This window comes from Erythrolamprus reginae, chromosome Z, assembly GCF_031021105.1.
Source record: "Erythrolamprus reginae isolate rEryReg1 chromosome Z, rEryReg1.hap1, whole genome shotgun sequence".
Classification (NCBI taxonomy): domain Eukaryota; kingdom Metazoa; phylum Chordata; class Lepidosauria; order Squamata; family Dipsadidae; genus Erythrolamprus; species Erythrolamprus reginae.
Window position 1 is genome coordinate 36407299 of NC_091963.1, and position 72089 is coordinate 36479387.

Sequence of the window (72089 nt, forward strand, 5' to 3'; positions counted from 1 at the left end):
TGATATTTTGGTAGGCCATGGTATATAGCAGGGGGTGGGTTTTAACTTACCTCGCTGCCATTTCGCTTCCTCCCATATCACACGGTCATGCATGCATGCGCAGTGCTGAAAACATATGCGCAGAAGCAAAAACAGCTTCTGTGTGTGCGCAGAAGTGAAAAACCAAAAGCCGGTTTGGGGGCATGGCCAGCTGGCTATTGCTCCTGGCTCTGTGAATGCAGGGAAATTCCCACTACTGGTTCTAAAGGATGGTCTGAACTGGTAGGAATCCACCTCTGGTACCCAAGATAAAACACAGAAGGAAATACAGTGGTGTTGAGCTTTCTTTTGCAGAAGTAAAGGAGGGAGTAGATGAGCAAGTGACAAAATGACCATCATGATGCAATGACACAGACTTTCCTCACATGTATTTGTAAATAATTGAATATGAAAAGGTGGAATTTGCATTGAAAGTCCTTGTACATTTTGTTACTTTGCAATGCGTATAGACACAAACACACGCTTATGAGTTTCTTGTTCTTTTCAACACCCTAAGAATTGAGAGTTGGGATGATGAAATTGGTCATTAATATTTGTTGTGATTCAGTCTGAGGCTCCTCAGGGAACGGCTGGAACTCTGCCGGCTCCATGCTCAGAGGGGGAGGACGAGGAACAGGAGGAGGAGGAGGACCAGGCAGACAGGGAAGAGGAATGTCAGGACGAGGAGGAGGGAGAACAGCCTGAGACCCCCGGGGGGGAGCTCTCCCCAGCGAGTAGCCTGGAGTCATTAGATGAGAACGCACAAGCCATCATAGATATGAGGCAGAGAAGGGCAGCACAACAAAGGGGACAATTAGCCAGGTATTTCCATCCCTAAAAGGCAACAGCTGGGTTTGGGTGTGGTTCTCCTCAGAAAGGTTGAAAAGGCAGGCCCGCCCTTCCTGTATTGTGGAGAGTTATCTTTTGGGAGTTCTGTGACCTTGCTTCGATCCTTGGCGTCTCTGATTCTGGCTTGTGGCCTCGAAGGCTGAAAACTTGGGGGAGGCGTGGGTTTTATTATCTACAGTAGTGTGTGTGCCAGCAAGAAGCCTGTTGTATTGTCTGGCCGTCGTGACTCTTCTGTGAAGCTTCATAGCATTCCAGTTTGTAAGAACAGTTTTTGTTATCTGTGTTTGTTTTCAAAGATATAAAATGACTTTGCTTTTTACCAGCGTGTCTGGCTACTCTTTTTAGTTGGTGTTGACGTCTGGGGGAACCCAGACAGAACAATATTTAGTTAGCTAGGATAGGCAAATAAATAAGTTAACAGGTCCTCTTAATGATTAGATGCACAGTATTTCTGTCTATAATGATAAAAACGATAAAAATCTTACTGTTGATGTATTCATAAGAACTTATCCTCTTTAACAAGTTGCCTTCGAGATATATCACAGTTCATATTCACACCTCCCAGCTTGGAAGCTGGAAATCATTGGATCTTTAGTCTAATTTAAGGAAGATTGATTGAATGGAATCAGACTTTTAAAATGCTATTAAAGCAATTGGATTAATGTAAGCTCCTGCTAGATTTCTATTCTAAATGTGCCCTAGGATGACAGTAGTTTAAAGAGTTGGTTCCAGAAATACTTTATTTAGCTGTAACTGTATCAAAGGCTAAAACTGTCATCTTTGTTTATAATGAGATATCATTTTATAACCAATCTCTTAATGTAGTTCCCGCCACACCATCAACTATCATTGAACTTAAAGGAGCCCATATTTATCAGTTTGGAAACAATGCAATTTCCAAAATAAGAAATATATTTTGGTACATTCAGACGATTCATTGAATTTATAATGTATGGTAATCACATATGTTACATGTGAATCAGGTAATCACATATGTTACATGTGAACTAGGTGGCTTGATATAATGATGAAAGGCACAAGTTTAGAAAACAGGAGATCTAGATATTACTTGGACAGGAAACCATCTGGGGGACTTGGAGTCAGTTACTTTATTTCAGCCATGGAAAGAAGGCAACAGCAAGGGACATAAGAAAATGTTGCCAAGAAAAATGGAGAGATTCATCCAGGCAGTCATTCAAAGGCACAAATATATAGCTATATCTATTTAATTTTATTCTAACCAGACAGAAAAGGACCTGTGCATATCTTATAGGAAATCAATGATACTTGGTTTTAAATTGAGGAAGGAAGGAAGGAAGGGAAGGAAGGAAGGAAGGAAGGGAAGGGAGGGAGGGAGGAAGGAAGGAAGGAAGGGAAGGAAGGAAGGGAAGGAAGGAAGGAAGGGAAGGAAGGAAAGGAAGGGAGGGAGGGAGGGAGGGAGGAAGGAAGGGAGGGAGGGAAAGGAAGGGAAGGGAAGGAAGGAGCCATATTAAGATTGGGAACATTAGGCTAATTGCATCATAAGGCTAACAGAACTCCCTGAACTATTTTGGTAATGTATTAATTTTATACCTTCTTTCTCTCTAGAAATCTCTTTATACTGCCCCACAAGTAAACATAAAATTCTTGTTACCCTTAAGTTTCTCAAATTCTGAGATCCTCATTAAATATCTAGTTCCAAATGCTGGTTCATGATAAGGTACTATAAATGGTTACTCAGACAAAAGCCTTTTGATAATAGATTCTCATGCATGGGATGCTTTTCTCAGAGTGATCTGACTGACAAAACACCAATTAAATACTTTTCCTCATCTTATCTCACCATGCTGATATTTTTAAAGTTATTGTATCCCAGTCATACTCTTAGATCTTCATATGATACTTGCCTTAGCCTTTTCTAGCTAATGTTTGTTTAAAATCAGCTCATCTATTACTTGGTGTTGGATTTTAGTTATTGGCTATGGCATATCTTATAACTAATTTCATTGTATACATGATGTACAATGACAATAAAAGCTATTATTACTAAGATATATTTTATATATAAATTAAGTCTCTGCTTTGAATTTTCATGGGGACAATCACATACTTTTTATGATTGCTTACCTTCTATTTTTTCAAGAGTAAGAAAATTTAGCAGGGTGAATTTGAGAGCAAGATAGGGATATGAATAACTTTTAATACTTGTTCAACCCTTACAATTAATGTTTCCTTCATGTCAATATTGAATGTGTTTTAAAATCCTCCCCCAGTTTCAAATGAACTAGCTACATGAAGGATGTAGTTTAATACAATGTGAGAAGTAAAATAAGAAAACATGTTTTGCAGGTGAAGGACCCTTAAATTTAATATCTTGGATCTAGAAGAAAGGCAGGAAGATACTCCTCTGTGAAGTCTTGGCAGTACTGGGTTATATTAATCAGTGTTATCTGTATCAGATAACTTTTAATGCCAATGTTTATTATATAGAATAGAAGAAACAAAACACAGTGTTTTGTGGAGTGTTTTGTTCCTGGAGCATGATATTCTAGTGGCATCCTAGTGGCATCTGTGGATTTTAATGGCATCTGTATATACTGTATATACTGTATATACAGATATACTGATATTCTAGTGGCATCTGTAGATTCCAGTCAAATAAATGATACACTATTGTCTACTATATTAACATAGAAGTAGCCTTCCATCAATCCCAGCCAGGTTAGTGATGTTTAAAGATGCCCCTTGTGTAATCCAATTGAATCGTGTAGTGTCTCATTAACTGAAGGTATTCGATTCTACCCTGTAAGAAAACTATATCTTAATCCTGACAAACAACAATCTCTCTGAAAAAACTAATAGGAAAGTCAACTTGGACTGTAATGTTCCAGTCAGAGTGAGATGTTCTCTCTGGTCATATTAACGTCATGCTGATTTTCATTTATTTTAAAGCCGTGTGGCTCCCCTACCATGTCGAAAACCCTAATAAATAAATAATGAAGCATTAAATGGCTCAGTGTGTGCCGGCAACAGGAATTGCCTGTCTTTTAATTTTGGAACATTTAAAACCTGCCATAGGTGGTTCTGCCCTGAGTTGATGGATAGAGGTTGGTCCTTAGCAGTAACCTTTCTGAACACATTTTCTTCCCTCCCCCATCTGGGACCAAGCTCTCCTGGAGAATTAATTACCATAAAGAAGGTCTCTTGCCCCTGAAGGCCTCCTCTCTGGTCATGGTTCAGCTTGTCAGCAACGCAGGGTGGAAATGCTTGAACCTGGATAGCCTGCAGATCCGTTGACATCTAGATAGATGGAGTCTAATTTCTAGTTTCATAGTATAATATCCCTGAGCTTTGGAATTTTTTTTACCTTAGCTGAGGGCATAGGTAAATTTTGCTACAGCAGGATGCACTGCTTGATCTCCATTGCAATAGTTTCAGTTTGTTCCTCAGCACAATGTATCTTCTTATGACAGATTTAACTAAACGAATATATCATAATAATTCTCTAACAAAATGTGGGCTTCAGGAAAATAACCTGACCTTCCAGTATAATTGTTCAGTTATCAGACCTGCCTCCTTTTCAGCACTTGTGGTTGATCTAATGCTTTCATTATTTGATGGATATCTTTGAACATGGAAAGTGATTTCTTTCCATGGGTTATTGCTAAACTGTTTTTCAGTGGGCTGTACTTTCTTCTATCAAAGGGGGAAAAAACCCCCCACAATTCATTTATAAGGAAGGAAACAAAAGGTTGCTGTTTGGTAGAAAAATAATGTAGCCCAGATACAAATTTAAGATGATTTCATTGTAGGGTTCCAAGTTCATTGCTATCATTTTAAAAACAGCATTATGTAGATATAAAAATATCCATTGCTTCTAAAGTCGATAGTTATGGGTTGGGGCTCCAGGAATTATGCTGATTGGTGGAGAAACTCATGAGAGGCATGGCAATCTTGCAAAAGTACATAACTGGTCTTCGGAGAGGGGCGGCATACAAATCTAATAAATAAATAAATAAATAAATAAATAAATAAATAAATAAATAAATAAATAAATAAATAAATAAATAAATAAATAAATAAATAAATAAATAAATAAATAAATAAATAAATAAATAAATAAATAAATAAATAAATAAATAAATAAATAAATAAAATAATGAAGGGCCCTTCATTCCTCCACTCAAAATAGAATACCCTATGGGACTAGACTTTCAATCCTGGGCCTAGAAAGCCTAGAACTAAGACGCCTTAAACAAGATCTAAGTATTGCCCACAAGATCATATGCTGCAACGTCCTGCCTGTCGGCAACTAATTCAGCTTCAACCACAACAACACAAGAGCACACAACAGATTTAAACTTAATATTAACCCCTCCAAACTTGACTGTAAAATATATGACTTCAGTAACCGAGTTGTCTAAGCGTGGAACTCATTAGTGTCATCCCCAAACCCCCAACACTTTACCCTTAGATTATCTACGGTTGACCTATCCAGATTCCTAAGAGGTGAGTAAGGGGCGAGTACAAGTGCACTAGAGTGCCTTCCGTCCCCTGTCCTATTGCTCTCCTATATCTCCTATACCTTTCTTCTATTCCTATATCTCTTCTTCTATTCTTTCATTGATATGTTCTATTACTATATCTTCTTTTCTATTCTTTCACAGATATATTTTATGATGAGTATCTCCTCTATAACCTTCATCATGTATTTTACTATGTGTGTGTGTATATATATATATATATCAAATGTTTTTAGCTGAAAATTTTTATTTATTTATTTATTTTTTAAATTAAGGGAGACTAGGATGGTACCATTTCGGCCTTGATCTGGCCTCATCAGCTAGCCACACCCTTCCTTACTGGGATTTGATCTGGCAGCTTCTGCCTTGTAAGGCAGAGGATTAACAGTTGAGCCACCAGACCTGATCCCTCTCCAGCTGTGTACCAGGGAGGGGCTATATATGTTTTTTATGTCGGATCACCCTGGTATATTGAAGGAATGTCACAGCTCCTTTTTGCCTCTAGGCCCAACCCAGGACCATTTCAAGGCAGTTAATTTATTCATAGCCAACAACTATATTCTGTATGTATCAAATGTTTTTAGCTGAATTTTTATTTATTTATTTATTTTTTAAATTAAGGGAGACTAGGATGGTACCATTTTGGCCTTGTTCTGGCCTCATCAGCTAGCCACACCCTTCCTTACTGGGATTCAATCTGGCAGCTTCTGCCTTGTAAGGCAGAGGATTAACAGTTGAGCCACCAGACCTGATCCCTCTCCAGCTGTGTACCAGGGAGGGGCTATATATGTTTTTTATGTCGGATTACCCTGGTATATTGAAGGAACGTCACAGCTCCTTTTTGCCTCTAGGCCCAACCCAGGACCATTTCAAGGCAGTTAATATATATATACATACAGAATATAGTTGTCGGCTATGAATAAATTAACTGCCTTGAAATGGTCCTGGGTTGGGCCTAGAGGCAAAAAGGAGCTTGGAAACTTCAGCCTGATGATGGTGAATGTGATTTCACCGAAACGTCGCATAAACATGCAAAATATTACACAGGGCAAAACCCGAACTCAGAACAATCTACATATATGTATTGGACAAAATAAATAAATAAATAAATAAATAAACAAGTTGTATAGGTGAGCTTCCCACGTGACTTACGAAGGTTCTATTTTGATTCACACTACTTATTAAAAAAAAGTCTTCATATACATGTTCCTATTGGTTTGTGAGATTCAAGATGTTGGTTACCAGCTGGTTTGATCTGCCATGGTTAGTTCCATCAATTAAACAATGTCATCTATTGAGACTCTGGAAATGTACCTTCCCTGTAGCACTGCTCCATAATTTAGACTAAAGATCCATTGATTTCCAGATGTCACAGCTCGGAGGTGTGAGTATGAAATATAATATATCTAGAAGGCAACTAGTTGGAAGAGAATAAGCTCTTTTTTGGTTTTTTAAAATCAAAATTATTTAATGTTTTAATGAAGACATTTTAAAATAATTAAATAGTGATAAAATAGGGGTGTTAAAATAGGAGGTTAAAAAAAAAGGAAAGATGGTGAAATCAGTTGCACAATGGCACCCACTATTGGGACTTTTTAAATTGTCCCGTTATGAATGCTCCTGGATCATTCAGGAAAAATAAAAATAAAATAAATGTTTTAATTATTTCACAAATAGAACTAAAAACATAATTTTTTTGATGAGTGGATATGTATTGTTGGATGTGGCCTTCAATTCATTCTAGATATAGTGTAAAATCGCTAAACCAGGTTCTTGAGTTACTTGATGGTTACTGCTAAATTCTATTATTCTGCTAAATTCTCTTATTCTTTGTTCAGTTGCCTCTTCTTAAAGCTAACAAGGCCTTTCAACCTCTGACATCTTTGAGAAAATTAAAATTTATTTCCTTATTTGTAAATGAAAATTATTCATGATCGTCCAGTGAAATAATAATTCAAATAACTTTCAATTCATTTTAAAGGACTAAAAGACTTGAAGAGGTCTTTAAGACCATTAAATGATCCTTGTTTGTTTTGATTTAGATTGGTGTATATTTTCTATACAAAACATCAACAAGAAGCCCTTTTTAAAGCCCTTCATGGCACTGGACCAGAATATCTCCGAGACCGCCTGCTGCCACACGAATCCCAGCGACCGATTAGGTCCCACAGAGTGGGCCTTCTCTGGGTCCCGTCAACTAAACAATGTCAGTTGGCGGGCCCCAGGGGAAGAGCCTTCTCTGTGGCGACCCCGGCCCTCTGGAACCAACTCCCCCCGGAGATTAGAACTGCCCCTACTCTCCTCGCCTTTCGTAAGCTCCTTAAGACCCACCTGTGTCATCAGGCATGGGGGGACTGAGACATCTCCCCTGGGCATATACAATTTATGAATGGTATATCTGTGTGTATGTGTGTTTAGAAAATGGGGTTTTAAAAAATGTTTTTAGTAGAAATTTAGATTTGTTGTAAACTGTTTTTTTCACTTTGTTGTGAGCCACCCCGAGTCTGCGGAAAGGGGCGGCATACAAATCTAAATAAACATAAACATAAACAAGAGTCTCAAGGGTCATAAAATTTTACAAGGGCTTTTCCCAACATCTGAACTCCCTATTTGGACAGGGAGTCATTGCTCACAGTCACTCATGCCCTCATCACCTCAAGGTTCAATTACTTCAGATCGTGCAGAATGCGGCCGCGATAGCCATCGTGGGGCTTCCTAGATTCGCCCATGTTTCTGCAACACTCTGTGGCCTGCATTGGCTGCTGATCGGTTTCCGGTCACAATTCAAAGTGTTGGAATGACCTTTAAATCCCTACATGGCATTGGGCCAGAATACATCTGGAACCGCCTTTTACCGCACGAATCCCAGTGGCCGATAAGGTCCCACTGAGTTGGCCTTCTCTGGGTCCCGTCAACCAAACAATGTCGTTTGGTGAGCCCCAGGGGAAGAGCCTTCTCTGTGGCGGCCCCGGCCCTCTGGAATCAACTCCCCCCAGAGATTAGAATGGCCTCCACCCTCCTTATCTTTCGCAAATTACTAAAGACCCACCTTTGTCACCAGGCATGGGGGAGTTAGGATATTCCTTCCCCTAGGCCATTACAAGTTATGCATGGTATGTTTGTGTGTATGTTTCATTTTTATAATAAGGGTTTTTAGTTGTTTTATTAAATTGGATTGTTACAAGTTGTTTTTTATCATTGTTGTTAGCCGCCTCGAGTCTGCGGAGAGGGGCAGCATATAAATCCAATAAATAATAATAATAATAAATATTCAATAATAGAAAAAACCCCAAATGATTTGCTAAGCTTTCACGACATATGGGACATATCCATACTCATTATTCAAATTGCTCTTGTCCTATGCGTTGCCAGCTTGATTCTAAGCTGGTTTAAGAAAATCTTACGTGGACTGTGATCCTCCGGTGTTTGCAAGCTGCACAGCATGTAGTCTACTGGATAATTTTCCTGGCACTGAGCTCTCCACCTAACTGTTTCAGAAGAGCAATAGGCATTCACTTAACTTCCTGTGGGTAGTTTCTAGTTCTCTAATTAACCTTTTGCCTTGAGACCTATTCACCAGCTAGCTATGCATGCCAGAGGCACAAAATTTTATACCCCTTCTCACCCCTCTCTAGATGTTAGCATCTGAAGTGTTTCTGTCAAGAAGCCTTGTGGTACAGTCCAAAAAGAGGCAGATTAGCTCTATTATTGAAAAGTAGTTGTCCCTGTTTCACAAGGATATTCCCACATATCTTTACACTAGCAGGTGCTCACTTTATTTTATTAGCAATCAATACATCGATAAATATAAGTAACCACTATTATAAAATATGGAATCACTGTGACATTTAAAAAAATAATTGCACTTTTTTGCCTTAGAGAATTATTTTTGTACAACTTTCAGAACTACTGGATCGCTAGAAGAGTGAAAATTCACTACTGGAGTGAAAATTGTGTATATAGAGAGCAGAATGGCAAATTTTCAGAGAGTGAAACTGTCCTGACTGAACATTTTTCTGATTTTTTTTTCTCTTCATTTTGTCATTCTTCTTCAATTCCCAACTGAAACCAACCTATCAGAAGCTATAAAAATTCCATTAAAAGACAAAAACTGCAGTAGTTGTAGTTGTAGTAAAAGTTGTACAGTGTCTAATTTTCAACCTATGAATTGGACTTGTAGCTATTTCTTTTTTCAGAAGTTTGTAGGTAGAAGTACCACTGTATTTTGAAAGCCTAGGAAAGTCAACTGAGTAATCTGGCTGCCTGCAGATGCTAGTTCGTTTGGTTCACACAGGGTGCCCTACGAGGAGGGGAGCTAGCTTCACACATTGATTTTCGGTGGAAAGCAAAATGGTTCTCTGAATTCCCAATTACAGGAAGACATAAATGACTCTACAAAAAAGATGACAGGCTTTAAACTACTACATCAGCAATGGATAATCCTGAATGGGATTTGCATCTCACATGGCATCTGCTGGGGGATAGTATCTTTCTCTCAGGGTTCCACCTCAAGCTGTAGATCATATCATGATTGGCTGTCAGCTGAGAGCATACGGATCCAGTATCTGATTTTCTAAATATAAACAATGCTGCGTTTCTATGGTGAGATGGCTTAGATATTGATAGATCTTTCTGACGTTTATATTTTATTGGGTACAACTAATGAATGAATGTTCAAATGTTAATGTATACCGCTAGTTTATGTATGATATGCCATATGCTAAATAAATGAATAAAGCCTCTGAATGCTCTTCAAGTATAGAGCCATACAGTGATACCTTGTCTTACAAACTTAATTGGCTCCGGGACGAGGTTCTTAAGGTGAAAAGTTTGTAAGACAAAACAATGTTTCCCATAGGAATCAATGGAAAAGCGATTAATGCGTGCAAGCCCAAAATTCACACCTTTTGCCAGCCGAAGCACCCGTTTTTGCGCTGCTGGGATTCCCCTGAGGTTCCCCTCTATGGGAAACCCCACGTCTGGACTTCTGTGTTTTTGTGAGGCTGCAGGGAAATCCCAGTAGGGGAATCCCAGCATTGCAAAAACGAGCACTTCGCTGGCAATGGAAGTCCAGAGGTGGGGTTTCCCAGCAAAGAGAGCATCAGTGAAATCGCAGCATTGCAAAAACACTGAAGTCCTCGAAATCCCACCTCCGGACCTCTGTGTTTTTGCGATGCTGCAATTTCACTGAGGCTCCCCTCGCTGGGAAACCCCACCTCCGGACTTCCATTGCCAGCGAAGTGCCCGTTTTTGCATTGCTGGGATTTCCCTGGTGGGATTCCCCTGCAGCATCAGAAAAACACAGAAGTCCGGAGGTGGGATTTCCCATGGAGGGGAGCCTGAGGGGAATCCCAGCAGTGCAAAAATGGGTGCTTCACTGGCAACGGAAGTCCGGAGGCAGGGCATCCCAGAGGCGGCGGTGGGTTTGTAAGGTGAAAATAGTTTGTAAGAAGAGGCAAAAAAAATCTTAAACCCCGGGTTTGTATCTCGAAAAGTTTGTATGATGAGGCGCTTGTAAGACGAGGTATCACTGTATATCCTTATACTTGATTTTAAGCTAAATAATGAAACCATACATTGTGCACTAGAAAGCAAGAGACCTTGAATTCAAGTTCCACCTTAATCCTGAAAGTCTATGGAGATTCTCACTCATCCAGGTCATGGTTGCCCCAAAGATGCTTTTTCAAAGGCAACTAAATTTTCTGGGCCTTTTTCTTCTTCTTTGAAGATGTTTCGCTTCTCATCAAAGAAGCTTCTTCAGTTCTGACTGGATGCTGAAGAATGGAATGATTTAAACTCCTTTCACACAGCTATTCATTTGTATTCTTTTAGTGAGTTGTTAAGTCCACCTGGAGATTTACTTGTGTCATCAGGGTTACCTGAGTGATGAAAATGAGCATGCATCTTGGAACCATTGAAAAGACAATATTGAAGACTGGACATAGATGATGTCATATCCCTTCCTCTCTGTTTAGAGAAGGCTGTTCAATTTTGACATAGATGGGTTCTTTAACCCCTTTCAGTCATGAAAGCTAGCTGAATGAGTCAGGGCCAATCACTGTCTCTTACACCAATCCTGTGTCAAAGGATTGCTGTTTTAGGAAAGTAGTGGTAGTAGGAAGATGTGTCGAATATGTTCACCTCCTTGAGTTCTTTGTAAAAATAATAAAGGTGAAATAGGAATGAATGAATGAATGAATGAATACCTACCTACCTGCCTACCTACAGGTAACGGAACACAAAGTTAGCAGATATTTTTATGGGTTGCTGAAGCATGCTTGCAACTGAGACTTTTCCTACAGAAAGAATGTTACAGTGCAAATGCTAGTGCTGATTTTAACATTAATAAATGGTATCAGTTTTACAAAACAGGAGCTGATGAAAACTGGTTCCTGCTGTGATTTGGTGCTCAATAATAGTGAGTTTTAGCTCACTTCATACTCTGACCCTCTTAGAGAAACCTTGGTAGCAAAAAAATGAAAAACAATAATTATCATGAAGTCATACAAGAAATAGGACATCAGTGAGAACAGTACTAAGTTTTCTCAGATATTTGATTTCTCAGGGGTAATTTAAAAAGCTAATTTCCTGTAGGGATCTTTTTAAAAAATTGACCTAGAATAGAAAGTAAAGTTTCTTGGTATTAATTTTTGATGAAAATACTAAAATGTGATGCAATGAAGGTTCATAAGAATCAAACTAGTGATGCATACTTTTTCACAAGTACAGTGTTCCCTTGATTTTCGCGGGGGATGCATTCCGAGACCGCCCGCGAAAGTTGAATTTCCGCGAAGTAGAGATGCGGAAGTAAATACACTATTTTTGGCTATGAATAGTATCACAAGCCATCCCTTAACACTTTAAACCCCTAAATTGCAATTTCCCATTCCCTTAGCAACCTTTTAGATTATTACTCACCATGTTTCTTTATTAAAGTTTATTAAAAAAATATTTATTAAAGGTGGATGAAACTTTGGTGATGATACATGGCGTCATCAGGCAGGAAAAACCGTGGTATAGGGGAAAAAACCGCAAAGTATTTTTAAATTAATATTATTGAAAAACCGTGGTATAGACTTTTCGCGAAGTTCGAACCCGCGAAAATCGAGGGAACACTGTACAGTAATTTCCACTGTTCATATTTAAGCATATAATAGTTCAGTTTACTGAGCTGTGTTGACAACACAAGCTCAGGTGAATCTGATATAGGACTGCCCCCACCCTATTGGTCTTCCGACTTGGCTTTTCCAGCAGGCCTGGGGCCATTGATCTTGCGGTTGTAATCAGCGAGATCTGGACATGGAATTATATATATGGGTTTTAAAATGTTTTAATGTTTATGATGTTTTTAATATTTTATTCTGTTGTTAAGCCGCCTGGAATCATTTGGGAGTTGGACAGCATATAAATTTAATAAAATAAAATAAATAAATAATTTTGAAGAAGAAAATTCCAAATATTGGAGGCTGTGAGGAATAAAATCACGAACTTCTAGGGAATATTCTTTGCCATTATAGTAAACATCATTCATTTAAAATTTTTATTGTAGCCATTTTCTTAAAAGAGTTCATGGTATAGATCCTGCTTTTGTGGTTTAGATGCTACAGTATGCTGCCATTGCTTCTCAACATTCTAATGTGTGAATTCCACCAAAATTTCATTTTTCAGAGGAAAGAAATCCTTACTTTTTAAAAGAGTCAAATACCATGGAGGCAGTACTTATAAGCTAGAGCTTGTCTTCAAAATATTGTATTATAAAAGAGACTTATCTATTACTATTCTAAATATTGGGATTACGTTTATGATGAGACAGAAAACGCAAGTATAATCTTTTAATTTATTTTTCAAAACATTTTTTCAAATATGATTTTACCTCATTGTATTTATCTTTCCTTTATTCATTTTGAATTTTAAACTGTACTGTTTGGATCGAATCGGATATCTAACACCACACAGGTACACGGACATATTGTGTATATGTGTATCTGTCTGTGAGAGGGAGGGAGGGGGAGGGAAAGAGAGAGAGTGACTAAGAAAGAGAGAGAGATCATCCAAGGGCATGGGGTGAGGTATCATCAATACGCCGATGATACCCAGTTATACATCTCCACCCCATGTCCAGTCAACGAAGCAGTGGAACTGATGTGCTGGTGCCTGGAGCCTGTTCGGGCCTGGATGGGTGTCAACAAACTCAAACTCAACCCAGGCAAGACGGAGTGGCTGTGGGTTTTGCCTCCCAAGGACAATTCTATTTGTCCATCCATTACCCTGTGGGGGGAATTATTGACCCCCTAAGAGAGGGTCCACAACTTGGGCGTCCTCCTCGATCCACAGCTCACATTAGAGAAACACCTTTCAGCTGTGGCGAGGGGGGCGTTTGCCCAGGTTCGCCTGGTGCCCCAGTTACGGCCCTATTTGGACCAGGAGTCATTACTCACAGTCACTCATGCCCTCATCACCTCGAGGCTCGACTACTGTAACGCTCTCTACATGGGGCTACCTTTGAAAAGTGTTTGGAAACTTCAGATTGTGCAGAATGCAGCTGCGAGAGCAATTATGGGCTTCTCTAAGTATGCCCATATTACTCCAACACTCCGCAGTCTGCATTGGTTGCCGATCAGTTTCCGGTCACAATTCAAGTGTTGGTTATGACCTATAAAGCCCTTCATGGCACCAGACCAGAATATGTTCGGGACCACCTTCTGCCGCACGAATCCCAGTGACTGATTAGGTCCCACAGAGTCGGTCTTCTTTGGGTCCCGTCGACTAAACAATGTCGGTTGGTGGGACCCAGGGGAAGAGCCTTCTCTGTGGTGGCTCCGACCCTCTGGAACCAGCTCCCCCCTGAGATTAGGATTGCCCCCACCCTCCTTGCCTTTCGTAAACTCCTTAAAACCCACCTCTGCCGTCAGGCATGGGGGAACTAAAACATCTCCCCCTTGCCCATGTTGTTTTGCCGTTTGATTGATTGTGTGCTTGTTTTTTATATATATTGGAATTGTTTTATGAATTTCTTAACATAAAATTGTAATTGGATTAGTGGGCATTGGATTTGTCACTATGTACTGTTTTTTACTATTGTTGTGAGCCGCCCCGAGTCTGCGGAGAGGGGCGGCATATAAATCCAATAAATCTAATCTAATCTAATGTAATATAAACACAATAATAAACCAACCGCAGTGGGATTCCACTCTAAATATTTGGATGAAAAGGTAAGTCTTGACAACTTTCTTAAAAGTGAATTTTGTTGGGGGACTTCTGGTGGTGATGTTGAGGCAGTGCAGAGAGGAAAGGACAAGCTCCGTCCTTCAATCTATGTATTTTTCATGTCTGGGGACCCTTTGAAGGTGTGCCATGTTTGGAGAACAGTGAGAAATAGAGGGGAGCCTGGGAAACAGGGAGGCAGAAAGCAATTGCCCACTGGAATGAGGGGAAAAAACCTGCTTACCAGATATTCATCAGCTTCAGCACATTATTTTATTACCCTGTTAGGGCTTTAAAAAACTTTATTTGGAAAGAGTAACCATGAAAGAGCTTGCAAGCCAGTAAGAGCTGGGAACATCATTAGCACCTGGTTAGGGCTGGAAAGAAACATTCAGGTGATTAAAAAAAACACCTGTAAAGACTTAGGGCTTGGAAAACGTTATAAGTACATGGCTAGGGCTGGAAAGAAACATTTGGAGCAAGTAGGAAAAAAACCTGCAAAGACTTTGGGCTCGGAAAACATTCTTTGCAGAGAGTAACAATGCAAAAATCTGTAAGGTAAGAGCTGGGAAGATCGTTAGCACCTAGTTAGGGCTGAAAAAAAAAGCTTTGAAAAAAAGCTACATTTAAAGTATAAGATGCACCCAAATTTCCAGCCTCTTTTAGGAAGGAAAAAAGTGCATCTTATACTCTGAAAAATACAGGAACTATTGAATTGAAAGAATAAATAGATTCATAATATTATGCAATATGGGAGAAATAGTGGGATTGGACTGAACATAGAAAATGAGAAAAAAAGAGAAAAAAGAGAGAGAGAAAAGAAAAAAAGAGGTAAAATACAAATAGAAGTAAAATAAATATTTGAAATGTATAGAACATATTTGGATTAAAATGAAGAGAAGTGTAAATAATATGTATGGAATATGCTTGGATCAGAGTGTAATGGTATGCAAATAATAGATATGTAAATAATAGGTAAATGAGCACAATTATGTGTAAATGATGAAAATTTGTTAAATGAGAAGACCACACAAAAATTATATATATAAATATGAGTATTGTTGGAACCTGTTGGGGGAAATTGTTTCAGAGGCAGGCTCAGAAAAGACATGTTTCCTAGGTCCCATAAAGTGACAAGTGCATGCACACCCTGTAGAAGTATATGGTATGATTAGCAACAGTAGCACTAGAAATCCTCATTTTTAAGAAGGAAAAAAACCCATTTATTCTTCAATATTTAGCAAACGCATTTAGGTCTTCTAGCGGGTGCTTTAATCTTTCTGGAGCATGGTGCAAAAGAAATACTGGCAGTCTTTCTGGCAATGGGCTACATTTTCCAATCTGTGATTATAAAAGTCAGAACCAATTCTTGCTTGCCAGCTGATGGGAAACAAAGACAGGGAAAGCAGGGTTTTGTGTGAACATGGCCATTAATCACAATAGAATTCAGTTCATTGAAGGAAGACCTAGAATTAAAGGATGCTGCTAAATGAACTGGCCATTTTATGGAGCACATCAACTCTTACTCATCCTTTCCTTTATCATTCTACTGCTTTTGATAAGGTAGATGGAGTAATGCTTATGCATTTGATAATCACTTACTCATCCTTGAAGCCTTATGTTGGGAAGCAGCAGGATGGGAGGAATAGAAGATGCTGTATGGAGGCCAAGCATTGATAATTTCTCATTACAGAGTTTATTTATTTATTTATTTATTACTTAGATTTGTATGCCGCCCCTCTCCGAAGACTCGGGGCGGCTCACAACATGTAAAAACAAATCATAAGCAATCAGACAAATTTAAAATATTTAAATATTTTTTAAAAAACCCCATATGCTAACAGTCACACACACAGACATACCATGCATAAATTAAACGTGCCCAGGGGGAGATGTTTCAGTTCCCCCATGCCTGACGGCAAAGGTGGGTTTTAAGGAGTTTACGGAAGGCAGGAAGAGTAGGGGCAGTTCTAATCTCTGGGGGGAGTTGGTTCCAGAGGGCCGGGGCCGCCACAGAGAAGGCTCTTCCCCTGGGGCCCGCCAACCGACATTGTTTAGTCGACGGGACCCGGAGAAGGCCCACTCTGTGGGACCTAATCGGTCGCTGGGATTCGTGCGGCAGAAGGCGGTCTCGGAGATATTCTGGTCCGATGCCATGAAGGGCTTTAAAGGTCATAACCAACACTTTGAATTGTGACCGGAAATTGATCGGCAACCAATGCAGACTGCGGAGTGATGGTGAAACATGGGCATACCTAGGTAGGCCCATGACTGCTCTCGCAGCTGCATTTTGCACGATCTGAAGTTTCCGAACACTTTTCAAAGGTAGCCCCATGTAGAGAGCATTACAGTAGTCGAACCTCGAGGTGATGAGTTGTGAGAAATGATAATAAAAAGCACCTAGCCACAGTGGGTCACTGAAATAAGAATAAGAATCTAGAAATGTAGGAGATAGAAAAGCTGGTCAGATAACTTAATGTATAGAACTGCATTTGAAGTATAAGATAAATTTCTTTTCATACAATAAAGTGCCATCTAAAAGGTTTGGCTGAAAATACTGTTTTCTAGTAGCTAGCAGGAGCATAAACTGTTGTAATCCTACTCAGCTGGAGGCCACTAAGCTGTCTATTGGTATGATGGCCAAGGGATATTCATGAACATTTTGTCTTCTCTCCAGCAGCCTAGATTGTCGCTGCCTTTGAATAGTTCTGTTAAATTTCAGGGGAAAACATACTTTGGGAATTCTTTCTATTGGATCTATCAGAATCTGTTGCTACTACTTAGATCCCCTCGACACCAAAATGTATACAATATATTTATACCGAGCCTCACTTGAAAAATTCCCAGTCTATATATCAGAAATCTGGTCTCAATTGTGATTCTAAACTGAGGAGATCAGTGAGGTAGGACCAATCTCTTAAATGAAAAGACAGATAGAGGGAAACATTCCCATACCATAGTCATCCGATAATATTTAGATTTCTTGCATAGGTGGGAAGAACAAGAAGCAGAGGAATGGCCAATCAGCTCTGGACTGAGCACCTATTGTCAGACCTATTGTCAATCTACAGCAATCCGGACAGGAATTTCTGAAGTTTTAATTTTTTTTAAGAACAAAAACAATATGGAAGACAAGCAGCTTAAGCTGTTGGACAGAAATGGCCTAAGAGGAACTCCAGTGGTGATACAAAATATCTTACTGAGACTAATTGTATTGCCTCTTCTGCTCAATGAACCAAACTGAATTGTCTTTACAACACAAGATACTTCCATGAACAAAACGAGCCACCTCACTTAGGCCTATTTATTATATAGAGCACTTGTTTTGTTTTCATGTCAGGGTACTTACTAAAGTGCTATGACTTAGGTGAAAAATTGCATCATTCCGTTCTTTATGGGTCCAGCATCACAACTGCAAGTAATATTAAAATAATTTTAAGAAGGCATTCATAACAAATACAAAACTGGGATATAGAAATTGATCAGTGACAAGTTAAACCAACCAACCCAACCCAACCTAATCCAACCCAAAACATGTTTTCACCTGATAAATAAATTGGAATCTTGAGAATAGAAAAGTTATTTTAAAAATCTATATGGACCCAATTCTTTATATTCACATTTGTGCAAAAAGTCTTGGAGCATTAATTCTCAGGTAACCAGAATGGACAGGAAGTTCCTCTGTGAAAAGGTATATTGAATTGATTGTGGCTCACATAATAGAAAAGGAACAGGTTAGATTTAGATGGATCAGAGAGAATAGAGAGAGAGAAAAAATGGGGAAAGAAGGAAGAAGGGAGGATTTTATCTCAGGACAATTGTATTGAGCATATCTGTAAAAGTTTGGCTTTAGGGTGTCCTTCATTTTAAAAAGACATTGCATCTCCAGTACCTTAATGTTGGTTACATTACAACTGTGCCTGTTTATACATTTAATTGTAGGCTGTTTCCTAATGTTATAAGTGAAAGCTGTAAGTATTTTGTAATTTTCTAACCAGTATTAATAAGTAAGTTATTATCACTAGGTTGAATCTCGGAAGGCAATTAGAGGTTAAAGTTAATATTTTGTTATATTTATTTTACTTTGCCTTATTTTTTAATTAGCAATTTTGATTACTGGAAATTGATTCGCACTAAACCTTAAAAAGAAAATTTTCTTCTTTGTGCTTATCTTTATTATGAACCAGAATATCAAAAATAACTTCCACAGGAAACTATTTATTTTTTATTGTTAATACAAAAATCAAATAGAAAAAGTCAATATTCCAAATTTAACTGGACACTTAAAGCATCTAAATTAATTTTTATTTGATTCAGAATTGAAAATAAACTCACCTGGCAATTTTAGAAACATATCATTCTGAAGATCTTTATAGATTCAAGACAAGTTAAAAAGAAATTTCAGAAAGCGATTAAGCTTGCAAACATATTGTGCTTTAAAAGGCTCTCCTATGGCTGGGAACAACATGGCTAATCTTTGTGCTCAAATTCATGGAAGACCACTGTCTTGTGATCTCCTTGTGAGGAGGAACAATTATTTTATTGCCACTTACAAGGTGATGATGATTGGTGTAAAATGTAAGCAACCACAGATAAGGTACTACTTTCTAAACCATGCTCCACTGATCTGATGTGGCAGTGGACTTTAAAGAAGACTTTGTGAGGAATAGCGGAATCATGTTGGAAAGGCAATTCCTAATGTTTAGAAGAGTAAATCATATTGTTTTCAATTATTTAGAAAATCTTTTGATTTTTTTATACTTATAATTTTATTTAGAATTATAGCTGTATTGGTGGAAGCAGTATAAAACAATAAAAATATGAACATACGGTTTGCTAACAGGACCTTGCTTTGAATATAATTGAAGGTGGCATCAACATGATTTCTGCATTTCATTTTCAGAGGAAGCATTCCATCAAATATTAGTTTACAATTTTGGCATACACAAGTCTCTATGATATTAAAGAAGTCAGTAATTAATGGTCATCTAATTAAGAACTTCATAAAGATATGCTATGATTGCTTTGGATCACATATCCCCAGTTCCAAGTGACAGTTGAGTTCCAATTAAAAGTAAATATATTGTCATAAACACTTGATATCTGACTTGGGTATTTTATTTTTTCTATTGATTTTTTTAGTTCTCACTTTAATTAAATATTTATAAATGTCTAAACTGCTTCCCCTTATAAATTCATATGTCATTTTGATTTGAATGGAATCTGCTAAGGAAATTATTACAGAGTAAAACTACTTTTGACGACCACCTGGTTAGAATTCATCCTCAGTTGAACAAGTAATTGATCTCTGTCTATGTTGGCTACTTTAGAATGGCTCTTACTATAAAACTTAAATACTTAATTGGCCTTTTGGGAAAAGGTATTGGAAATTACAAAGGAATTAATAACCTATTATATGCATTTATTATTCTTTCTAAAATGTGCTTACTGAATCAGGCTAACCATTGGCCAAGCCAGTTTCAAAATCTGTGTTTGTAAATTGTTTGCATAAACAACACTTCTATTAAAACGCATTTCTTCACTAGGCTATTATCCAATATTTTCTCATTCATGTAATTGGTATTCATGTTTAGAAAATGCATTGTGGCTTTTGACAAGGGTCCTTATTTGGAAGAGTATAATTTTGGTTCTTTTACAAAAGTTCTGCCATAGTGGTCATAAAATATTGCTAGAAGTGTTATTTCTAATTCTAAGATATCAGTGATGTTTCTAATTCTAATTTCTAATTTCTAATAAGTGTTATTTCTAATTCTAAGATAACATCTATTTCTAAGATACCAGAAACCTACATTTTTTTGGTTCAGTTATGTAAAACGTATTAATTTTTATGCTGCCCAACAATCAACAATTTTGTACAGCAAACAAAATTAAAAAAAATATACATAAATATGCTCCATTTTTTAAAAAGGATGGAATAATAGGGGAACAAGCACACAGTAGAAATATAGAAAGCCTATTGAATAGCGGAACAACTGTCTTAGACCTAGAGAAATACCTAGAGAAAAAGCCTTCAGGAGAACTAGGATCATGGCTGTTCAAATGTCTTGCATCAAATAATCATGCTATTTCAGAGGTTGGTGCCTAGAGACAACACGTTTCCTGGATCCCATATGGTGGCATATTAATAAGTGAGTTTTAGAGCATGTCAACTCTTGGTTCTTATGGGCTGAATACAAGGGTTACAAGTCTGTTCTATGGCCACACAAATTGCCCACTTCCTTAAGATTTTCAGAATCTACAACAGATCAACATTAGCTCTCTTTGCTTCAGGATGGCAGTTTGTGTAAACTTCACCCAGTCAATATGCCAGAAGAGGCTCTGAAATGAGTGATCAAAGCCCCCCCCACTATTAGAGGTGGATGAATAATTTCCCAAGAGATGCTTCATTTGAAGGAACTCCTCCCATCCTTTTGATATTTTGTAGAGCCTTCCTTTGGCTCTACAATGGTTTTGGCATTGGTTTTATCTTGGACATTACTAATGGCTCTATTTTTGAAGCAAGAAGGGTCTCAATCAACATTAACTGGATGATAGGATCTATGATTCTACATATGAAGATATACAGAATTTTACAGTTTGTAGCATGATGTTGCAGATGGCTCCTAAAAGTTTTAGGGATCATCCTGGAGACCTCCAAAAGTAATTGGTTAAAAAATTCTGGTAATTTTAATGTGACCAGAATAAGATATAAATGTAAAAGTACATTTTAAAAAATCCAATCATCTATTCCTTTTTGAAATGCTAATTGATAATACCAATTAAACTTGAAGGGGAAATCTCATCCCACACAAAAAAATGAGTATAACTCATTTAGATAGTGTTCTGTGAAATTGGTTGGAATAATATTTCTGAGGGATTTGCAATGTTTATATAAATCTACGAATGGTTCCTCTCCAAAACACACCATCTTCTCTGATGATAGGATGACAGGATGAATATCATTGGAAAAGAAAATTTAATAATTGAAAGAGAAATTGAGTGGTTTGCCGAAACCACTAACAGTTTACAACAGAACAACACTATTGTGTTTATTTACAATAGACAATATGCCACAACTTTTTATTGCAAATGTAATTGTTTACCAAAACTATTGAGATACTTAGGAGGCAGCACAACTTTGTGGCACTTGATTCAAGAAGCTAGATAATAAATCTGAGTAGACTAAATTGCAAATTGTGTTCTTTTTTATGTACTCTGGGCTGATAAAAGTAGAAGCAAACAATTACTGCAAAATGCAGCTTCTCAGCAACTATTGTAGTTTTGAATACAATTTATTGTATGTCCTTGCAGCTCTCATCCACTATATTGCAGCTAGCAAAACAATTCAATAAGTTGTATGTTCTTTAGAATAGTGATCCCCAATTTTTGGGGCACCAGGAACTAGTTCTGTGGAGAAAAACTTTTCTGCAGAATGGAGTAGATATGGTTTGGTGAGCTGCCTGCATCCCCTGGATGGGGCTTTGTTTGCATGGACTGGTTACTGGCATGTCACAGATTGGTGTCGGTCTAGGGACTCGAAATTGATGACTCCTGCTTTAGAGACCAAGTCTTTGCCAATCAATCCTAGAAAACCAAACTTATATTTCTCTAAAAATTACTGGATAGCCGAGTGATAGCAAATCTTCTTTTCCCCCCTTGGGTGCTGAAAGAGCATGGGCGTGCACTATCGCGCATGCACGAGTGCCCACACCCGTAATTTAATGCCTGGGGAAGTTGAAACAGCTTCTATTGCCCCCTGTAGGCCCTTTGGAGGTCAGAAACAGCTTGTTTTTCAACTTCTGGTGGGACCAATAGACTCGTGTTTCATCCTCCCCAAGCTCCAAAGGCTTCCCTGGAGCCAGGGGAGGGTAAAAACTCCCTCCCCATTCCCCCAGAGGCTCTTTGGAAGCCAAAAACATCCTCCCAGAGTCACTGTGTGAGCCAAAAATCAGCTGGCTGGTACACACATGCATATTGGAACTGAGCTAGGACAACAGCTCATGTGCCAGTAGATATTGCTCAGCCATCACTGGGACAGACTCTTTCTCCTCTCCTAGCTCAGATCATTGTGTCAAGATGCTACCAATGTAATAGCTCCCCATTTCCCCCCATTTTTACACTCCTTTATTAGCTTCTTTTCTTAATGCTGTGCCCTTCACTTCCTGACAGAAGCTTGCATATGAATGGTCTGAGCAGAAATGTACCATTTGTAAATTACCATACAATGATGAAGTGAACACAGATACTGTGACCAAAGCCTAATGAGATATGGAAACTGACGGAGATTTCTAATCCTCCATCTTAAGTGGCTGCTGAAAGTGTGGCATTATTATTGATGAATGTGGACATGGAGGTGTTGGAACAATTTTCTTTTTTAAAAATAAAATATTTTCACTAGACAGAGAATCTCCATAGTGGTGGATTATTTCAATCCACATTGTCATTCAATAATTTTTTAAAAAAATAAAGCATTTACTGTACTTTGCATAAGATGAAGCACATTCATTTATTCAATCTGGGTAGCAAATTAATTATGAGGCAGAATCCATAAAATGAATGTAAAAATAGTTCCCTTCTGTCTGACACAGTTTTTGATTTTAAAGTAGAAAAGAGAGAGGCAAAAAGATATAAAACAGGTCACCGATAAATTAAGTGCATAAAGATCAGAGGTTAGATAATTAGTTCATTTACATGAGGTACAGGGTTTTTTAAAAATAAAAACTTTGCAACATTAACTGTACCACATACAGCAGCAATCTGAATTAATGAGCATAAATCAAAAGGACACCCCCCTCCTTTTCATCAACTAACAGTTAATCTCTTGATAGCAAAACAATCAGGTCAGCAGATGTTTTTATTGTTAGCTCTGGAATTAGTCAAGTAAATGGTGTTTGAAGGCAGCCTGTTAAAACTGAGAAGAAATGTTGGATCTAAAGCAGAATTAGCTTGCCAACTAGTTCAGTCTGTTTAAAAACATTTTTGCTAAAAATTCTGATCCCATGAATCACAGCCCAATCTGGAAAAGATTTGTTTCCTGCAGCAAAGGGGTAGAAGTGATAGACTGAGAACCTACTGCTTTGATTCATACTTAAGTACAGTACTTGTTTCCTGCTACATCACTGGTAGCAGTGGTCCTTCTTGCTCAGTAATGGTGAACTGCATACATTATATTTTGCTAAATTATGCTCTACATGCCACTGCCCAGTAAGAAGGGAATGATTGAATTCATGCAACAGGTTAGTTCAGTGTTTTTCAAACTTGGCAACTTTAAGATATGTAGACTTCAATTCCCAGAATTCCCAGAACATCAATCAAAAGACTGGATTAGACTCTGATAATGGCTGGTAGGTAATTTTAGATTTAGGATGTTTTATGAACTCAGCTTTTATATTGAAGGAGGTGCATTACATTAAGTCATACCTTTTGTTCTTTTTTTCTGTTTGGACATAAACTATTATATGAATTTTGGCTTTGTGTTTTGATAACCAAGATATATATTTTAGTGCATTGTGTGATTCAATCACAATTAATCACATGCTTATATTTCATGCTCATATTTATCTATTACAAGTCCAATGCTATTATTTTTTGCGTGATACAATCATCCTTCCTCCTTGGAAATCCTGCATTTGAACTTTCCCTACTTTGGAAAGGCATGGGTTATATTTGAATTATATTGGAAAGACTGGACTGCCACCACTTTCTCTACAACCTTTCCCATAAAGGATAGGTTGGAGACTGGATGAAAGTTCTTTAAATCAGCTGGATCCAATGAAGGCATCTTGAGGAGGGGCCTCACAACCGCTTCCTTTAATGGTTGCGGGAAAGACCCCTCCCTCAAGGAGGCATTAACCAAAGCCTGATGCCAGCCTTGTGTCACCTCCCTGCTGGCAGAAACCAGCCAGAAGGGGCATGGGCACAATAAACACGTGGAGGAACTCATCTCTCCCATAGCCTTGTCCACATCCTCAGGAGTCACAGGTTCAAATTCATCCCACACAATAGGACTAAGTCCTACCCCTATCATCTCATTTGGATTGCCCAATCAGAGTCCAGGTCCATCCAAATCTGGGCAACTTTATCCAACAAAAATTGAACAAATTCTCCAGCTCTATTCTGCAAGGGTTCCTCTGTTCCCATTGCATTGAGAAGGGAATGAGCCATCCTAAAGAGGGCAGCTAGACATGAATCCGCGGATGCAATAAGTACGGAAAAATGCAATAAGTCCTAATAAAGGCTCTTAAAAGTGTTCGGTCAGATTCAAAGTTACTAGGTCTCAAGCATCACTCTAGATGTTTTTTCTGGTGCTTCATCTCCAATGACTTTTCAGTAAACCATGGAGCTTTCCTGGATCCACCGCCACAGAGAGGTCGCAAAGGCACAATCCAGTCCAATGATGCCCTGCTCCAGGCAACCACCAGGGACTGAGCTGGATTGTGGACAAGGGAGTCAGGTATTTCCCCAAGGTCCCTCTGGAACCCAAAGGATCCATTAGGCATCTGGGGCAGAAACACTTAATCAGCTCTGCCTCCTGCGATGGAGAAATAGTGCCTTAAAGTTTAATCTCAGCAGGAAATGATCTGATCATGACAAGGATAAGTGTCTATATCCTTAATTCCAGATCAAGTGTCCACTGCCCCGAGAGGAACACTAGGTCAAGTGTGTTCCCTCCCCCAATGAGTCAGATCCTGAACTACTTGGGACAGGTCCATGGTTGTCATGCAAGCCATGGGCTCCTGAGCTGCATCCGAGGATTCGCCGAGTGACAGTAAGTTGAAGTCCCCCAGCACCATAAGTCTGGAGAACTCCACCACCAACCCAGATACTGCCTATAGCAGTGTAGGCAGGGTTGTTGTAATGCAGCTAGGAGGCAAATACATCAACAACAAACCTAACTGAACCCGTGAGTCCAACTCAAGAGGAGAGATTCATGCCCAACAAAGTCTGGGGCAGGGATCCTGCAAGGGCAAATACACTTCCGGACAATAATTGACACCCCTCCAACCCTTCCCTGGAGTTGTGGCTGATGCAATGCCTGAAACCCATCTGAGCACAACTTAGAGAGGCCATGGCCCTGACATCCCATGTCACCAGCTATATGAGGTGAGCCCGATGACCTGGAATCAGAGGGGCTGGAGCAAGTAATCGCTCCAAGACAGCGAGTCTTATTTCACATGATCGGCCTAGCCCACACGGCTCCCACCATACCTACCTCTCCCAGTCATAACTGTGATATTCTGGCTCTCTTATCCCCCAGAGATCCCCACCCCACTGCCCCCTCCTCTCTGGAAGGCCACACATCTCACCCATTGCAAATCAGGGGTTATAAGCAGATCCCCAGCTGATTCTGTTGAACACTCAGCAGGTTGATTTTTTAAATAAGTTGCATGTTTTTAATTAGACTTCTTAACAAAATGAAAATGGGGCGAAAACCCTTCAATATGTTTATTTCATAAGTTTATTTCATAAGACATGAAATTATGAGTGTTAGAAAGTGAATTATGAAAAAAACATTATATGAGAAACATGTAATTTTAAAATTGTTATTTCCTCAACCCCAGTACTTTGAACAGTTATTCATTCACAAGATCACCTTCCCCAACTTGGTACCCACCAGTCATGTTGGACTGCAATCTTCACAACCACCATCAGCCACAGGATAATAACTAGCTCTGAATTAACCAGGGGACGTATTTAAGAAAATTACATGATTGCTTTGGTGCCTTTAAGGCAGCCGAACAAGGGCTCAAGACAAACATGATCCAATGCAAATCAGGAAAGATGCGGGATTGCTTCTGCAGCTAATCCAGAGGGATCCAAAGAAAGCTCCCCAGGGCCATTGTTTCCTTCCTCTGTCCCTTCCATTTCGCATTGAATTTAACCAGCCAAATAAACAAAGCATAATCTCGTTTGGTGCATACCTCATTGCTGGCACTTAAACTGCCTCTAATGTGCCAGCTGCTTCTTTGTTTCTTCTTGCTGTATTAATGGATTACACATCATTCTCATTACTTAGTGAAAGAACAAAAAGGGGAAAAAATCCCAACACTTGGGATATAAGAATAAGAAAATGGTGTTGCATGTTAGAAAGCATCCTAGATAAGGGGATTGGATGGGACATGTTTTGAGGAGATTGATTTTCCTTTCTCTTTTAAAAGAAAGGAATATTTTCTCGTGGCTATATGTGTCTCTGCTCAGAAATATTCTCCAATGACATTTGTATCTATAGACCAGCAAATGTTCCTCCTCCTCCTCCTCCTCCTCCTCTGCATTAGGAGATTCCACACAAAGAATGTCAACCATTCTGGTGCTGAGTATCCAACTTCCCAAGTTCCTTAATCACTAGTTTCATTAGCAATATTAAAGAACATGGAAAGGAAAGGACTGGAGAAAATGTACTTTTGAATGCCAAATTGTTTTGAACAATATTGTTTTAGGACTCTGCTTTGAAAGAAAATCAAAATAAGACACATTTTATCTTTGTACTGTATAATTTCTAGAATATATCAATGAGACCGGGCCAGCAACAGGTTTTCGACAGTACTGTACAGGTAGTCGTGACATTCAAGTTTGTTTAGTGACTGTTCAAATTTGCAACAGCACTGAAAGAAGTGACTTATGGCCATGCCTGGGATAAACATATATCCATCCTAAGATAAAATACAGAAAATAGTATAAGGGCAGACTAGATGGACCAGGAGGTCTTTTTCTGCCGTCAGACTTCTATGTTTCTATGTTTCTAACTCAATCTGTATAGTCTGGAGGACAGAAGGAAAAGGGGGGACATGATCGAAACATTTAAATATATTAAAGGGTTAAATAAAGTCCAGGAGGGAAGTGTTTTTAATGGGAAAGTGAACACAAGAACAAGGGGGCACAATCTGAAGTTAGTTGGGGGAAAGATCAAAAGCAACATGAGAAAATATTATTTTACTGAAAGAGTAGTAGATCCTTGGAACAAACTTCCAGCAGACGTGGTAGATAAATCCACAGTAACTGAATTTAAACATGCCTGGGATAAACATATATCCATGCTAAGATAAAATACAGAAAATAGTATAAGGGCAGACTAGATGGACCATGAGGTCTTTTTCTGCCATCAGACTTCTATGTTTCTATGTTTCTATTTTTCACACAACAGTTGCAGCATTCCGATGGTCATGTGATCGAAGTTCAGATGCTTGGTGTTGAGTAGGGTGAATGGAAGAGTCAGACAGAAGTGGCGTCAAAACAATGGCTCTTTATTTGGAAACTTCTTACAATCCAGCAAAGGCTCTGTCTGACCTTTTATAGGGAGCTGCCAGACAGTCTAGCCAATCAGCAGTCAGTAATTTCCTTTGCCCTCAAACCCCCAAGTCCATCATGTTGACCAATCTTCATCTGCCAACTTGGCAGTAACTCCCATCTCCTTCCGTGCAAGTGCAGGAGTGCAAAGACAAAGGATGACCTTGACAATCCAGAAGGAATTTGTTATGGAGACATCCCTCATGTAATGACCCCTCCCAAATTCCCATAGAATACATTTTAAAATAGCATAAAATGTGGCAGGCCAAACATTCCAAGTAAAATAGCTTTGGACTGACAGGCGGCCTCCCCTCAGGAAAAGACTGTGTCCTATAAGAAAAGAAAGAGAATAAGATAGGGAGTTAATACAACATCCTTAACCACCCCTCCCCCCCCAGGGCCCCTTTGGTTTACCTGAGTATTTATCATAGAATTATTTAACTAGCTTGACAACACTTACATTCTAACTTTTCACCTTAGTATCTTTGGACATAAGGTAGCCCTTCCAATGAATTAGATATTGTAATTGGCTGCTAAACATTCTGGAGTCAAAAGCTTTCTTCACTTCATGGCGTGTCTCTCTCTGTATTACTACGGAGAGGTGGTGATTAGATTTGTGTTCTTATATTTGATCCAATCACCACTTTTAATAAGCTGCAATGAATTTCCCCCAATATTCTAGGCAATGCAAGCTGCATCGTTACTGAGTTGAAAATTTTAACTATTGGGAACGGACCCCAAAATTTAGGCCCTAGGTATTTGCTAGGTATTCTCAATCAGATGTATTTTGTGGACAAGAAATCTTTATCCTCCACTCGGAAGGGGGTTGTAGCAATTGGTACTTGTCTGCTTCAATCACGTCCCCCCTTTTCAATCTGTAAATCTGGAGGACAGAAGGAAAAGGGGAGACATGATTGAAACATTTAAATATGTTAAAGGGTTAAATAAGGTTCAGGAGGGAAGTGTTTTTAATAGGAAAGTGAACACAAGAACAAGAGGACACAATCTGAAGTTAGTTGGGGAAAAGATCAAAAGCAACCTGAGAAAATATTATTTTACTGAAAGAGTAGTAGATACCTGGAAAACTTCCAGCAGATGTGATTGATAAATCCACAGTAACTGAATTTAAACATGCCTGGGATAAACATATATCCATCCTAAGATAAAATACAGGAAATAGTATAAGGGCAGACTAGATAGACCATGAGGTCTTTTTCTGCCGTCCATCTACTATGTTTCTATGTTTCTAAGAGAAATACCAATTGGCCTGCCCAATCCATTGCATTCTGGCCACTGCAGTTTTACAATATTCTTCAAGGACATTCTTTATGTACAGCACATTGCACTAAACCAAATAGGGTATGACTAAGACAAGAGTCACTGTTAGAAAAGCCTCCTAGTTTGGGATTTGGTACACATGGTGAACCTGTGCAAAATCCCTCTAGCTACAACTTTGACCAACTCTTTAAGCATAATAAAAAACTAGCATAACATGAATGTGATCTTTAATACTGTGTAACTAAAGTGCATCTCCTGTTTTCATCTGCAATGCCCATATACAATAGCAGGTCTTCTGTTATATGCCTACAGATTCCACTTAGTGGAATCCTAGTACTCCACTACTGGCATTTCTATAGAACTATTACTAGTATTTCTACAATTAAAAACAAAATTGTGGCACCCCTAATTAAAAACAAAAACCCAGCATCACTTTGGAGATGAAAGAAAAAAAATGTCTACTAGCATTTCCCTACGACTTTGTGCTTGACATTAGTTGCCTATAACAAATACCATTTAAGTCCATTTTCTTATTAATGATTTACAGCACTACGCAATTTTTTCTTCTTTTATAGACAGAAAATTAATAAGACAGGTCTTTCACTCCCTCGCCCCCCCCTCAGTGATGTCTGGGAGACATTAAAAGATGCCACAAGAGGGAGGAAATGATCCTGAGGAATTTCAGGCCCTCTTATGTACCCTCTTGGGTAGCGCAAGCCTGTAATCCAGCATGTGTGAAGATGAGACTGGTGTGGATAGTTTGAGCTCATGGATTCAAGACTGCAGGCCACACTAAGCGGGCACTAACTTTGGTATCAATCCAGAGAATTGTCAGCCAGTGAGGTGGCGAGTGCCAGCAGAAGGTTGCCCTGGGTGCAGGAGGGTGAACCGGCTGATGTAGAAGACGCAGCGCAGTATGCAAATGTTTCTCAACTAGGGGAGAACTGCAAAGATTTCTGGTGTACTGACTTCTGGAGGCAGCACAACCAGGCCACTGATTGCTTATTAGTGTTCTAGTTCAGGCTGGAGTCTGACTATCATGACTATTGATAATAATTGCTTCTCAGATTATTAGTTTTCAAAACAATAACACTACTTCTACTTAACTTCCCTTGCGTAGCAAAATACTTTTGGTTTGTTCAGATCAGGACCAGGTCATTTATCTTTTTTAATTACTTCACTGGCTGCTAGAAAGCATTCTTTAAATCTTCAAGCCAGTTTCTGCTGATTAGAAAGGCAATAAAAGGGACATAAAAGGGCGATAAATCACACAATAGATAACTCACATCTCGGACGGCGAATGCAAGACACCATGTTGGCTGGATTACAAATTGGATGGAGCAACTTCTGCTTCCATCCAATTCCGGATATGAGGTAATTAATTAATTTAATTTATGCTCTAAAATGCATCTCAAAACCTCCTCCCACTAAGTTCTTCAACTCTTTAATGCTCTCTTCTGAATTTTGGGTCTATCCATCTGATATCTTGACAGCTCGAGCTATCCGAAGATACATCTGTCTGCATGCTTTCACTCGAAGGCTGCTCTAAAATCTCAGCCTCCTCCTCACTAAAATTCTCTTCATCTCCTAAATCAGATAAATTGACAGCTTCCATTTCACCTTCATCCTCTGAGGCTGAACATTCCAAAGGCTGACAGGGAGCACACACAATAATTAGAGTCTTATACAAATATTTGGGGCTCTTTAGCTGGGTTCACGTGTGTAGCCCAAATTAACTTTTAGTAAATAAACAACTTTGATCACAATATGTTGATAGGTGTGAGTTTTCAAATATTTGAAGCATAAATCCTGCTGCTAATAAGGTAAAAATTGTAGGTTTGTAGTGTCAGTTGGGACATTTAATAAAGTGACCCTGGATACTTAGATCTATCATCTTTCTCTTCCTCCCTCCCTCCAATGGTGGGTTTAATTTATCTTTGCTAGTGGTTCTGGAATGGGAGCATGTGGGCGCAAGGCTTCTGACATTTTTGATGACATCTGAGCCTCCTGCCACTGCCACTACAGGTTTGCCCGATCCAGGGTGAACCATTAGAAACCCCCCTGCCTCCCCCTCCCTCTCTAATCATGTATCTTATGTGGGTAAACAAGGTTCCTCTGTAGGGTGTAGAATAAAGCAAATATTTAAATCATATGGTAAAGCTACTGAAACATTTAATAAACAATATTTTTTGACCCAAAGTGTCCTGTGTAGGAAGCAGTTTCATATAGTAGTAACCTCACTGGATACTAGAAATGCAATCTAGGAATGAGTAATTCTGCTTGTGAATTATTATTCATTGAATTACCATAACTTCATATGTACCATCCTCTCCCAACCTGGTGCTCTTCAGATATATTGGATTATAAATTCCATTAATTACAAGTTTTATAATGACCATTTTAGCAGATTAATTTCCTATTATTTCAGCTGATTTGAAAATTGAAAATGAAGGTATGAATGTATAAAGCAGATAAAATATTTCATCAATTTTCAATACCATGTGATAGCATTTTGCTTTATTTTTTCTGTTTGGCATTCTGCTGCTATCTTCTTGATCAGCAGTCTTCTCAAGCTCCTTTCCTTGCTGTGCAATTTTGTATTTTTATTTTTTATCCTTAATTATATGGTATATAATTTCCCCATGATTTCCTTTTAAACCATTTTGTTAGATTATTTATTTATTTATTTATTTATTTATTGGATTTGTATGCCGCCCCTCTCCAGAGACTCGGGGCGGCTAACAGCGACAATAAAACAGTGTACAATAGTAATTTGGTATTGATGATTAAAAATCAATTTCATATAAAACCCAAACGTACATACATACATACCATGCATAGAATTGTAAAGGCCTAGGGGGAAAGAGGATCTCAATTCCCCCATGCCTGGCGGCAGAGGTGGGTTTTAAGTTGTTTACGAAAGGCAAGGAGGGTGGGGGCAGTTCTAATCTCTGGGGGGAGTTGGTTCCAGAAGGCCGGGGCCGCCACAGAGAAGGCTCTTCCCCTGGGTCCCGCCAGGCGACATTGCTTAGTTGATGGGACCTGGAGAAGATCCACTCTGTGGGACCTAACTGGTCACTGGGATTCGTGCAGCAGAAGGCGGTCCCTGAGGTAATCTGGTCCGGTGCCATGAAGGGCTTTATAGGTCATAACCAACACTTTGAATTGTGACCGGAAACTGATCGGCAACCAATGCAGACTGCGGAGTGTTGGTGTAACATGGGCATATTTGGGAAAGCCCATGATTGCTCTCGCAGCTGCATTCTGCAAGATCTGAAGTTTCCGAACATTTTTCAAAGGTTTATATCCCATGTTGGTAGATCGGCGTGGATTGTTTTTATTAAAACCAGTGTTCAATTAAAGAAAAAGTTTTATAATTAGGAGGAAATGCTTCTTCAGACCTAGCCCCATTTTTGCAGTTGGTTGAGTTTCCCTTTCTTTGACCCAGAAAGGTTTTCCCAGTGATTCAAATTTTAGGGTGTGCTTTCAATATCATTATTTTTAACTATTCTTTAAATCCTCCTTATTTTTGTACAAAATATCTAGATTTCAGGGGAGCGAGGGCATTTAAGGTTCACTTTCCATAATCTTATGTTAAAGTATAGCATGGGTGCACAAGTGTAATTTCCTATTAAAAAAACATACAAAAACAATAGCAAGGAAAAATTACATTTTAACCCTTGGAGCATCAAGTTTGTCCCTTGCTTGACAACCAACACTATGTAATTTCATATTGTGTGCTCTACCTTAGAGTTCTTTCATGTTTAAATGAAAAGAACTCATGAATAATATCATTTATTGATTAAACATTTATGAACCGATTATTTGAGAAGTAGGTGCTACAGTTTGTTCAAATGCTTTTTCTTGAAATTTATGAAAATGTGAATAAATATGCATGTGTGCTTGTAATATTTCAATGATACAAGGCCCTCCTTTTAAAAAAAAGCACTATTTCATTTTTTAAAAATCTTTTGCTTTCCTCCCAATCTGCCTGGTTTACGGTTTATTGTAATTTGAAAAGATTATTTTACTAGGGTAATGGACAATAACAAATTTGTAATTCATCCTTATAAACATGAACAGTAGCTCACATGCCTTGGTTGTTCCCTGCCAGGCATAATTTATCCCTATCTTTGGCTGTAAAACAGTATGGATCTCTTAACTGAGTCCCTGACAGATGGTTTAAGCTTTTTTTTTCCAGGACTCCATTTCCAATCATTTTGCCCATATTGCAAAATTGGCCTTGAAAAAGGGTAAAGAGTTGTTATGCTGCATTAATATCCCTCCTGAATTGCTTGCTGTGAAGGGCGCGAGAAAAACCAAGGAAATCAAAAGAAGAATGCTTTTTAAAGTGTGCCTTTGAAAGTTACAAATGTGCAACACGTTGATGATTGTGGATTATGTCACAAATCTCCATTTACATTTGAATGCAGACACATTAAGAATAATAATAAAAACACAAATACCCTTGGTACCTTAGTTCATAAGCTATTAGGATGACATTCATAATGTAAAAAAACTGTGAATAAAAAGTACTATAATTTGGGAAGGCTTCATATAGTCTTAAATCCTGCTGTTCAGTTCTTCCACTGGCTCTTAGATGAACAGAGATTTTCATTCAGCTTTCAAGTTTTCTGCTACCAGTTCATATAATGAAAGCTCTGATATCTGCATTCCTTTTCTGGCGAACATGAATTGATCACATTCACTATGCCATTTTTTTTCATTTGGTTTTGCAGCTTCAGCTGACTGACTTATTCATATCAAAGTGCTGTTCTTTTCTTCTTATTACCTTTTAGTTTATGATCAAAATCAATGAGGACTGAAGCTTTCAACAACCATCTATAAAATGCAATTACTGTATACAACACACAGTAAAACTCCTGTGGTGTATATGTTGGGACATAATTTATGCCACTTACCTCCAGAGTGGTATTGATCTTCTTGGCTGAACGTCTTACAAAAGGACCCTTGAGTGTAAATTCAAGGAAATATGTGGTTATTTGGATTGATCTATAATTTCATTAATAATGAGCTATCACCTGAACTCTACTCTTCTCCTTGGGTTTGTCTCTGTGTGAGTGAGTGTGCAGTGAGCAACCCTATCTTGTTTCTTTGATTTTGTTTTTCAGGCTGGACCTCAAATAGACTGATGCCTGTCCAAACTACTTTGTCATATTGTGCTCTTGTTGAGTGGAGGTCAATGCACTACTAATGGAGGATAGATGGGAGGATGTAAGCAAATTGCAACAGCAATCTTAGATGTAATAGTGTGTGGAAGCATGGATCTTTAAGGTGCTCTTAGTGAAAAAAAACCCAGATTGGTGATATAATAATGGGTGATGTATTCCACAAGCAATAAGATGAGATTGATTTTTAAAAAGAAATCAGTCTGTAAACACATTCCTGCTCATACAGTGGTTTGACACTGGTTGACTGATCATTTAGAATGTTTTGCTCAGAAAAAAAGCTGCACAGTGCTGACTTTCTCTGCAAAAAGGAGATATTGTTGATCTCCAAAGAAGATGGTTCAAGGATATAAAGATGTCCTGAAATCCAAGAAAAAATAATAATAGAAAGGTGGAAGGAATTGAAAGGAGGGGCATTCAAAAACATTGGACACTAAAATGTGATTTAAATTGTCCATCTGATTTAACGAAATTGATCAATTCAATAACATGTGTGTTCATGCATGTGCGTGACTCCATCAAATCAGCAAATTGGTTTGCAAGAACTAGATTCAATCTGACACATCAAGTGGATTCACCAAATCAGACTGAAGATTCAGTTTGAAAAGGTGAGCCTGTCAAATTGTCTTCAAATGGAAACTTTGCAAAACCATACAACAGACCTTAGGAGAATCATGCTATAAAAGCTACATAGATTTTCATATTAGCCATAGTTTCTTTTCATTTGCATGATTAAATAGGCTTTGCTGATACCTTTCTGCATGAGTGATGTTCAATATAAAGACAAAGTATTTAATCATTACAGAACTCAGCCTTCCCAACTAAGATGACCATTGCTTATGGCCAGAATTCAGAGAAAATCTGATGCATGTTGAGCCTGCCAATATATAACATTCCAGATGCTGAATTATAAGTACCCTATTAGCTATTGTTTCTAACAAATTATATAATGCCCAGTTCTGGTTTATATCATGATTATTCCATAGCATTAAAGAGCCTAAAGGGGTCATTTAGACCATGGCATTCAAGTCTCGGATCAACCCAGAATCAAAATTAAAAATTTTTTATTTTTTATTTATTAACTTGCCACCCATCTTGAGATTCAAAGCAATTCTGTCCGGCTTCTGTTTCTAACAGAAGGCAATTTAGCTTCTACTTGAATACAACTAGCAACATAAAAGTTCACAATTTCTCAGAATAATTGATTCCACCATTAAACTAGTCTTCATATTAGATTTATTTTCTCTGCCATTCAGTGAGAATCTGCCATCCAGCAACCTGAGTTCATTCTATTTTATCATGCATTCTGGAATGAGAGAGGATAGAACTTGATTTTTTAAAAGAATAGATAGATGATAGATAGATAGATAGATAGATAGATAGATAGATAGATAGATAGATAGATTTTTATTGGCCAAGTGTGATTGGACACACAAGGAATTTGTCTTGGTGCATATGCTCTCAGCGTACATAAAATAAAATGTACATTTGTCAAGAATCATGTGGTACGACACTTAATGATTGTCATAGGGGTCAAATAAGCAATGAAGAAGCAATATTAATAAAAATCTTAGGATATAAGGAACAAGTTACAGTCATACAGTGAACATGGGAGGAAATGGGTGATAGGAATGATGAGAAAAAAAAGTAGAATAGAAGTCCAGATTTAGTAGAAAGTCTGACAGTGTTGAGGAAACTCATGTTTTCTGTCCAAAACTGTTCTTGGTGGATGTGTTAATGCCTTCTACCAAGCCTTCAATTGTGGACATCACTATGTAGGGAATAATAAGGTGAAGAAAATGTTTGGTTCTCATATGCTGGTGCCTGATATGAAAATGCAAATATTTTAGAGGAAATGTTTCCAAAGTGTGATAGCGAATATCCAGCAGGTTAATTGTTGTGGTTAGGAAATTGCCCTTGGTGATAGAAAATAATGTTCTGTAATAAATAACACTACATTAGTTTAGCCTCACAAATCCCATATTTCAGGAGAAATGTACTGCTATCAAAGGTAGAGCCATGTCTCCTTTGCACAGATATTGCAGTGCTAGGCTCTATTGTATAAAACAGGTAATGAGGATGTCTTAGGAGACACCTTTTAAAATTCCAGTTGCAGACAAATTGCTGAGCAGTGAAACATTTTATTTGCAAAGAACAAACCTCTATTACTTGATCTCTCAGTACTGAGTCTTAGGTAAATTCTTCAAATAAAAGACTGCAGGGCAAAGTCACTAAGCTGACACTTTCCATTTCAGAGTCCATGTTCCTTGAGATTTTGGACAACTGGTAGTAATTTGCTGTATTCTCTTGGAAATTTATTTACTGCATTAAAAAAGAATGAGGTTCTCTGGAAGCCAGTTCATCTAGGTGAAGTTTTATTTTTGCATGCTTATGACTTATATTTTAATATTACGGATTTAAGATTTTTTTTTGGTGATTAAATAATTACAATTAACAAACATTTCTATCTGTCCAAAGTACAACAAAACAACAAGGATTGGACATGAAAGAATAAGTCTGCTTTATTTGAAGATGACAGGCACTCATATTAAGATTTAGGCATTCACCATTGATTGTCGCATGGTTTTTCCTCCAAAAGGTTTTCACAAAATAGGAAGAAATAAGAAGAAATAAGGATAGATTGTGATTTCAATGTAATCAGAGTTTGCACACTAGCTTCTTCTTCTTCTTCTTCTTCTTCTTCTTCTTCTTCTTCTTCTTCTTCTTCTTATTATTATTATTATTATTATTATTATTATTATTATTATTATTACTATTATTATCATCATCATCATCATTATCATCATTCACAAAAAAACAGTAATAAATAGCAAATGAGATTTAGATGCTGGATTTTGTATCATAATATCACAAGTCGAACACTTCCCAAGTGTCTAGAATTGTGTGATGTATTTTCGTATGATGCGTGTAGATCCAAGTATGGTGGCCTTTTGCAATTAAAAAAATGGGATTTCATCAATATTTATTGTTTTCAAATGCTGTCCGAGGTCTTTTGGCACAGCACCCAATGTGCCAATTACTACTGGGACCACCTGTACTGGTTTATGCCATAATCGTTGTAGTTCGATTTTAAGATCATGAAATCGGCTAAGTTTTTCTTGTTGTTTTTCATCAATTCAACTGTCACCTGGTATGGCAACATCAATGATCCACATTTTTTTCTTTTCCACAATTGTGAGGTGCAGTGTAAAAGAAACATTCATCCATCACTCTTCCATTACTACTAGCGTACTACTGACTGGAGCAGAGTGTTTTCGCAATTAGAAAGGGCAGTGAAATGTAATTCAATAATTCAATAAATATAATTCTATAAATATAGATGGGATGGAAATAAAACTGGTGTGTGTATGACCCCAAGTTAGTTCACGGTTCAATATATAGTAGGAATTCAGAAAATAGATTGAGTCAGCAACTGGATTTTGTGCTACATGAATGAAGCCATGGATCATGTTTCTTTGCATTATATCCCAAACTCTCAATTATGTTTAAGGTAGATATTAAGAATACTGAAACTGGACTGCAAAAAAAAAAAAGGACCATTAACTAGTTTTGCCCCTCATCATCATCATCTTTTTTTTTTGGTGTCAAATTGTGGCCATCTGTTTTTTTGCATCCCACATATTATGTGACCATTCTGAGTTACACTGTCAGTCAAACCAATAATAGCGATAGTCTACTATTTTGCACCCTTTATATAATTTAAATAGCGTGAACAGGGAACACAAACACAGCAACTCTAAGAAGTGTTAAGAACAAGACTGTCTTAACAATGGAACTTAGATTATGAGGCTCCTTTCAATAGAAGACAATATGCTGTATTTTTTGGTGTATAAGATACACCTTCCCCCCACCACCAAAAAAAGAGGGTGGAAATATGGGTGCGTCTTATACTTTGAATGTAGCCCCGCCCACATGCTCTGCACATTGCATTTTCGGATGGTTCCAAGTGGCAGGGATCCTCGCTTCCAAACGGAGCCCAGGGAGCTGCATTGAGAGCATTCTTAACTCGGAGGAAAAGGGGTGAAAGTTTGGTGCTTGATTAATTTAGTACTAAATTAATTTCCAAAACAGAACACTACAGCAAAAGAATAATAATGGAAGCCATCGAGATAGAAAAACATCCCCAAAATATGAACAAGCGGGATGATACCTCCCGCCTACCAGACATCTGGAAACCAGCCCTCAAATGTAACCCAGCCATAAAAACAGAAACTAGACTCAGAACACATATTGCAAAACAATCAAGCAGCCTGCAAGCTCCAACTACCCAGGATATCACGCCTAATCAACAACCATTAACTAATCAGCATACTTCAGCTACATCAACGACCCCAGATATTACCCCACTGACTCACTAGGAAGTTTCTACACAGCAGGCAATTGCTGAGCCATCAAACCACACCCAGCCACCAGTATTTATAGAAGGAAGGCAGCTTAGGTCTCGCAGTGTTCGCCTTAGAACAAGGACAGAAACACCAGCCTGAAGATGATGAGTGGGACCTCATCGAAACGTCGCCAGAAATTTCCAAATCCTACACGGGAAGAAACCTGAATATACCAAGACCGTCATACCTGTACCCGTGAAAATCTACGAAAACAAATATATATATATATATGTATACCCTGTTTCCCCGATAGTAAGACACCCCCGATTGTAAGACGTATCGGGGGTTTCAGGGGGGTTGGCTAATATAAGCCGTACCCCGAAAGTAAGACATATGTCTTACTTTCGGGGAAACACGGGGGTATTGCCAGGGGGGGGAGCCCGATGATGTTGCTTCCAAGCTCCCCTCGCGCCCCTCGCCTTCACCTCACCGCGGCACCACCGCCTCTTCCCCGGCTTGGCAAAGCGAAGGACGGCGCTGGTCCGAAGCGAGCCGAGCGGGCGGTGGCTTGCAGCGAAGCCGCTCGTCCCAGCAACCGAGTCCTGCTGAGGCTCGGCTGCAAGCGGCCAGCGAGGCTGACCGGCTCCGAGGTGAGCGGCCGGAGCTGAGCCCTCCTTCGCCCCCCTCCTTTCCGGCAGGCAGGTGGGGCTGCCCAACTGCGCAGAGCGGCTCCTCCCCTCCAGACACATGCTTCCCCGACACGCGTCTGTGGCTCCATGCGTGCACGCCGCTTGGAGCCCTGAGGTTGAACTTGGAAAAGGGCTCACAAGGCTCCTGTCCCGCGGCTGTCCTTCTGGACTCTGGGGAGATGCCTTTGGGAACGCAACCCTTTCAATTTTTTTTCCAATTTAAGACATACCCCGAAAGTAAGATATAGTGGGGCTTTTGGGGGTAAAAAGAAAGTAAGACACTGTCTTACTTTCGGGGAAACACGGTATATACACACACACATACACACAAAGGAAAAAACCCTTACTCACTCGCACTGAGGGTATTACTTAGGTAGATAATGAAATGTCAGCAAGCAAACAACCAACTTTGAGAGCACCCAAAACTTTATTTCCTAATGAGTTAAATTTGCCCAAATCCTCTTAGGTATTAGTGAAGGGGCCAAGGAAAGATTTTTCCATTTTATTTTATTTTTATTTTTGTTCTTCTTTTTGTTTGTTTGTTATAACTTTTAATAGCTCAACGTCTTTATTTTTGCTATGCTCTGATTTCTTTTTATGTTTCTGTGGAATTGGGTTATACATTTAGAGTGGGATGCTTTGGATTATCAACAGAGAGCTAGGCAAAGAGACAATCCAATGGGATAAGTCTTTATGGTAGTCTACCATTAGTTCAATGTTAAGTCTCCAATGGAAAAGGAATTCAAAGAACGGTGGAGTGGAAGAACTACAAAAACTAAGTGAAAAAGACCAGTGAAGAAGAAAATGTAATCCTATCCCTTTTCTTTTGTTACTCCAACAGATTTATCAATGGTATACTTTGTACTGTATATATATATATGTCACATGTTTTTTTGCTGAATTTGAAAATTAAGGGAGACTAGGATAGATCTATTTCAGCCTTATTTTGGCCTCATCAGCTAGCCATACCCACTTGGACTTGAATCTGCAGCCTTTGCCTTGTAAGGCAGAGAATTATCCTCTAGGCTACAGTATCCAATCCCTTCAGCTCTGCACCAGGGAAGGGTTACATATTTTTATGTCGAATCACCCTGGTGTTTTGAAGGAATATCACAGCTCCTTATTTGCCTCTTGGCCCAACCCAGGGCCATTTCCAAGGCAGTTAATTTTGTTGATAGGCCCCGACCCTCTGGAACCAGCTCCCCCCGGAGATTAGAACTGCCCCCACTCTCCTTGCCTTTCGTAAAGTTCTTAAGATCCATCTCTGCTGTCAGGCATGGGGGAACTGACACATCTCCCCTGGGCCTATACAGTTTATACATGGAATGTTTGTGTGTGTGTTTGCTTTTAATAATGGGTTTTTAAGCATTTTTTAAATTATTAGATTTGTTTATACATTATTCTTGTTATTGTTGTGAGCCGCCCCGAGTCTACGGAGAGGGGCGGCATACAAATCTAATAAACAAACAAACAAACAAACAAACAAACAAATCTATCTATATGTGTCACATGTTTTTTTGCTGAATTTGAAAATTAAGGGAGACTAGGATAGATCTATTTCAGCCTTATGTATGTATGTATGTATGTATGTATGTATGTATGTATATATATATATATATATATATATATATATATATATATATATATATATGTTTTCGTAAATTTTCACGGGTATATGTATGTAGATTGTTCTGAGTTCGGGTTTTGCCCTGTGTAATGTTTTGCATGTCTATGCGACGTTTCGGTGAAATCACATTCACCATCTTCAGGCTGGAGTTCCAATCTTTGTTCCAAAGATTGGAACTCCAGCCTGAAGATGGTGAATGTGATTTCACCGAAACGTCGCATAGACATGCAAAACATTACACAGGGCAAAACCCGAACTCAGAACAATCTACATATATATATATATATATATACATACATTGTTCCCTCGATTTTCGCGGGGGTTACGTTCCAAGACCTCCCGCGAAAGTTGATTTTCCGCGAAGTAGCGGTGCGGAAGTAAAAACACAATTTTTGGCTACGGACAGCCAAAAACTACCCCCACGCACCCTTTTTCAAGGCAGCGCAAGGAGCCGGGCTTGAAATTAGGGCAGGGAGCGACGAAAGTGCGGAGGCCGGCAAAGATTGCTTTGAATGTCGGCTGCCCCCGCCCCCCCAGCGCCTCCGGCCCCCTCACTGCTACTGCCCGCCCGCCCAATCCACCCCTCTCACCGGCTTTCTTTGGACTCGGGTCCTCCTGCAGCAGCGCTGGCGGCTACGGCTTCTCATCCTCCTCATTCGGCCGGTAGCCGCTCTGAGCGCTTTAAGAATGCCTGCCTCGCCCCTCTCACAGTCCCTTAGCTGAGAGCACTTTCGTCCCAGCTATCAGCGAGGGGGCTGCAGGAGAGGTGGGGGCAGGCGTTCTCACAGAGAGGGAGAGGGAGAAAGAGAGAGAGAGCAAGAGGGGGGAGAGTGGAAGGTAGAGAGAGAGAGAAAAATGATAGAAAAAGGGAGAAAAAAGAGAAATGAGAAAATGATTGAAGCAGAGAATGACAGGAAAGAAAGAGAAAGAGAGAGAGAAGTGACTCTTGGTGATGATGTATGACGTCATCGGGTGGGAAAAACCGTGGTATAGAAAAAAAACCACGGAGTATTTTTTAATTAATATTTTTTGAAAAACCGTGGTATAGCGTTTCGCGAAGTTTGAACCCGCGAAAATCGAGGGATCACTGTATATATATGTGTGTGTGTGTGTGTGTGTGTACTAGATTTAAACCTTATGAAGTGAATTTGGAGGAGGTGCAACAAAATAAAAACATTAAGAAAAAAAGCTGTCGATTTTATAAATTCTGCACTACTTGGAAGTAACATTAGGACCAGATGTACATTTTCAGTACTAGTTACTGAAATTACAGATAGATTTGCATAAGCAATAAAATTATCCCTGATAACTACACTTATTGTCTTAACTTGAAATTCATCTAAAATTACACAAGAGAAAAGAAAAGAGAGCTGATTGCCTTTGAAGAGGAAAATATGCTGAAGGTGAAAATAATTTGAAATCCAAACATCCATAGACTCTTGGGGAGGACTTGTTCTGAAGTCTCTGAGGCAGTTTTTTGACATTTGCTCCTTCCTTACACAAACATTTATGAGCCTGGGTATATTTTTCATCCAGCCAGCTATGGATAAAACTTCCATAAATGAGCTATAAAAATTGAGAATATATGATAGCAATGAGGCATAGAAAATCTAACTTTCTGTTGTCTTCTAGTGATATTTGGGGTTTTTGCAACCTAGATAGGGTAGCTTAAACTGAGGAATTTCTTTTTGTCCTTGAATATAATGTCAACCTGTTACTACAATCTGTCAGTACTATAATGCTCTATTTAGATTGTATGACATAATTTATAACTCTCCAAGTCTTTATACGTGGAACATATGTTCAGAATGAATCTGATTCTTGTATTAACTTGGTTAAAAATGAATAGTATAGATAGAGGCAGGATTACAGATTAGACATTTGCTGAGAGTATGTTGCAGGGCCCTTTTTGGGAATGGATGAGAGAAATCGGCAAAAAACCCCAAACAATTATTTTTGAAAAGAATTATATTATTAAAATACAATCCAATATTGTTTATATTAAAATTATAAGATTTAGTTTTTTATTTCCAAGAATTATTCTTGTTCTGTTCAAACTTTATTTCCAATTCTATTTATTTATAACTGTACTATACTCTTATTTACTTAACCATGTGATATGGATTTGTAAAACACAATGCTCTGCCATTTTCCTCTTATTATATATATTTAAACTTTATTTCTATTCTTTTTAAATGGCTTCACTATGTGTGCAGCATAACAGTGAGACATTCATTGGGGAACATTTAATCAAGGTCGTATAGATATCATGGCTGGTTAGAATGCAGTATAGCAGGCTAACTTTGCCTACTGTCAGCAGTTCAATCCTGATTAGTTCAAGGTTGATTCAGTCTGACATCCTTCCAAGGTTGGTAAAATAAGGACCCAGATTGTTGGGGGCAATATGCTGATTCTGTAAACTACTTAGGGAGGGTTGTAAAGCACTATAAAGTTGCATATAAGTACTGTATAACTTTCATTGCTATTAATATAAGAAATCATTTATTTGTTAAATTATTTTGTTGTGGATAAAAGGTAGTGTGTGTGTGTGTGTGTGTATATATATATATATATATATATATATATATATATATATATATATACACATACACATACACATACACATACACACACACACATATATATATATAGTGCAGAGCTGAAGGGATTGGATACTGTAGCCTAGAGGATAATTCTCTGCCTTACAAGGCAAAGGTTGCAGGTTCAAGTCCCAGTGGGTATGGCTAGCTGATGAGGCCAAAATAAGGCCGAAATAGATCTATCCTAGTCTCCCTTAATTTTCAAATTCAGCAAAAAAACATGTGACATATATATTCTGTATGCTATTTTATATGGATTGCATTGTAAATAATAATTACAATTTAAATAGCAGTGCAAATGTCTCATTGTGATCAGGTGATATAAATCACTGATTGTAATATAAACTCCTCCTCAATCTACTGTTCAGACTCTACAGTAGCTAAGAACAGGCAGCATCAAAATCCCCCTTCTCTTTTTAAATAAATTCTTACTTTTAAACTTTTAACCTTCAAGAACTGGATTAGGCACCTCATCAGACAGGGAATTACTCTTTGTAAAGCAAGTCCCATGGCATCTTTGTTAGTGAATCAGATCAAAAATAGCCCTTGCTAACAGTTCCTTATTTTAAGCTCTTTTCATTCTAAGGAAAGGTATTTCTTTTCCAGGCTGCATAATCTTAAAAGCATTGCATGGAACTAAATTTGTTAGAAAGGCAAGATTCAGCTCCAACTGACTATCCAAGATAGATACATGATGCTAGCATGCATGGCTTAACTAATGCCACATAAATACAGATATCCCCTATTCCAGACCTACACAAAAAGGCACAGCACTATATTTTTGAAAAATATGAGGCTGAGGGATGCTAATTGTGGTAACAGATAAGAGAACGGAATCTTCATATTTGAATTTGGACTGTTCACAGCTAATTCAACATTCAGTCAGTCTTTTCAAACTTGAGAAGTTTCCAAATCAAAGGACTCAGCTCAGAAGATTCTCTGCAATGACCACGCTAGCTAGTAAATTCTAAGAATTGAATTGACAAATCTACACCCTGCCCTCCCCCTGCAAAACACAAGAGATGCTATTTAAGAAAACGAGGCTGTAAGAAAGGCTTTTAGATCTCCTAACACTCTCAGTTTCAGAAGCCACATGCTTCTTCACAGGAGTAGTTGTATTTAGAACAGCTCAGTGATTCTATACTCTGCACCCCTACATAAACAATTATGGGAAACATTCATTCACAGCAAGCCTATAGTGCTTTTGCTTAAAAGCAAACTTATTCGGGTTTATTATTCTGTAGGTCTGCACGAAGCTAGGAAACCCATTTGTTAATGGATTTAAGTCCTAGTAGGGTTTCTCAAATACTTCCAAAGGGCTTGACCTGCAGGGTGTTTTGTAAGTCAGGTATTATTACAAAAGCTGAGCAGAGGCCGGACAAGAGGTCAGATACTAATGTTATAGCTCAGGAAATCAAACACTGTGTGGTTGGCCTGTCATATTCACTGCTTGACAGCTGCCAAATTGGATCCCATTGTTACAAAATTAACTTCTTTTCAGAGAACTGGACACAGACATGGCCTTGTGGGGGTGGGAGGGAACTAATGTAACAGCCTCCATTTATAGGAGCCTGAAAAACACCAAGTGAATGTTAGGAATAGCAGCTGGATCCTCATCTTAATCTTGTCCCAACAGCAGCATTTCCATGTTGACAAAAGACTCAAAGAATAATTTTTGATGAACTTCTTTTCTCTTCTTGATTTAGAGCAACAGGAGGAAGAATATAAAAGGTTTCTCCTCTTAGAAATAAGAGGATGCCAGTGCAACTTTAGTTACACACTACCGAAGTACTCGGGTTAATGGCATTTTAGCTACATGATAGCTCTCAAGGATTTATGTCTCCATTTTAAATAGAATGATGTCAATGCTGCTCATTTGGTTTAAGCTAGTTCTTTCTCTAGAGTATTAAAGGAAAAATGAAGCAACCATTAAGTCAAAATGATAAAATGCTTTAACATTCACCTCAACAGCTTCCCCATGTCACAAGATGCAGGATGAGTAACCTTGCAGGCACGGCAGGTACATTTTATACTATGTATTTCCTTTTGTCTAGTTAATATATTATCCACCTTGTCAATTTTGCTCTCAGGCTGCCTTTTCAGAATGACCAGGTAGCAAAGCCCACAGACCTGCTTTAAACTCCATCACTGGCATTATCTATGGAAGAGCTGTTGAACTCTTCAATAACCTCCCAGTTAATTATCTATTTGTTTATTTTAAATGTTTCCACAATGATTTTGTAAGACCAACTTTTCACATGATGAGTTTTGTCAACTTAAATTACCATAAAAAATAAAAACGTCATAAAATTCATGGCATATTGATATAGTCATGAATTGAATTGCAGGCTGAATGGTAGGAAAAACTTCCTAATAATATGAGCGCTAAAAATGGCTAAGGTAATTGTTTTGTCAGTGGGACTAATTATCCAGAAAGATGATGGTTTCTCTTTATTGGCTACCTTGAAGTAAATTCTGGAGAGATGTTTATCAGAGGTGTCTTAATTTAGATTAGGTTGGATTTGATGATCTACCTGATTCCTTCTAGCACTGTGATTCTATTTCATTATAAATAAGAATAATATATCAGCAAAGAATAGCAATAACTAGCAATCTTTCAGCAAAGCAGAACTGCAATGAAAGGAATAATAATTCAGCACTAAATCAATTTATTACAGCAAAATATCTTTATAATGAAACATTAGTTAAAAATCAATTAACCCTACATACCAATTTAAAGGTTTGCAATTATGGGACCATAAAAAAATCGATAGTTAAATAGAATTTTACAATTGGGCAACACTTAGATACATCCTGAAAGTCAGTTATGCTGTAATCATATGAACATCTAGAATTAAATTTATAACTCTCTTTGCTATTCTGCAATCCTCCAGCTTTAGACTTATTTCTAAGCTTGCTTCCCTGTCCCCTAGTTCCTGTCTACTGTAATTATATCTAATTGCTCATGTATTTGATTTTGAATCACTGATCATTCTAGCCAAAACCCAGCAACTGTTGGAGGGCAAAGGCTCTTCATATGAATATAGGAATTGAATACACATTTTTCCCATCTCTTTTCTGCCCAGGAGTCATTCAACTGAATTGATATAGGACAGAAACAAAGAAAAGCCTTTAGGAAACTTCCAATTCACTTCTGCAGTGCATTGCCTCAAGTCTCAGCAATGGTTATAGGATCTGATAGTTTCAAAGGAGAATTAAGCAAATTCATGGAGTTTAGAGCCATGAACAGTTATGAGCTATGAAAACTAACTGGAACTCACCTGTTGAGTGGCAGTATGCTTGAAGTATGTGTTTGGCCTCTGTGTAAAACAGGGGATTAAATGATATAATGACATTTTTTGGACCTGAGAACAGGCAGGAAGCCTTGCAAAACATTGCAGAACAAGAGAAGACTGACATTCTATTGAATCTCATAAATCCGTAGCCATTTAAATCCCTGTTAAATCATGAGCACTAGAAGAAAAATCAAGGACATCAGGAAGGACTTGCTGATAAAATGGGCTTATAGTTCAAAAAATTTCTAATTTCCAATACTCTATAACCTAGTTTCATTTTTTTAAGAATAAACCCAATTAATGAGACTTTGTTAAAAACTGAATATTCTGTACATCTCTGCTGCTATCATGTAGATGACCAGCTCAGATATAACTACTCTAATTTAAAGTTACTTAATGCCAGCCAAGGTGTACTGTTCAGTTAGGGCAGGATAAAAGAAGGGGGAAAGCAGGAAGTGACATTTTAATCTCCCCGTTTTCTGAGACATTGTTGCCTACAACAATGAACTAGCTTCCCATCTCTTTGGCCTGTGCACCTGGTGGGGGAAAAACACACACATAAACTAGGAAGATTTTGAAATGACAAGATGCTGAAAGGATTTTAATGGGGGAGAACTATCAGAGGAAAGGATTAAACTCTTCTGACTTCAAGCTTCTGGCTTGAAAAACTGTCAGTATATTGGAGGATTTTATGCATGAGGCTTTCAGAACTTGATGGTATTACTGAGGATACGCTGACAGGTGGTGAAGGAGACTCAAGCCAAACAAAGACATCTGCTGTTGATGTCAATAAAGTACAGTAGTCAGTCTATTACCATTAAAGACAGGACAGAAATGGCTGTTCTACCGGAGAAGAGAGGCTGTCAGAAAATTGTGACGGCAGATCAGGAAGAATCTATAGCAAATAGCTTATAGAACTGAAGCCAAGTTTTATGCTTTTCCAGCTACAGTCAATTTTTGGTGCTGTCCAAAAATGTTGCAGTACAAAGCTCCTGGAGGAATGATTCCAGGCAGAGTGACAATCTGCACATTGAAGGTTGCATCCCTTATAAGCCACTAGAAGAAAACAGAACATGGATTTGCTCTGTACTGAAAATGAGCATAATTATTTTAAGCAGTAGAATGCCACAAATCTAAATGAAAACCATAATGAATTTGCATAATCTGGGAACTACCCTATTTTACTTATTTTACCCTCATTAAAGTAGTCAGCAATAACTCAATTTTTTTTCATAACCATCAAAAATGTTTAGTACCACCTTAGAAAACATTTTAGTGAAAGCGGAGTTTGTCTCATGAAAGGGAACACTGGAACACTGGCAGCAAAAAGGTTTGGATTTTAATAATCTAGGAAAGGACTGGTTTACTACGTTTAACTTTTTAATGTGGTTATAATAATCTGTTAATGGATTTTGAAAACATCTATCATAAAATCACCCACATAAATCAAGTGCTGTACCTATCTCCCACAAGAGAAGCTTTAAAAACACTATTTAGATGAGTATAAACTTCCTTTTCTATAATCTGTTGTGGTTGGCTCTGGCCCAGCTCCTGCCCCAGGGAATGGGGAGATGGATGCAGGGGAAACTTCAACATGTCACAGGCCTGTGTTATTGCCGACAGAATCAGTTCAGAGTTTAGTTTCCTCGGATGAAGAAGAAGGTGGGAGTGACTCGGCAGAGGAGGGCTTGGCACACAGCCAAGGCAGTCAATCTTCCTTATCTTCTATTGCTTCAGATGATGACATTTTGGACCCATGTAAGCGCAGAATTATGTATAGAAGAGACCAAGTAAGAACATATTACAGGAAATAAGGGAGGCCACCTGTGTTTGGGTGGGGCTCCAATAATTAGGGCTGCTGTTATAAATAGCAGCATGTGGCCATTGTGGAAGAATATCTGATTGTAGTTTGTCAGGAATCCTGTGTTTTCTGGACTTTGTTGCTTTTTCACGCCTTGGAAACCAAAGCAGAGCAACGTGTGTGTGTGTGTGTGTGTGTGTGTGTGTGTGTCACACTTTGTTGGAAGAAGAAGGGGTGTATCTGCTTAATGACTGCTTAAGGGAAATTGTACAGACTACCTGGTTGTTTTGGGAAGAGTGCTCTTTGCAATACAAAAAGAGGGCTTAGTTTATTTTGACTTTTGTGATAAAGAACATTGTTTTGAATTTTCAAACATGTGTGTGTCTGAAATTTGTACCCTTGAATTGTCGGGAGGCTCCTATCAGAGAGCCCGGCAGAACATAATCTTGTAACCCTTAATTTGTGATAGAATCACAAATTAAGAGTCGCAATAGAGTTAAGAGTTTACAAGGGTTACAACAGAATTAAGGGTTTACTGTCCAGATGCTTTTCCTGATGTCTATGGGGAATACACTACATATATTTTCTCTTTGTGCCCTCAGAGTGAAACATCTGTTGTTGCTCAGGTTGAATTCTTATTCTCGGGTTGAAGAGTGTTCGGAGACTTCAGCTGGTGCAAAATGCAGCAGCGTGTGCAATTATGGGTGTACCTAGGTGAGCTGCATTGGTTGCCAGTTGGTCTCCGAGGGCAATTCAAGGTGTTGGTAATGATCTTTAAAGCCCTAAATGGCTTTAAATAATGAGACCTCCTCCTCCCTCATACCTCACTGCAGCCAGTGAGGGCTGACAGAGTTGGCCTTCTCCAGGTCTCATCGGCCAAACAATCTCGGTTGGCGGGACCTCGGGGAAGAGCCTTCTCTGTGGTGGCTCCAACCCTATGGAATCAACTGCCCCTAGAGATTCGCATCATTTCCTCCTTACCAGTTTTCTGGAAAGCTGTTAAAACCTAGCTTTACTGGCAGGCCTGGGACAGATTAAATGTTAGGGTGTGTGGTTTTTTATGATATATGTGATTTCAGTAATGTTTTTTATTGCTTTTACATGTATTTATAACCAGAGTTTGGCAGCAGGTACCACGGCATGGAACGCCGTTCCACCAGTGAAAATGAAGTTGCCTGCGCAGCTCCATGCATCGCCGGCCGTGCATGCATGTGCATGCGAGATTTGCGTATGTGCAGAAGCTGAATCTCGCTGCCCCAGCCAGCAGCAACAGCACCCCCCACTAGTGGGTCCAGAATAGCACCCCCCACTAGTGGGCCCAGAAAGTACACATTCTCTGGGCCCACCTTCCTGGAGGATTTCCCGGCAAACCTATCTGCCTTGGACTCCCAAGGCGGAGGGGTTTGCCCGGCGTGCTGACGGACACATCATTCAGTCAGTGCTCACGTGTGGGGGGGAAGGAGAGAAGGGGAGGCCTCCATTGACCATCACTATAGAGCATAAAGCGCAATCATAGGTCAGTTGCTGCCCTGGCTGGGGGTTTGGAAGCCACAGAGCCAGAGTTGGGGGTGAGGGAGAGAAAGAAAGAAAGAAAGAAAGAAAGAAAGAAAGAAAGAAAGAAAGAAAGACTTCTGCTGGTTTCTTTGCATACAGCCAAAAGTCTGTCTGTCTTCCTTTCTTTCTCTTTCTCTCCCCAACCACCCTAAACTCCAGCCCTGCGGCTTCCAAACCTTCCAATAGCCGCTCTGCTAGTGAGCTTCCCACTCTATTCTATGGTGACAGCTGGTGCTGAAGCTGTAACTAAACAAACCGGCCGAGGAATGTCACAGAGGTTCCAGATTCCAGTAAGACGGGCATCTAGTGCCCGCCCCACCTCCTGCACTCCACCCATGATAAGGCCCCCCCAAAAAGGTATTCTTTTCAGGGAAATGTGGAAATGCTCCTGGGCGGGAACTCCTTCGGGCTGTGATTTTGCGCATGCGCAGAAAACTGAAGAGTGGGAGTGTGCGTGTGCACAGGTGGAGGCATGTGCACGCACATGCATGTGCGCACATGCTCCCCCACCGTTCCAGTAGGGCAGCGAATGGCTGCCCTTTACTGTTTATAACCCATTGTTAGCCACTCAGAGTGAGCGGCATATAAATGCAATAAACAAATGCAACAAACAAATGCAACAAACAAATGCAACAAACAAATGCAACAAACAAATGCAACAAACAAATGCAACAAACAAATGCAACAAACAAATGCAACAAATGCAACAAATGCAACAAATGCAACAAATGCAACAAATGCAACAAATGCAACAAATGCAACAAATGCAACAAATGCAACAAATGCAACAAATGCAACAAATGCAACAAATGCAACAAATGCAACAAATGCAACAAATGCAACAAATGCAACAAATGCAACAAATGCAACAAATGCAACAAATGCAACAAATGCAACAAATGCAACAAATGCAACAAATGCAACAAATGCAACAAATGCAACAAACGCAACAAACGCAACAAACGCAACAAACGCAACAAACGCAACAAACGCAACAAACGCAACAAACGCAAAAAACGCAAAAAACGCAAAAAACGCAAAAAACGCAAAAAACGCAAAAAACGCAAAAAACGCAACAAATGCAACAAACAAACAAACAAACCTTTTGAGTGGGAGAAGAGTACCTTCAGCCTAGTCTGCCACATTGCTCTATGTAGACAAGTACAAAACCACTTCAGTATCCACCAGAAACACCAGAAAACACCAGAAAACACCAGAAAACACCAGAAAAAGAAAAGAGATCATCTGTACCACATCAGTCCAACAAAATGGATATCCATTCAACTTCATCCAAAAGTGCCTGATCGCTCAATTTAAGAAGGTGCAGAAAGGATAACACTGCCCTGCTTTGAAAACATCTCAGAAACCAGACAAACTAACAGTAAACAATAGCCCAATGAAGGAACCACCAAGATTGACAACTCCCAACTCTGACAAGGCAAGCCACTGGTGTATAAATAAGAGCAAACCCTACTCCTTGTAGCTATCTGATGATGTTACTAGTTTCGTAATGAAATGTCTGCGAGAACTAATGTAACATTATTGATAAAAATAGAAGTAGTAGATTACCCAGGTAATCACTGACCTAGATGAGGTAGGTTTCTTAATTCTGTAAAGCAGCCAAGAATATCTGGGCTAATTTGCAATAAATTAAGCATACCATCAAGTAAAGACAAACTAGACTGGTTTGTTCAAGGAAGCATTAAAAGGAACACATACCATATTTTTCTGAGTATCAGACACATTTTTCTCCCTAAAAGAGGCTGAAATTTCTCCCTAAAAGAGGCCTTATACTCAGAATGTAGCTTTTTTGAAGCTTTTTCTTTTAGCCCTAACCAGGCGCTAGTGAATGAAGCTATCTCTGTGCTTTGCCTGCTCCCTCCTATTCCCAGAAATGCTTTAAAAGCTTCCCCCCCAGTAAAGCGATCTTCCATTCTTTGTCTGCTCCTTCCAACTCTCAGCTGTACATTAGAATCTGTTTCTAAGCCCTAATGAGATGCTAGTGAGTGAAGCAATCTCCATGCTTTGCCTGTTTTTCTCACTGCTTCTCTCTCCAAAGATCAGTTGTGCTTTAGAAGTTGTGGGTTTTTTTTAATTCCCCAAGCAAGGGATAAAAAGCAGTTAAAACTAGCAAACTAATGTGCTGAAGCTGACCAGACTAAGGACTCTAGTCAGATGAATACCTGGTACGCAAATTCACCCCATTTCCCTCCCCCCAAACTAAGCTGTGTCTTATACTCCGATGCATCTTATACTCCTAAAGATGAAGGAATACTTTTAAAGATGAAGGAATCAAGATGTGGATCCAGCAGTGGGCTACGAGTCGGAACGCTAAATTGCGCTCGTCGCCTCGGCTCATAAGTTCTTGTGGGACCAGCATGATTTTGCTGATGCGCCTGTGGAGGAAGCAAACTTGCGCACGGAACTGCAGATGCGCCCGTGTTTTGGTGATATTTTTTTGCTTCTGCGCATGCTGAAACACAGGTGCACCTGTGGTTCCATGCAGGATTTTGCTTCCTCCACATGTGCAGTAGCAAAATTGCACTGGTCTCGTAAGAACTTACAAGCCGCATCGGCGAGCGCAATTTAGCGTTCCGGCTTATAGCCCACCACTGTGTGGATCTATGTTTTGGGAAAGGATGTGGTCATCTATCACTCCCTAAAGATGTTGAGAATTCACTTTTAAGGTCTAGTAAACAACCAGAACAGTTGCATTCATTTGAACATTGATTTCGGATAATAATTTATTGCTCTAGAAAGACTATGTATTCTGCCTAATCTTTCCCTCAAATATCCGCAAATATTCCTGATGATTCCTTTGTGGAGCCCTTTTCCAAACAAAGTCAAATGTAACTGATTGCTATGCATGGAATCATTACTGCTTTGGGTAGAGAGAATTTAAATTCTATAACAAGATTTAATTAGGCTTCTCTGTGTGTCAAATATTTAAAATCTGTGTTCCTATTATTTTTCTGTAGTTCCTTAGAATAAAGATGAACTGAAATGTGACCTTGTGCGGTATATTTCAAATTGTTTTTTCAAAAAAAAATTATGAGGATATGAAACCTTCCAAATCTCAATATTACTACATATCGCTCTTGCCAGGTTTCTGAATTTATGACAAGCCCACTTCTTTGTTAAGTGAGGAAGTATATTGTTAACTAGCTGACATCTAAATTACTGGGTATTTGAGAACATCTCATAGAGATGAATAGATGCATCATCCAAGAGTCATTTCTGAATCAATCACGGTTCTCGTTTTCTGAATTTTCTCTGCAGCCATAACAGCTAGAGATATGGTGGGGGAAAAAACAAACCAAAGTGGATTTTCTGTAGAACAAGATAGCTTCTTCAGAAAAGTGCCGCATGCTGTACATTATGGATATGTCTTACTTGAGAGGAGAAAATATTTTGCTTTTCAAAAGGAGAGGCAGAGATCAATAGGACAAAACAACAAAAACAGTTGCTTTATATAAGAAATAGGCTATCCTTTTCAGGTAGGGCAAAAAGGAGATTCATTTTCTGATAGCCTATGAAAAATGCTGCCATATGCCACTGTCCTGAAAACAACAACAATAATAAAAAAAGAGTCATCTGAGAGCTATATAAACTAATTATATACATCATTCTGTGGTGGGCGTACATTTAATACAAGAAGGAGTATGAGACATTTCAAACACATCCACGCACAAACGGAGGGAGGGAGGGAGGGAGGGAGAGAGAGAGAGAGAGAACAAACATAAATATCAAGTAAGGGGCGGAGAGGGGCGGCATACAAATCTAATAAACTATAACTATAATTATGATAAGGTGGTAATGTGCATGCCTTGATAGAAACATAGAAACATAGAAGATTGACGGCAGAAAAAGACCTCATGGTTCATCTAGTCTGCCCTTATACTATTTCCTGTATTTTATTTTAGGATGGATATATGTTTATCCCAGGCATATTTCAATTCAGTTACTGTGGATTTACCAACCACGTCTGCTGGAAGTTTGTTCCAAGGATCTACTACCCTTTCAGTAAAATAATATTTTCTCATGTTGCTTTTGATCTTTTCCCCAACTAACTTCAGATTGTGTCCCCTTGTTCTTGTGTTCACTTGATTGCACAGGTTGCCAATTTGCTTCCCAATGTGTGATACAAAATGCTGGTCGTTGTCTATGACGTAGAGAGCTTGGTTACTTACGAGACCATGTCTTCCAGAGTATCTGTCCCCTCCAGCTAGACTTGCCAAAATCTACCCAAATATGTCTCCAAAATGTTGGAAGTGCAATGAAAAAATTGGGACATATTAGCTTGGTGGACATGTGAAATTGCAAAACCTATTGGTTAAAAATTAAAAAAAACTATAGACCAAATTATTTCCCTATCTATCCCTTTAAAACCAGAACTATTCCTCTTAGGAATAATTAGACAAAAGATTAGTAAGGACGATTATTATATCATAACTCACATTCTAGCCGCAGCAAGAATGTTGTATGCTCAATATTGGAAACCTGGTATTTTAAATCTGTTAATCAAAGTTATGGACCATGCAGAAATGTCAAAAATGACCATGGAATTACAAAATCGAGAAGATACAGTTTTCTACCAAGTCTGGGACAAGTGGTATAATTGGCTAAGGAAAAGAAATTTTTTGCAAATAATTCAAAAGGATTAACTTATTAATAACTTTTGCAAATAATTCAAAAGGAGTAACTTATTAATGAACGATAAAATTTAAAATTATACTGTATTTACTATATCACAAAGGATGTACCCAATATGTAACATTGGAAGATCTCATTGATCTCATTCATCTACTCCCAAACAAATCTAGCAGAATTTTTTAAAAAAAAACAATAAGAAGGAGAACAATACATCAGCGATATTTTTGAAATTTATGTCGTATTGATAAGATGTACCAGCCTCATTGCTGGTTCATCTCTATTTTCCATCTATACCCTCTCTTGCTACTCTATCTTTTCCCTACTATATTTCCCTTTTCTCTATTCTTTCTTTTTTCATCTCTCTTTTTTCTTTCTCTTTTTCTCTTTTCTACTTCTTCAATATTCCTAATGTTATGTGATTCATAGGATATAGGCATCGAATGTACTGTACCGATTTACAAATAATTTAATGTTGACCTATTACAAATTATTTTTTCTATTTTTCTATTTTTATTTTCTGTAAAATCAATAAAGACATTTATTTTTTTTAAAAAGAGTATCTGTCCGACTAGTCTAATTTGATGGGGTTGGTGTGTTCTGAATTCCTTCATTTAGATCAGTGTTTCTCATTCCCAGAATGTTGAGAACTCCCAGAATTCCCCAGCCAGTTTGGGCAAAGTAATAGAAAATAAACAAAGTAATATACTGTATATATAAAATAATAGTACTAGACAAAGTAATAGAAAATGAAGAAGCTAAAACAGAGAAAGTAATAGAAAATAAAGAAGCTAAAGTGCTCTGGGACTTTAGAATTTAAACAGAGAAGCATCTACCACATAACACCTAGGCAAAATAACGGTCAATAAGAAAGAACAAAATGCCTGGCTAATGGATGTGGCAGAACTTGGAGACAGCAGAATAGAAGAGAACGAATTGGAAGAAAAAGTACAAAATGCAAAAGATCTGCAATAGGAATCGAAAGATTATGGAAAAAGAAAGCAAAGGTAGTACTGATATTAATAGACATCATTGATGCAATCCTAAAACAATTGGAGAAACACTTGAACACAATTTACATAATCACCATCGTTAATTGCAAAAGGCAACTTTACTCAGAACAGTTTACATCCTTCAACAATATCTTTAACATCATCAAATAATAATATCTGCACAACCCAAATCCTTGAGAAGGACTCAATAAGTGGATAAAAATGCCAATTCAGAATAAATATCTTGTTGACCGTGCAATGAACCAAAACAAAAATAATAAGCCATAACAATTAATTGAATTCTAATTGTAAAACAAATGATAAAGTAGAGCTGGAGAATTTGTTCTGATAGCCGAAGTTTATTCTCTTAATATGCTTTTTTATACTGAAAAGTGGTTGTCTCTATTCCTCCTGACTGAAGGAAAATCATGCAAAATCATTGTAAATGACCATTTGAGACATCACTTTCTTTTGTCATTGTTTAAAAAGTACTGGCAGAAGCCTGCTATGTTTGTACCCAAGACATATTTCTTCAGCATATGTTGACATTTTATACGTGGGTTATTGTATTTCTTCAGCATATGTTGAAAAAATTGTCATATTTTCCAACATGAGACATCTGTGCAGATAGATAATATTTGGGAAGGATAAATATATAAAAACATAATAAATAATAAACCATAACTTTTCATAATAAAAAATTGTTTGCAGATATGATCAGCTACTTTATTTGATTAATTGAGTTTTGTAATACATTGTCCAGTATATACTATTTCAAAATTTCTCCTATGTTATTCTGTTACAATGGCAATTTTTTCTGATCTTAAATTTTGGGATTACATTAACATTCGAAAGTGATACCTATTTATCTGCTTGTATTTACATGCAATACTAGGTTGGCAGAAGCTGAGGTGCATGCTGGGACCTCAACCCCGTGATGCAATGCTAGGACTAGAATTGATGAAATGCAGAGAGTCAATCTTTCCTATCAAATTCAGCATTTCCTATCAAATTCAGCATCTCTTTTAAGCTGCTGAGCCATTGTGTCTCTAATTTTAATACCCAGTGACCGATAAGGTCCCACAGAGTTGGCCTTCTCCGGGTCCCGTTGACCAAACAATGTCCTTTGGCGGGCCCCAGGGGAAGAGCCTTCTCTGTGGCAGCCTGGGCCCTCTGGAATCAATTCCCCCTGGAGATTAGAACTGCCCCCACATTCCTTGTCTTTCGTAAGTTACTCAAGACCCATCTATACCGCCGGGCATGGGGGAGTTCAGACACCTTTCCCCCAGGCTTTTTTATATTTATGTTTGGGTATGTATATGTTGTTTGTTTTTTTAAATATGATAGGGTTTTATGTGCTTTTTAATATTAGATTTTTTTTTGCTGGAATATTGTTTTTATTATTGTTGTGAGCCGCCCCGAGTCTTCGGAGAGGGAAGGCATACAAGTCTAATAAATTGAATTGAATTAAATGAGTTTTTCTTTTTTCTTTTTAATCAGACCGGGTCAGCATTTCTTAAAAAGTTGTTCTTTTATATCAGAAATTAAGAAATTATTGAAAAAAATGAATTAATATGGGACTTATAGATGCAAGAAATATTGCCTGCAAATTGCTCAACTTGAATTAAAACAATAAAAATGCTTAAATATCATAAATTTGAAAAACTATTAAAATCATATTTTATTCAAAATTTATGATGAAAATGCCAAAGAATTAAAAGTTTTAAGTATTCCCACTGGCCCAAAGGCCAATAGTTCAAAGATTAGAGCTACAGTCCAGGAACTACAGTGGATTCAAATATCAAGTTAATCAGAGAACACACGAGGCATGTTCTTAGAATATGAGGTCCTGATTGGGACTTTGGCAACCTAGAAATAGATATTATTTATTTATTTATTTGTTTGTTTGTTTGTTTGTTTATTTATTTATTTATTTATTTAATTTTTATACTGCTCTTCTTGAAGTGACTCAGGATGGTCGGCGTGCAACATTGTAATTGCAGACAATATATGTGAAGAAATCTAATTATTGTTTAAAAAAGAATTATACAAAATTAATAAAAAATTCTAAAACTCCCATGTATAGTAATAAACATTCATCCAATTCAATCATATATAACATTGGCCGGAAATAATTTTTTCGCTCATGGCTCCCATGCCTGCCGGCAGAGGTAGGTCTTCAGAGCTTTACGAAAGAGGGAGTTCGTTTCAGTGGGCCTGGGTTGCCACAGAGAAAGCTCTTCTCCTAGGCTCTGCAAGACAATATTGTCTGGCCAACGGGACCTGGAGAAGGCCAACTCTGTGGGACCTAACCAACTACTGGGATGCATGAGGCAGAAGATGGTCCCCTAGGTCGTCTGGTCCTAAGCCATGTAGAGCTTTGTAGGTCATCACCAGCACTTTGAATTGTGCCCAAAGACCAATTGGCAACCAATGCAGCTCATGGAGTGATGTTGAAATGTGGGCAGGTCTTGAGACCCCTACAATGGCTTGTGTGGCTGCATTTTGCACAATTTGCAGTCTCCAAACACTCTTCAAAGCAGCCCCATGTAGAGAGCATTGCAGTAATCAAACCTTGAGGATGGGAGTGACTGTGAGAAGTGACTCCCTGTACAAATAGGGCCACAACTGGCACACAAGGTATATCCGTGGGAATGCTCCCTTCACCACAGCTGAGAGATGGTCTTCTAAACTAAGCTGTGGATTGAGGAGGATGCCCAAGTTACGGACCCTCCACCCAGGGTGATGGATGGACAGATGGAATTGTCCCTGGGAGGCAAAACCCATAGCCACTATGTCTTGTCAGGATTCAGTTTGAGTCTATTAATGCCCATCCAGACCCTGACAGCATCCAGACACCGGCACATTATATAGAATACTCAAACCAATATCTGCTATTTGATCTTTCACCAATCACTTCAACACAAACTAGAAGTCATTAGGAAACTACATCATGGGCAGAAAACATCCTCAGCTCAAGGGATGTCCAAAAGAAGGAAAACAGACACCTGAAGACAGCTCTTAAGGCCTGTGCTATTAATAGGCCAGTCATTTATTAAGTCATCATCAAGATCCAACAAAAGAATGGCAGACAGAGCTGAAACTCAGACTGAACAGAACCTGGTTATTCCTTACATGGCTGTTATATCAGAGAAGCTAAAATGGATATTTGGAAAACATAACTTTATATTCCAAGCTCACCAACATAAAGACAGAGGCTTGTCCATCCTAAAAGCTGGACACCATTATAAGAAGGATATTCTTCTTCTTAAGTTGAATACTTTTTAACATAAGAATAACATAGTGTATACAGTTCAGCAAGGAGTTTTTGGCGCTCTATATAGCTGAAAACCATACAGCAGGGGTCCCCAAACATTTTACACAGGGGGCCAGTTCACTGTCCCTCAGACTGTTGGAGGGCCGGACTATAAAAAAACCCTATGAACAAATCCCTATGCACACTGCACAAATCTTATTTAAAGTAAAAAACAAAATGGGAACAAATACAATATTTAAAATAAAGAAGTAATTAAATAATTAAGTAATAAAGTAATTTAAAGTTAAATCAACAAACTCCCTCCATTTCTCCTTCCTTCCCTCCCTCCTTCCTTCCTCTCAATTTCTCTCTTCCCTCTCTCTTTTCTTCCTTCTCTCTCATTTGTTTCATTTTCCTCTCCCTCGTTTTCTCTCCATCATTTTCTCATTTCTCTCTCTCTCTCTCTCTCACTCTTTCCATCTATCCCCCTTTCTCTCTTCCTCTCTATCTCTCCCTCTTTCTCTCTCTCTTTCTTTCTCTGTTCCTCTCTCTGTTCCTCTCTCTTTCTTTCTCTCACTCATTCTCTCTCTCCCTCTCTCCCTCTCTCTCTCCCTCCTATCCTCCCCTTGCCTCTGTACCGCCTACTCACTCAGCAGCAGACCAGCGTGAGTTGACAGGAGATTCGGGAGCTTATTATATCTATTGATAAAATCTTGTGGGCTGCTGCGGGCCAGATAAATTGCCTCAGCGGGCCACATCCGGCCCCCGGGCTGTAGTTTGGGGACCACTGCCATACAGCCTTAATGAGAAGGTCCAGCACAGGAGAAATAACCAGGACCAGAATGAGCATTTAAAAGAAAAAAAAGGCACTCTTTTGAGGACAATAATAATCACATTTTGGTCAAGGAAAATAGTTTGAGAAAGGAATGAAATAATCAATTTTTTCCAAATAGAGGTCAATGTCACAGACACAGGATAAACCCCCAAGTGGTCTCAATGATTCTCTAAAGGAAGGCAAATGACCAGCTGTCTGCAAGGAGTATAAATCCTTCCATTCCCCACTATCTAGTCAGAGCTGAAGAAGCTTCCTGGATGAGAAGCAAAACATTTTCAAAGAAAAACCGGAACATCCGGTTGCCTCTTATACCTTTGGAACAACCATCTGGATGACTGCAAATCTTCACAGACATCCCACCCAGATAAATAGTCTTCATTTTTGTCTTTCTAGGAAACAGGAGGAAAAAAATAATTTACTGTAAAAAGGTGCCATGGGAACATGTTTTGGAGGATTCTTTTAAATGGAATAGTTGGTTTGGAGTTGGAAACAAGTAAGGATTAGGGTGTGATTGGAAATACAGCTTCCTCTCAATATAGTACAGACCAGTAATTAACAGTGATTCCTGGCCTGAGATCACTAATAATGGAATGGATTAGTCTCAAGGACATTAGAAATTACAGTGTTCCCTCGATTTTCACAGGGGATGCATTCCAAGACCGGTCGCGAAAGTTGAATTTCCGCGAAGTATAGATGAGGAAGTAAATACACAATTTTTGGCTATGAACAGTATCACAAGCCATCCTTATTACTTTAAACCCCTAAATTACCATTCCCCATTCCCTTAACAACCATTTACTCACCATTATTACTGGTACTCACCATTGAATAAGACACTTAGTGATCCTGATATTTATAAACATTTAAATGTTTCGATCATGTCCCCCCTTTTCTTTCTGTCCTCCAGACTATACAGATTGAGTTCAAAACGTATCAGGTAAGTCTTAATGAACTCAAGACTCACTATAGTCTGGAGGACAGAAGGAAAAGGGGGGACATGATCGAAACATTTAAATATGTTAAAGAGTTAAATAAGGTCCAGGAGGGAATTGTTTTTAATAGAAAAGTGAACACAAGAACAAGGGGACACAATCTGAAGTTAGTTGGGGGAAAGATCAAAAGCAACATGAGAAAATATTATTTTACTGAAAGAGTAGTAGATCCTTGGAACAAACTTCCAGCAGACGTGGTAGATAAATCCACAGTAACTAAATTTAAACATGCCTGGGATAAACATATATCCATCCTAAGATAAAATACAGAAAATAGTATAAGGGCAGACTAAATGGACCATGAGGTTTTTTTCTGCCGTCAGACTTCTATATTTCTATGTTTCTATGTTTCTATAATTATTTATTAACAATAATTGTTTTTGCAATAACAACGCTGATTGGACGAGATTTCAGCCAATCAGCAATGGCAGATGAAAGTTTGGCGATGACGTATGACATCACCGGGAGGGAAAAACCGTGGTATAGAAAAAAAAACCATGAAGTATTTTTAAATTAATATTTTTTGAAAAACCGTGGTATAGGCTATTTGCGAAGTTCAAACTCACGAAAATTGTGGGGACACTGTATTCCCTTTTTCCCTTTCCTTTTTTTAACTTTGGGGATCACCTTAGCCTTTTGGAGTGGTCCATGCAAGAAACATTTAACTAGGAATATAATCATTATCTTTAGTGTAAAGTTACATCAAACAAAATCTTGGAAGACATAATGTATTTCTTCATTCCTCTCTTTTTAGACTTTGGAAAAATTAGGGAGAATCCCCTATGAAACACTTCCCATGACTTCCCCTCACTTGCAGACCAGTGTTCCCTCTAATTTTTTTTTGGGGTAGGCGGAAAAGTATAGTGTCTGAACGGCAGTCCCTTCGGGACTGGGCGGCACAGAAATATTAAACAAACAAACAAAAACAAACAAACAAGCAAACAAACAAAAAACCCACCCTGTTTTGCCTCAGAGAATTTCAAAATAAAATACTGTACTGTGTGTCTATAACAGTGAGCTCCTAATAGGGCAACTCTATCAATATCAAAATGCCACTTAAATAGTTGAGCTAGTTTCAAACTAGATTTTGATTTTCTTTCTCTCTTCCTTACTCCCATTCTTTTTCTTTCTCTTTTCCTTCTTCTCTTTTTTCTATCTGTTTCTCTCTCTTCCCCTCTCTCTCCTTCCCTCTCACTCTTTCCCTCTTGGCTTCTGGGCAGGTTTGAAAAACTCTGAGTTGATGATGATTTTTAAGTGAGTGATTGCTCACTGCTCAGCTTAGAGGGAACTATGTTGCAGAATGAATCAGATTAAAATCAATGATGGGTTGTAAATATTTTTTTCTACCAGTTTATGCATGTGCTCACATGTGCGTGTGATGCTTCTATGCATGTGAAGAAGCATCCCAAATAAATGGGAGGAGCCTCCTGCCACCACTACTGGTTCTAAGACTCGATCCAAACCAGGAGCAATCAACCACTGAGATTTGGACTAAGCACTATTAAAATATGTTCTAATTATTTTAGTAGCTGACTATAAATGTGCAAGATCTGTTTCTCATGTCTGTTTCTTTGTATATTGTCACTAAAATATAAGATAGTTTATATGCTTATAAACCTAAATGCATTGTGAATTTATGGGCGAATCATTGTGTAATTGAATGGCTGTTCAAACGGAACATATTTCTCTTGCTCTCTAATCAATAGGTTAATTAACAGTTTGTTTTGTTCAGCTGTGTTCTCATACTCATATCCACTCACAATTCTATTTTATTGATTGCTTTTGTAATTAAAGCACACCAATTGTAAATATTAACAATTGCAGATTTGGCAGTTTCAGTTAACTGCAGCATGAATTTACACCTATATTTTGACATCTTTTTGCCTTGTTTAATCCTGAGTAAAACACATACAGTTCATTTGTGATTCAAATATCTATATAGTTCATTTGTGATTCAAATGGTTACAAGTGGGACCTGTACGTATGATGGATGAGTCTGTCACTTCCATTTCTGTCAGGTCCACTCTACCTTTTGGTAATCAGAAGCTAAATTTAACTGGGGTGGTTTGTGTGTGTGTATGTGTGTGTGTGTGTGTGATGGTGGTGTAGGGGGAAAATAAAGAGTATGGTGATTATACTTAGTAGTCAACTCTATTTTAGGATCAAAATATAATTTTTACACATTTCCTCTGTTTCCATGCTGGAGGCTAGTTTTGGCATTTGTGTCATTAACATGTGGTTACAGGATCAGGGATGCTTTAGGAATTGCCAGAATGTTATCATGGGTAGGGAAGAAAGGATTGGCAGCAACTTGTAGCTTAGATCTGCAAGTTGATTATCTCTTATTTAAATGCCCCTTTTAAAAATTGTATTTATTTTATTTATTTATTATTAGAGTTGGAAGGGACCTTGCAGGTCATCTAGTCCAACCCCCTGCTGGTTCAGGAGACTCTACACCACATTAGTACAATAGCAGTCCAGTCTTTTCTTGAAGGTCACTAGTGTTGGAGCGTTTGCCACCTCTGCAGGCAAGCCGTTCCACTGGTTTATTGCTCTCATAGTCAGAAAGTTGCTCCTTATTTCCAGGTTGAATCTCTCCTTGGACAGCTTCCAACTGTTGCTCCTTGTCTGGCTCTCTGGTGCTGTAGAAAATAATGTGTTCCCCTCCTCCCTGTGGCAGCCTCTCAAGTATTTGTAGACTGCTATCATGTTCCCCCTGGACTTCCTCTTTGTTAGACTATCCATGCCCAATTCCTGCAACCTTTCCTCGTATGTTTTAGTTTCTACTCCCTTTATCATTCTGGTTGCTCTCTTCTGCACTCTTTCTAGAGTATTAATGTCTCTTTTGTAGTGTGGTGACCAAAATTGAATGCAATACTCCAGATGTGGTCTAACTAGGGTATTATAGAATGGTACTAGCACCTCCCTTGTCTTGGAGCGTATTCCTCTGTTTATGCAGCTTAAGATTGTGTTGGCATTTTTAGCCGCTGCTGCACATATTTAGTTTGTTGTCCACTAATACTCCAAGATCTCTCCCACATTCACTGCTGTTGAGAGTGTTATCGCCCAGTTTGTATTTTGGGATTGGGTTTTTCTTACCTAGGTGTAGGATCCTACTTTTCTCTGCATTGAACTTCATTTTGTTTGTTTGGGCCCACTGCACTAGTCTGTCTAGATCCCTCTGTATCCTGAGCCTATCCTCTGGGGTGTTGGCCATTCCCGTCAGCTTGGTGTTGTCTGCAAATTTGATTAGGTCCCTTTCTACTCCTTCATTTAAGTCATTAATGAGCATGTTGAAAAGTACTGGGCCTAGGACTGATCCTTGTGGTATCCCGCTACTGATATCTTTCCATGTGGACATGGACCCATTTAGAACTACTCGCTGAGTAGTTGCCAATCCACTTGGTAGTGTTGCTATCTATCCCACTTTTCTCTAGTTTGAGGAGTAATAGATTGTGGTCAACCTTGTTGAAAGCTTTGCTGAAATCCAGATATACTAAATCCACTGCGTTGCTCTGGTCAATTGATTTGATGAGATGAGGTTAGTTTGACATGATTTGTTCCTTTTGTTTTGCTTATAAAAAAACACAATGTAAATTCTTGCAATTTTAAAGCCAGATGAAATTCTAAATCAATAATGTTTTAGGTGTGACTAAGTCAATTATGTTCAGTGGCATTTATTTTATGACTAATGATGAGAAATGATCTTACAACGCAAGAAATAGCACCTCTCATTTAGCATGAGAAGTTGAAAAAAAGTCATCAGGCTTGTAGGTATAGAAGACTTGATAAAATGTCACTGGACACCATCAATTTCTTAACAAGCCTATCAGTTATTCTGAATACAAATATTCTAAAACAGAATACACAATTAATAAAAATTAGTGCAAATGGACCTCTGGGTATATAAAAGATACGTGAATTATATTATAATTTTAGCTTTCTTCTCTTTTGTCATTTTTTAAAAATGTAATTGTTCTCTTCCCCTCTCTCTTTGTGTTATAATGAAGAGCATAATTTTACCAGAAAAATTAGAAAAAAGAGAAGTTGGCTCTACTAATGGAATGATAATACAACTGTTGGGTGATAGTTGTGGGATTCAAAGCAGCACCCATAAACTCAGTATCCCTTAGATACATTTCCAGCATTCTTATTTGGAAAATAAAATCATAAAAGTTGGTTATACCTTGAGGACTCATCCAGGTGAGTGAAGCTAAAATAGACAATACAGGCTTGATAGATCATGATGGTTTCATTTATTATGAGTTAGCATTTAATATTACATAGTTTGAAAGCTGTATATCTGCTGGAAGTTAATGATATAATAACTTGATAGAACAGGAAGAATATGTTGTTCTTTACTTTCTTGATATATAGTAACAGAAATATGTGCTTTTCCACCAGACGATCAGTATCAACGGAGTGATTGATTTGGGTACTAAAGAATGCAATATCTCTAGGTTGCAAGGAGAAAATAAGAATTTTAACAGCAATGGTTGAAAATTTGGAATTATTCCACTCTTTCAAATACTGATTTCTTAAGCATTGAGAGTTCACAGAGAAATCTCCTTAGGGGAACATAAAAGTCCTGGCATCTGTACTCTGTTTTGGGAACAAAGCTTCGGAAGAGCTGTCTATGTTGCCTAATGAACCAAGAATCAAAACCTTGGATTGCATTAGTGTTATGATTTCTCATCCCAGTAGTCTCTTATCAAAATGTGGTCTCATTAAGATCAAGTAGCCCTCTTCAATATAGCATTAAAATGTATTACACTAACTTAGCAGAAATGAAATATAATTATCTGAAAAATTATCGTCTGCTGGGTTAAATGCATATTGCATCTAAGATAGATTTACTGGATTTTCACATATATGAAGGATGCCTGTAGCACTGAGCAGATGCAGGTATTATTTTTATTGGCTCCTGCATTATTGGCTCAGGAGGTATCAGAGGGCAGAGTCTCAGAATTCAATGGTTTCTTAATATCTACTGAATATTCCCTAAGGACTGATTTAGAGACTTGCAAAAGCAGGATCATTTGGAACTAGAGATTGACTAGCATGACCAAGTTATTCACTTAGTGCAATTGTGAAATTTAATGCAATTTTAACTGTCAGAGATTAGATTTTCTGTTTGGGTTTCTCACATTTTGTCTTTTTGTATTGATTTTATCTTGTAAGCCATCTTAAGTCCACTGGAGAAGGGCAGCCTAGAAATCCAAATAAATAAATAAATAAATAAATAAATAGATAGATAGATAGATAGATAAATAGATAAATAAATAAACAAACAAATAAACAAATAAACAAACAAATGATAAAATAAGATAAGATAAGATGAAATAAAATAAAATAAAATAAATAAAATAAAATAAAATAAAATAAAATAAAATAAAATAATATATAAATTTGACTAAAATCGTCAAATTAGAAATAATTTGACACTGTTAGTCAATCGTACTAAGTGAATAACTCGGTCATGTTAATCAGTTGCTAAAAACTGAATTAATTCTTTATTGAATTTCAATAATGAAATTGAAATGGTTAGTTACTGTCTATTTTTAATACAAATAAGGAAAGAAAGAATAAAATAAAATTTGCCCATTTATTGGAATTATCCACCACTATAAAATCCCAAATAATATCATTTAAACAGTGGTAATTTCATTACCTTGGAGTTAGAGATGCTAGACAATATGGTTCGGGCCAATTTTAATAACTATAATTTATATATTCTGAATTAATATGTAGATTATTTTGGTTTCTCTTAAGATTGTGGATTTACTTACATTTTCCACTCACAAATTGTGTACAAAAATATGCACATTATGCTCAGAAGAAAACATATTAGGAAAAGATGCATATAAAATATATGTAATAGGGAAAATAGTATAAACTGTAATTTTTAGTTGAATTTTTTTAAAAAAACCAAATAAATGCTAAATTGGGTAGAACTGATTAGGAGTGTCTAAAACTGATATTAATTTAATATTGATTATTTTGGCATTCCTGCTATTGACAAATACTTAATCTATAGAAGGCGCATGAGAAATGATAAATATAACTTAAATATTTAAGCCTAGATATATCCACAAGATTGAACATGTTGCTGTTTTCATCATTCAAGCTTAGGTTAATATGCAGAGAAGTGTTGTGATTCAGCCTGAGGCTGCTCAGGGACCAGCTGTGTCTCTGCTGGCTCCATGCCCGGAGGAGGATGACAGGGCAGAGGAGGGGGCTGAACAGTCGGACGGGGGAGAGGAGAGTCAGGAATGGGATGAAGGAGAACAGCATGAGAGCCCCCGGGGGGTGGGTCCCCAGCCAGTAGCTTGGAGTCATTAGGTGATGACGCACAAGCTGTCATTGACATGAGACAGAGATGTTCAGAGCAACGAAAGGAGCAGTTAAATAAATATTTTCACCATTGAATTAGAAACAGCTGGGTTTGGGTGTGGTCCTCATCAGCAGGGTTTAAAAGGCAGGCAAGGCCTTGAAGCCATGTGGAGTGTTATCAATTGGAGTTGCTGTGACCTGTTTTGATTCTCAGCGTCTCTGATCTTGGCTTGTGGCCTCGCAGTCTGGAAGACTCGTGGGAGGCGTCTGTTTGCTATCTACAGCTTCGTCTTGGCAGCAAGAATCTGGTATTGCTTCATGGACTATTCCCTTCGTGTATATATTTGAAGTTCCAGCATTTTTCCTGTTTGTAAGGACATTTTCTGTTACCTGTGTTTTCCTTGAATTATATAAACTGCCTTTGCCTTTTACCAGTGTGTCTGGATTCTCTTTTTGGGTTGGTATTGGCTTCTGGAGTGACCCAGACAGAACAAGAAGGTATAGGGCATTTATTTTCTCTGTTGAATATCCCTAAGCTATAGCACAAAGCCAATAAAGTTATCACATCCATTTATTTATCAATATTAAATAGCCACATCTTGTAAAAAGTGGAATATTCTAAATGTGTTTATAATACACATTTTTAAGCCTCTAACCTTTTCAATGTTCATTATTGTTTATGTAGTCTTGCTTACTTTTGCAACTGATTTCCTTTCTTTTAATCTTCTGAATGCTTTGCTCATACAAAAGATTGAAGCATTCTCCAGAAGAAAGGTCACAATAAATTCAGATTCACTGATTCTGGTGAAATTGTTTTGAAAAGTTAATCATTATTTAAATTTTGCTAATTTCATTTAGAGGTTAAGTACAACCCATAATCTAAATATTACATGGAAACAGACATTTATTTATTTATTACATTTGTATGCTGCCCAGCACCCGTAGGACTCACAACAAAGATAAAAACATCAGAATATTTCAGTACTAAGCCATGGAAAGCCAGTCAGCAGACTGGAGGGATGGATCAAGAAACTTTAGACACTGGAAACAAATCATAACAATCTGACCCACATCCTTGGATGGGTCATCAGATGGAACATCAGAGCATAAATGAAAAATTTCCAGTTTATGCTCTGGATCCTCAGATGATCTATTTGCCACATATTGGAAAAAATGAATTTATTAGAATGTACCTACTAACCCTTTGACATTTTAATATTCTTATTTATTACCCTGGGTGGTTGGAAGAATCTTTGCCTGTCTCTTTTAACCTATCTATATTTAAAAACCAAAATTGCAACCAAAGACTTACCTTTGGCTCACTGAACTTATCATAACTGTCCAAGGTCTTCTTGAATTGCAATTTTCATAGAGTGATTTGCTTTGCCCCTTGAGGAAATAGAGGATAAATATTAGAACCAGTGGCATTCAAAAATAGCATTAACGATGGCTTAGTGTTATGAATGAATTTGAGATACCTAAAATATAGCTATTTCGTAATGGTGATGAAACTAGGATATTGGACCAGAGATTGTTCTGACTTACTATTACATATTTCTAAAACCATTGAATATTGCAGTACTTTAAAAGGTAGTTTGATGGTGGAGATGGCTATCAGTTTTTGAACTTATGATATAGCATTCTACAACAGAAATTCACATTTTGGGATCTAACAGTGTTATTCATTTTTTGTATAAAGGATTAGTGGTTGCAAAGAAAGTGGCACCATAGACACATACTGCTCCATAGTGCACTCTGTGAGCAGTTTATATCAACATGATTATGTTCCTCATGAAATAATTTAAATTTTATTCACATGATAAATTAAGCAGAAAGATTTAGCTTGTTTCTTTTTTTTAATGTAATAATTTGGGTCAACTATTGCCAAAACATGGTTCAATTATTCTGATAAATGTAATGATTTGAGAATGAATGCCATGCATTGACAAAGTATACAACTTCATAGGAAATCTTAATTCAAACTAGAATTGCTACAGTATTTATGATTACATAAGTGTTCAAGATAGTTAATGATTGGTAACAAGCTAATCATCCCAGCATAGTTTATCTTGAGAGTTTCTAAACAAGATAATTTCCAAATAAAAGAAGTTAGCTAAAGCATAATTTTCTCTTAACTGAATGCAGATGGCAACAACCAAACAACTGCGCACTTAGGTAAAAGATAAATATTTTAAGACCTGATTTGGTAATTGTTCATAATAACCTACTGAACTTAAAAAATCATTTAAAATGTTTTATCATTAAATCATAGAATTAATTTTTGTATAGCTGTGGCAAGAAATTTCACTCTTCATTAAAAAGAACAGTACAGTAACACAAAAATATTTCATTAATGTAGAATGTTTTAGAACTGGCTACAGCATGTAGAATTGGGTTAATTTCTCAATGAATATTTCATTACATTACTGAATTTCTCACTTTGCTATGATAATCCCATAATGCTATATTAACTATATTAAACAATTTTGCATGGTGTTGATTTCAGGATTTGTTTAAATAAACATTTCAAGGAAATGAACCAAACTGTTTTGAGAACAGTAAATTCAAGATTATTTTAAGATCTTTAAACTGCATGTGGAAAATGTGTAGGAAGATCAATAGTTTTGTAAATATGAAAGGCAGCAATCGTAAGAAATGACAGTCAATATAGTCATTTTGAAATCTGTAGAAAAGAATCAATTACATAGCGGCATAAACTCAACTCTTTGCATGAGCAAACAGCTAGTTATCATTGTTGTTATCAATGTTACAAAATCATGTCCAACCCATTCTGATCCTATGGACAACATCCCTCCAGGCCTTCCTATCCTCTACCATCCACTGAAATCAATTTAATCTCATGCTGATTACTTCAGTCACTCCGTTCAGCCACTCATTCTCTGTCGTCCCCTTCTTCTTTTGCCCTCAATCATTCTCCAGTGAATCCTTCCTACGCATTAGGTGGCCAAAGTATCATCTTCAGGATCTGGCCTTCTAAAGAGCAGTCAGGGTTGATCAACAAACTGAAACTCAACCCAGACAAGATGGAGTGGCTGTGGGTATTGCCTCCCAAGGACAATTCCATCTGTCCGTCCATTACCCTGGGGGGGAAACTATTGACCCCCTCAGAGAGGGTGCGCAACTTGGGCGTCCTCCTCGATCCACAGCTGACATTGGAACATCATCTTTCGGCTGTGGCAAGGAGGGCGTTTGCCCAGGTTTGCCTGGTGCACCAGTTGTGGCCCTATTTGGACAGGGAGTCATTGCTCACAGTCACTCATGCCCTTATCACCTCGAGGTTCAATTACTGCAATGCTCTCTACATGGGGCTACCTTTGAAAAGTGTTCAGAAACTCCAGATCGTGCAGAACGAGGCCGCAAGAGCCATCGTGGGGCTTCCCAGATTCGCCCACGTATCTACAACACTCCGTGGCCTGCATTGGCTGCTGATCAGTTTCCGGTCACAATTCAAAGTGTTGGTCATGACCTTTAAAGCCCTACATGGCATTGGACCAGAGTACCTCCGGAACCGCCTGCTACCGCACGAATCCCAGCGGCTGATAAGGTCCCACAGAGTTGGCCTTCTCTGGGTCCTGTCGAGTAAAAAATGTTGTCTGGGGGGGCCCCAGGGGAAGAGCCTTCTCTGTGGTGGCCCCGGCCCTCTGGAATCAACTCCCCCCGGAGATTAGAACTGCTCCCACCCTCCTTGTCTTCCGTAAACTACTTAAGACCCACCTATACCGCCAGGCATGGGGGATTTGAGACACCTTCCCCCCAGGATTATTATAATTTATGTTTGGTATGCATGTGCTGTTTGGTTTTTAATTATGATAGGGTTTTTAGTTTTTTTAATATTAGATTTGTGCCAGTATAATATTGTTTTTATCGTTGTTGTGAGCCGCCCCGAGTCTTTGGAGAGGGGCGGCATACAAATCTAATAAATTATTAATATTATTATTATTATTATTATTATTATTATTATTATTATTATTATTATTATTAACTTCTCTAGGACTGACTGGTTTAATTGCCTTGCAGTACAAGGGACTTGCAGGAGTCTTTTCCACCACTGTAATTCAAAAGTCTCAATTCTTTGGTGCTCAATTCTTTAAGTACAGTAGTGGTAGAGAAACAAGAAGCTTCAACATTTATCTAACTAGTAGTAAGAGTCTATGTACAGAAATAAAGGGCTTATCTCATCAAAACAATAAGACAATTGTTTCCTTTTGGCAAAGAATTATGAATGATTTAGATGTCACCCATGCATCTTAATCTTTGATATACTTTAAAAGGAAATCAGTAAGGCTGGATACATAATGAATGTGAGAATTGTGAATTTTTATTTCACCTACATCAGATTGGAGATGATGATAGTGGTAGTGAACTAGTATATGAATTAGAAGCCAGCTTTATTTCCACAGTGTGACAGATTTTGAATTTGGAAACATTGTCTGAAACAGGATCTAGAAGAAATTCAATGAAGTGTCTATTAATGTATGTACTTTTTCCTGAAAGAGGTATTTTCCTGACAATTTTTATATACTTTAAATTTCCAATGATCAGGCCAACAACAATATTCTGACAAGTATAAAATGCATGTAGGTTGAAGCATTGTTGTGGTTTCTTTCCCTTTTTGTAGTACAAGTATGCCATCAGATTTTAACATGCTTTATTTGATACCTATTTTTATTTTCTGCTGCAAAGAAACAATTTGGTTTGTTTTAATGGGAGTTACCCCATCTGGATGTTGTACAAGAATGAAATATTAACTTTCATATAAAAATAATAAAACTG